This window comes from Xiphophorus maculatus, chromosome 12 (genome assembly GCF_002775205.1).
Source record: "Xiphophorus maculatus strain JP 163 A chromosome 12, X_maculatus-5.0-male, whole genome shotgun sequence".
Lineage (NCBI taxonomy): Eukaryota > Metazoa > Chordata > Actinopteri > Cyprinodontiformes > Poeciliidae > Xiphophorus > Xiphophorus maculatus.
This window is the reverse complement of record NC_036454.1, coordinates 26,490,746-26,559,907: the sequence shown is the minus strand read 5'-3', so window position 1 is coordinate 26,559,907 and position 69,162 is coordinate 26,490,746. Positions and strand designations below refer to the sequence as shown.

General features: G+C 41.8%; 6 protein-coding genes across 12 annotated transcripts; 3 read left to right on the top strand and 3 right to left on the bottom strand.

Annotated features, from left to right (window-relative positions):
* The first annotated feature begins 3,999 nt into the window (after positions 1–3,999).
* On the top strand, positions 4,000–6,665 carry LOC102216884 (T-box-containing protein TBX6L-like). The gene is made up of 8 exons (XM_023344093.1): positions 4,000–4,309; positions 4,388–4,490; positions 4,788–4,952; positions 5,040–5,186; positions 5,273–5,343; positions 5,424–5,512; positions 5,783–5,996; positions 6,078–6,665. The coding sequence occupies exons 1-8, from the start codon at positions 4,191–4,193 to the stop codon at positions 6,499–6,501; spliced, it is 1,332 nt and encodes a 443-aa protein (XP_023199861.1). The 5' UTR covers positions 4,000–4,190; the 3' UTR covers positions 6,502–6,665.
* Positions 6,666–10,207: 3,542 nt separating this feature from the next.
* klhl22 (kelch like family member 22) lies at positions 10,208–15,817 on the bottom strand. 5 transcript variants are annotated; one of them, XM_005815712.3, is made up of 8 exons: positions 15,731–15,817; positions 15,076–15,379; positions 14,390–14,555; positions 13,990–14,301; positions 13,470–13,879; positions 12,630–12,822; positions 11,380–11,613; positions 10,208–11,201 (listed from the first exon to the last, which is right to left on the bottom strand). In XM_005815712.3, exons 2-8 carry the CDS (start codon positions 15,315–15,317, stop codon positions 10,860–10,862), a joined length of 1,899 nt encoding a protein of 632 aa, XP_005815769.3. In that variant the 5' UTR covers positions 15,318–15,379; positions 15,731–15,817; the 3' UTR covers positions 10,208–10,859. The 5 variants fall into 5 exon arrangements, with proteins under 5 accessions (XP_005815769.3, XP_023200082.1, XP_023200084.1 ...); XM_023344314.1 differs by having other exon boundaries at positions 15,739–15,817; XM_023344316.1 differs by having other exon boundaries at positions 15,076–15,376; positions 15,731–15,806.
* A 15,288-nt stretch (positions 15,818–31,105) lies between these two features.
* On the top strand, positions 31,106–36,685 carry LOC102232394 (neuropeptide Y receptor type 1-like). 2 transcript variants are annotated; one of them, XM_005811761.2, is made up of 3 exons: positions 31,106–31,294; positions 31,556–31,655; positions 34,366–36,685. In XM_005811761.2, the coding sequence occupies exon 3, from the start codon at positions 34,512–34,514 to the stop codon at positions 35,613–35,615; it is 1,104 nt and encodes a 367-aa protein (XP_005811818.1). In that variant the 5' UTR covers positions 31,106–31,294; positions 31,556–31,655; positions 34,366–34,511; the 3' UTR covers positions 35,616–36,685. The 2 variants fall into 2 exon arrangements, with proteins under 2 accessions (XP_005811818.1, XP_023198941.1); XM_023343173.1 differs by having other exon boundaries at positions 31,478–31,655.
* Positions 36,686–44,687: 8,002 nt separating this feature from the next.
* Positions 44,688–45,554, bottom strand: gnrh1 (gonadotropin releasing hormone 1). Its single transcript, XM_005811760.3, has 4 exons — positions 45,350–45,554; positions 45,110–45,248; positions 44,928–45,026; positions 44,688–44,842 (listed from the first exon to the last, which is right to left on the bottom strand). Exons 2-4 carry the CDS (start codon positions 45,245–45,247, stop codon positions 44,795–44,797), a joined length of 285 nt encoding a protein of 94 aa, XP_005811817.1. The 5' UTR covers position 45,248; positions 45,350–45,554; the 3' UTR covers positions 44,688–44,794.
* Positions 45,555–46,509: 955 nt separating this feature from the next.
* Positions 46,510–52,427, bottom strand: kctd9 (potassium channel tetramerization domain containing 9). Of its 2 annotated transcripts, none has more exons than XM_023344225.1 (12): positions 52,226–52,427; positions 51,872–51,993; positions 51,737–51,780; positions 51,564–51,660; positions 50,844–50,902; positions 50,638–50,766; positions 50,479–50,546; positions 50,290–50,403; positions 50,059–50,208; positions 49,856–49,961; positions 49,632–49,765; positions 46,510–47,980 (listed from the first exon to the last, which is right to left on the bottom strand). In XM_023344225.1, exons 1-12 carry the CDS (start codon positions 52,271–52,273, stop codon positions 47,864–47,866), a joined length of 1,188 nt encoding a protein of 395 aa, XP_023199993.1. In that variant the 5' UTR covers positions 52,274–52,427; the 3' UTR covers positions 46,510–47,863. The 2 variants fall into 2 exon arrangements, with proteins under 2 accessions (XP_023199993.1, XP_005811816.1); XM_005811759.2 differs by having other exon boundaries at positions 50,290–50,385; positions 52,226–52,426.
* Positions 52,428–53,377: 950 nt separating this feature from the next.
* Positions 53,378–56,033, top strand: ankrd39 (ankyrin repeat domain 39). Its single transcript, XM_005811766.3, has 4 exons — positions 53,378–53,753; positions 53,899–54,002; positions 55,331–55,534; positions 55,630–56,033. Exons 1-4 carry the CDS (start codon positions 53,663–53,665, stop codon positions 55,777–55,779), a joined length of 549 nt encoding a protein of 182 aa, XP_005811823.3. The 5' UTR covers positions 53,378–53,662; the 3' UTR covers positions 55,780–56,033.
* Positions 56,034–69,162: the final 13,129 nt, after the last annotated feature.

Here is a 69,162-nt window from a genome sequence, read left to right as displayed (position 1 = left end):
TGTAGGAAACCGGAGCTTAACATACAGGAACTATAAAATGTATTCACCCTCTAAGATCTTTTACCCTTCTACTGGTTTTTACAAATCAGTCATGGTCAACAACATTTGGCATTTTTGACACAAATTTTTTTTTTTTTTTTTTACAAAAAACCTTTAATGTCAGCAGGAAACGGTAGCACAAGCCGCTGTGGAGTAACTTGTTTTAGATCAGTAATTCCTTAATACTGATACTACTAGTTCCACTTACAACAAAACATTTTTCCAATAAGTGAAATAATCTGCTTTTAATCAATATTAAGGAATTATTTACCTAAAATATGTGCCTTCATCTTGCTAAAAAACAGTTACTTTTGTAAGTTAGTTCTGTCTTAATTCAAGTGTACCAAGACACTTGCACTAGAAACCAGAAAAACTTGGCAAGATCTTGTGTTTTTGCAGAGCGCTGGCCTTCTGCAGACAGCCACACTGATTTGTCGCTCCGTCCAAACGTCCCTGCAGGCTGGATGTTACGTAAACCCTTCCCCCTCTGCCACTGCTCTTCAGTCCCCTGGCCTTGTCACAGGTCACACCTGTCACCTTCAGACACCTGTGTGTGTAACAAGGCTGACACTGCTGCCTCTGAAACGCACGCCAGCTCTGGGCCCCGACACCGTGACCCGAAGAGACCCGATCTCTCTCTAACTCCCAAACGCACCGTCCTTCCCTGCTCCTTCGCCCCGCGCGTACGAGCCGCTCTGATCCCCCTCGCGACCTCTCTGACCCTTGAGGCAGTGAGAGGAGAGCAACGCGCGACCTGTGATTAATAACTCCCCGACAACAACTGGGTCTCACACACACCCACACACACACACCCACATGCTGCTCTCAAAATCGGAAACGCGTCCTAAAGGGCCGACGCTGCTGAGTTTCAGTGAACGGAGGAGCGCTGGGAGACATCAGCGCGGTTAAATGACTGCACCGCATCTTTAAGTGCATCTTTACAACCTGAGCGCTCGCCATTTTATTTCACATTGATCTCTGCTCGGAGCCCGTCAATATGTTCGCAGTGGGCGGAGGTGGTGGTGGTGGTGGGGAAGGACGGAGCGTCTTGCACTTTTCTGTGGACACTTCCAGTTGCACTGCAGATGTGCTCAACTCCCACTTTTTTTGTTGCACAACAAAAGGCAACTTTTTATGGCGGAAAACTATGAAGTGGATGTGGTTGTCAGAAGTAAAAATAAATAAATAAATAACCTGAAAAGTGCGGTGTGCTTTTGCAATCAGCTCCTCTCATCATCATCATCAACTTTATTAAGGATACAAATAGTTCCATATGAAAAAAATAAAATAATAAAATACAAACAACTAATATGGAGTTCTCAGTGGACACCATGTACGTTTCGCTTAAACTACAGATTCATTTGGGTTTCCCCATGCAGGCTTTCTGCTTCCTGTTTAGTCCACTTTAATCTAACTGCAGTTTGCTTTGAAAGCCCGGTTCATTTTGGGGAGGTGGGAATACAGAATCAAACTCTCGTCCACCTGAAAACTTCGGCCTCGATTCAGTTGAAGAGAACGTTGTTGTGGTTTGAATGCAAATGTGGATGCCAAGCAGACCGGAGAGGGAAGGAAACTATAGCGCAAGGCTTTCTGGGTAAATACAACCAAAACAATCATGTGAATCTAGCGCTACTGGGGGGGAAATGGATTGTGGTTCTATTTTATGAAGAAGGCAGATGCGCTTGGTGTCTTCTTCTGAGTTTTTTGTCGCTCCCTTCAGTAGTTCTTGATGCAGCGCCACCACAGGTAAGGAGGGGAACATGTTTTTCAAAGGGTTTTGGTTTGTTTGACTCAGTGCAGTGTGAACTCGAGTTGCACCAGCTGAAAATGCAACGAATGTTGCAACTCTGATCCCCTGCCGAACCGAGTCTACCGGACTATCAGGTGTGGAAACACGCCTCCGTCTCAAGTCTGTCGCAACCTGCAGCAGTTTTTCTTCCAGGATTGCCCTACATTTAATTTCATTAAATATATTCTGCCCTTGTAGCCTGATCAGCTTCCCTCGCTCTGCTAATGAAAAGCGTCCCCACAGAATGATGCTCCCAGGTTTCACGTTCCTCATATGTAGCTAACTGCACGTGACTGCAAAATTTGTTGGAGTGCACAACTGATACTCAGCCGTCATTGTCTTCCTAACCTGAGTTATTTAGTGGTCTTCATTAAGTTCACCAACAAACCTTTCACCAACAAACCAGACCAGCTGAATTTATATTGAAATTGTTACTAAACTGATTTAACTTCTCTAGGCAATTGATTGAAAGAGCTTGATTCAGGGGAATCAGAAAAGAAGAGGGTTGAATACCAGAATTTTAGTTGTTGAATATTTTGAAAGAGGTGTATTCTTACACTTCAACATTAAGCACTACCTAGTGTTAAACTGTAACATAAAATCCTAATAAAATACACAAGTTTGTTGTGATTAGCACGACAAACGTTCCAGTATTTTTGCAAGCCATCTCTCCAACTGCATGTCTGCATATTGCTTTCAAGCATTTACTTAGTTATTCTTACAGTAACAGGGCCATAAGATGCAGGGCTGTAAAAAGCTGTGCTTACAAAGGCCATTGTATGCAACACAGACACGAGAACCCAAAGAGGAAACCTATACGGTTTGTGTTTCTTAGCCTGAGAGGAGATGAATTCAATCCACGCCACAGGAAACGAGAAAGGAGATTGTCATTTTTTTTCTCCACCCCCTTCTATGCTAACGCCTGAAATGTGTTGCAGTCAATTCGCCTGCAGTGAAGCGGTACGAAGGACTGCGACACCTGTGGATTTTACCTGGAAGTAAAAGGGTTTACTCTCCTAACCCTGCAGGAGCCCATCATTCATGCCTGACTTTGAGCTTGTGGTGCTAACTGGCTGCTAATTTCCCACCAATACACTGGGCTTTCTCCTCATGCAGAAACTGGCTTCTTCAAGGGGAAACCATCTTAATGGGATTATCTGTCAGAGGCATGGGCCTGTCTAGACCATCCAATACACAACAGCCAGCATCGTACCCCCAGTACTTCCCCGCGGTCCTAGCTGAGGATGCCCTCAGGTACGACTTACCTGCAGGAACAGTGCATGGTATCACCACACCATTATGGGTTCACACAGAGTTTCCCCACCCACTCTGTAATTTGGTAGAGAAAGGAGAGAGAAAAGAAGCGTAAAAGGGGATTGTTATGTAATGTGACGTTTTAGCCACTTTCACATCAGCACGTTCCCCATCTCACTACGTGCATTACGTTTGTGCTCCAGAAAGAAAAGATCTTTGTCTTTTTGAGGAAACACCAACACATTCCACTTGACAACCCTCTCCACTCCATTTCTCCTAATTGCATCAAATGACTCGCGCTGAGTCTTTACCATGTTACACAAACACACTAAGTGGCATCTCTGCGATCAGTTATGTACGTGTCAATGATATTTACGCCGGTTTCTGGAGCTGCCGCCAGAGCCCGGTCTGCAGCAGGAAAGTCCGTCCATATTTGTTTTAAAGTCTCTTAGCAGTTAATAAAGGTGCATTTCCTCCTTCCCCCTTCCTGTGGGGACGGTGTCAGGGCTCTGTTAAGTCTCTTTGATTTCCAGCACCCCTCCAATCACAGCGGGACCCTGACTCATCATTGTGTCACTTCAAAGCCTGGGAATGGCTCTCCTGGCTCCACCTACCAAAGGGTCCCCCTTAAAAGTCATGGTCACTCTCTCTGGCAGCATCCATCTGATGCGACAGGACGGAACTGTTTGGACTGACCTTAAGCTGCTGGATTTGTCTTCAACACATGGGACGGGGGCGGGGGTGGACGACGGGGGGCTACATTTTTGGATTTATCCAACATTTGGATTGCTCGTCATCCTTTCATGCATAGAAATCCCAAACTTCCCCTGTCTGGCCACTGAAACCGGAAAATGCAGTCCATCCGGGGTGAGTTCCCGACGCCTTTTTGCTATCCTAACCCTGCGGTACCGCAGGGTTAGGATCGGTTAGGATATTTACAATTCAATAAAAATTCACATTTTTATTGAATTGTAAAGCAGAATTGAACCTGTTCTCCTCGGTTCATCCCTGATCAAAGACTCAATACCTTTTGGTGTCAAATGTCTATAGTAAATCTTACTTTGCTGCAGAGCTGAAGTCCAACTTCAGCGGTCCACCTCCTGCCTCCATGGCCGCCGGCCCTGATGCCTATCTTCAGGGCAGCATCAGGATGACTCTGGAAGACCTTGAACTATGGAAGACATTCCATGAAATTGGAACGGAGATGATAATCACCAAACCGGGCAGGTCAGACGGGGCTTTTCACACAAAAATATTCAGAAAAAGTTTACTTTTCCTCATTTGTGTATCCTCTTGTGTTTTCAGGAGGATGTTCCCACACTGTAAAGTGAATTTATCTGGTCTTATTCAGTGTGCCAAGTACATCTTACTGGTTGACATGGTTCCAGAGGATGGCTTCAGGTATAAGGTAAAGCCTATAAATTATAACTGTGTTGTCTTGACTTGTAAAGATCCCTCTGTGGTTAGCAGATACCCCTTGTTTATCACTACCCCTCCCCTGACGTTGCACATCAAAGACCCCTATCTCTTCCTGTTTTTCTATCCCCTGCTGGGAGCTCACTGTACTACCCCCTGCCTCCATGGGTGGTATCCTCCAGCCGTCACTCTCGGAGCAATCGTGGGAAGTTAGGGAAGATGAAGTTGCTTCTGTAAATCACCTTTTCTCCGAGGCTGATTGACTTACGATCCGTCTCCTCCCCTGCAGTGGAATAAAGAGAAATGGGAGGTGGCAGGAAAAGCGGAGCCTCAGCCTCCCTGCAGGACCTACCTCCACCCAGACTCTCCGGCCCTAGGGAGCCACTGGATGAAGCAAAGCATCTCCTTCCTCAAGCTCAAGCTCACCAACAACACACTCGACCAGCATGGGCATGTGAGTATTAAATAATCAAGGGATTTTCCAATTGATGCTGAGTATAAAAAGATCTTTGGGCTCAATCTTACCCTGACTTGTCTGCAGATCATCTTGCACTCAATGCATCGTTACCACCCTCGTTTCCACGTTGTCCAAGCCGACGACCTGTTCAGCGTCCGCTGGAGTGTGTTCCAGACTTTCACCTTCCCAGAGACGTCCTTCACCGCAGTCACTGCCTACCAGAACACCAAGGTGAGTCCGTTTGGCTCCACAAAACCTTGATTGTCTTCTACTGAGGCCAGCGGATGTTGGTTTTAATTAAATTCTGTTTGGGGCAGATCACAAAGCTGAAGATCAATCACAACCCATTTGCAAAGGGTTTCAGAGATGAGGGCACTAATAAAAAAAGGTGGGTCTCAATTCTGTTGAACATAGCTTGAGAAATCCTGCTTGTGAAATTGATCTAAAAAAGCTGATGCTTCTCTTTAGGCGTGCAAACAAAAACCCTGCATGCCTAGAAAAAAGGGCCAAGTTACCAGGCGTGTTGAACGAGGACTCCAAGGACAGCAGTTCACCAGGTACAGCTTCAGTCTTCCTTGTGTTCATAAATTTCCTTCCAGTCTTGTAATTTTTTTAAAGGTTTTATTGGCTCCAGTGGCCTTTATTTGATAGTGAATTGACAGGAGAGTGGATAATGAGAGAAGGGGGACATGCAGCAAAGGTCACCAGGCCAGGAATCGAACCTGCGACAGCACTAAGGCCTCCATATATGGGTTGTGCTTAACCCCTGCACCACAACAGCACCCCTTGCAATTTTTTAAGTCATCCATTGCTTTGCGCCTTTTCAGGGTTCTGCCAGTCATCATATGATGGTTACGATGGAGAAGAGGGGCGCCTGGCCAAAAGGAAAGACGAGGATGCTGTAAAGGAAGAGCGGTACTCCCCCTGGGGCGCCGAGAGGCAGCAGGGTGTGAGGACCGACTCTCCCGCTGGGGCGGACACAAGAGAAATCTACAACACAGAGCAGCTAGTTCCCGCTCCTGCATCCTACCAGCCGTACAGGTGAATACCGCTGACTTGACACGTCAAATAGTAAAACTCTGTCTCGCTGAACCGGACATTCACTGCCATTATACTCTCCAGGGCCCATGAGTACGGAAAGTCTCCGTCCCCCTCCTCCAGCGTCGGCAGCAGCATCACAGGCTCTGGACGGAGCAGCTTCGAGTCCAGAGTTCCCGACATTGCCACTGACCCCGATCACGACTCCTCCAAGCCTGGCCCTTCCCACTGCGGACCCCAGCCCCTGCCGGGCCCCCAGGACTACAGTGGAGTGCTGAACATGACCATGGCCCAGGCCGGCAAGCCGGGGGTCATCGGCCACCACATTTACAGCCCCTACAGCACGGAACAGCCGCTGGGCCAGTGGAGCGGGCCGGGACCTGCACAGTATCCCCCTCCTCACCCTCTGACCGCCGACTACACCACGCAAGCGGTGCACCACGGCTATCACCATGGCAACGTGGGCGAATGGAGCCAATATCCGCTGTTCTCTTACTCCTGCTGGTGAGCAGGCTCTTCAGTGTCAAATGACTGAGAGCTTATTAAATCTGACGGCTGATGAGGCGCACAGACCTGACAATGCATGCCCCAAACCACGCTGAAGGCCTGACACTCGCGACAAGAGGAAGGTTCTGAAAGGAGAAGAAATGTGGCCCAGCGGGCCTCAACTTTCAGGAGACACTGAATCTCTCCAAACCTTGGAGCCCTGCAGGGTGACCGTCCTGTCTATTTATTTCGTATTTTGTCTCATCTACAGCGTAAATATTATTTTTGTACAGAAAAAGTAGAATTAAATCTAAGTGTGCAAATTATGCGTGTCCATGTCTTGTAATGTGAAGTGAAAATAAAAAAAATTTACGCAATATTATTTGTTTGTTGCCTTGCGTTCTCATACGTTCCCAGCACAGACACCACTGACCGGCGCTGCCTTGCAGGGATGGAACGTTTACATTTCACATCAACTCAAGATCGAGCTCATTCCGACGTACGAAATTGTTCAACTTCACATCAAAAGGTTTAGATACATTTGCAGCGATTTTACTTTTAAGGCAGACGTGGCTGGAAGAGACAGTGGGAGCTCAGATTCTCTAATTTGTGCACAGGCTTCAGTGAATTATTGATCAAAGTTTTGGATATTCTGTCTGTGGATGCTAGGGCTTTGATCCAGTGAAGTTCTGCCTGCAGAAAGTTTGCTGAAAACACCCAGCCGCTGGTGCCGCTTGTTTGTGTTTCCACTAATGGGGGGGCTGCTCTGTCTTTTCGGACGAGCCCAGCATGCATTAAAGTGACTCCGGCTCACCTGCTGAGGTTTACCCACTGCCACATAAAGCACTGCACGACCCTCGTTCTCCATGTCAATGAGCCTTAAAAAGCATGAAAATGGGAGCTGTTGGCTCCTTTTCACTGCTAAACACAAGCAAGGCCTCTCACCTTCAGCCTGAGTGAATATGAGTTGCTAATGACTGCTGTAAAATACAGCAGGGGAGAGTGGGGGTGGGGAGCAATTTAGTGTAATGTGGGTTTTGCACAGCGCTATTCATTACTGTAGGTCCGAGCTTCCTCCTCTACTCCCTTCAGGCGGGCTAAACCAAAGAATTTTAACAATGAAGTTTGAATTTCAAATTTAGATTACATTCCCACGCGTCAGTGAAGATCCTTCTACGTTGAAAATGTGAGATATTAATAATAATCCCAGTATGTTCTTGCTATTATTTAATAACATACTTTGCTTATGCAAATAATCTCTATTTAAAGGGGCAGTATTATGTGAAATCAGCTTTTGTTTTAGCTCTGCATCATGTTGTAATGTTATGCCCTCATCAAAAACATACCTGGAAAGTTGCCTTGACGCTTTCATGCACGCTTGAGAAATCCTTTAATCTCCCGTGGCAACCACTCAGTGCTCCCGTTTGGTGGATGTTTAAACATGTTGATGTGAAGCTTTGAGGAGCAGGAACTCCTTAAAGTGACAGAAGCCCAATTTCAAGACTTCTCGAATTGAAAAGTAAAACTTCTCTTAAGTCATGTTTGATATATATACAGCATTTTTATAACCGAAGGTGACAAGGGAATAATTACTTGATTGTGATATAAAATGATACTATGTGACTAGAAGACACATAACACTGCCCCTTTAAAAAAAAAAGTGACCCAATATACAGTATGTCCAACTATTTCACATTCCAGAGTGAAGAGCAGAAAAATATAAACAGAGTGAAGTCAGAGAACAGGAAACAGTGGAGCTCAGTGTAAATGCTATTTAAAGCAGAACAACCGCTAACCAGACCTATTTTATTGGGAGTTATGTGATAGACCAACACAAAATAATGCTTAAATGTGAAATGGAAAGGAAATGAAACGTGGTTTTTAAGAGTTTTTACAAATAAATATCTGAAATCAATACTTTGTAGAACTAAATTTTGTCTTCTGGGTCAAGCCTCTATCAGGTTTGCAGACATATAAACCAAGGTTTTTGTCTGTTTTATCTTGCTACAGATTCTCAACTGAATTTAGGTCCGGACTTTACCTAGGTCATTCTAACAAATGTGAACTAAACTAAGCCCTATAGTTCTGGGATTAGAGTCGCCGCCAAACTGAACTGGGAGCCCTTGGCTCAGTCTGAAATGTGTTGCACTGCCCCTGCTGCAGAAGTGCATTCCCTGAGCATGATGCTGCCACCACTGCATGGCTTATATATATCCAACATAGGTTTTAAGTGTACAACGAATAATTGGCACAATGACATTTTATCCCATCTGAGCTTGGAATCCATGCAAAAAAATGCAGAAAAGTTACAGGGATGTTGGTAAGTTTTTTGTAATATTGTGATTTTACTACTGAACTTAAGGCAAAATCTAGTGAAATTAATTTAGAAAGCTGCAGACAACCCTGAGTAGGATTGCAAATTATGAATGTAAAAGCAAAATACAAAACCTTTCAGCATCAAATGATTACTTTTTCCCTCCTGGATTTAAATAGGATCTAGAATCAGCAGTTTTACATCCCATCGTTCTGCTGTGTGGATCATGCACAGCTGCCGCGATGCTTTAAGCAAATCACTGCGACTGATGCCAGTGAAGTTTTTTCATTTTCAAAGAAAGGCGTTTTATGGCTCCTGTTCACGCAGGGAAGCTACCATGTCGATCGGCGGATTCCCTGGAGGAAAATGAACGTTCCTTTGTTCCTCAATCAATTTCCATTGACCTTCTCCACTCCGCCGCAGCAGGGGGGGAAGCAAGAGTAAATTCCCTTGGCCCGCAAACACCCTCCTCAACTCCACTGGGTTCAATCTGCATAGCTCTACATCAACGCCTAATGCGGCCCTTTTAATTGCTCTGCAAAGAGCACCGGATCGACCCGCACTAAGATGTTCGTAAAGACCGCTGACGTGGCTAAGTGCTGGACATGTGTCTTAAGTATCCCCCAGGTGGTGCTACAACTTTGGACGAAAACAAAAACAAAACGGACAAGCACATAAACACAGCGGACCGTTGATCCTGGATGTCCAGTGCTGGTGTCAGCAGATCCTAGCAGACAACTTGCTGGAGGCTGGCACAAAAGTGTGAAAACAGAGGGAGGGACAGAGGTAAGAGGCAGGGGGTAGGAAGAGGGGGGGACAACAGATGTAGATGAAACAGCCCTGAAAAGGAAAGCGGCAGTCAGTCGGCCTTCATAAAGCCAAATGGAAAGGAACTGGTGGAGACTGGGTGGTACCAAAAAGCTCGAGCTAACAGGAGGGGAAGTTCCGACGAGGACGACCAAATCCTCGTGTGGAGATCTGGCAGCAGAGAAAAACGAGGCGCAGACGTCGTAACAGACATGCAACGCAAGCATAAACCTGAGAAACGGTCAAATTTGGGCCTATCACAATAAATCAGTAAATAGAACGAGATCAATAACTTCAATTTGCACGATTTATTGTCGTTCTCTGTTTCCCCCTCTTTTCTTACCATCAAAATCTGGATGTAAAACGTCTTCAGTCGGGTGCTTCTGTCTCAACTAGCCGCTTCTTTGGAAGGACAATTTTGTTTACAGAGATTTCATAATTCATCTATTTGTTTCTTTTGTTTTTTTTTATTTATTTATTTTCCATTTTTAAAATGTCTCCCAGTTCCAGAGTTAAATGTTCATTAGCAGTGAAAGTTTATAATCCTTGAGAATGTGTTTTTGCATTTAGCCATTACAATTATATTACTGGAAAATGGCCTCAAAACAACAATATTATCGTTTATTGCAATAACTTCTGGGATATAACTTTGTAGTGTGACAGGCTTTGTCAAATTTATGGAAAACGTTAGGCTTGTTCATAGCCTATTCATAGAAATATCTTTAAAAGTGATAACTGCTTATGCTCAATCGGCGCTGCAGCTAATGTAAAAAGAAGGAATATGCGTTCCAGTGAGGCTTCTTTATCTTTTAAAAATAGCCATTATGCAGATTAACCTTTTATTAAAGCCTCATTTCTGTATTAAACATGTTTTTTATTTTTCTGGTGTAACATTCCAATCATAAATGTTATGTTTTTATAAGCAGCAATTAGAGAATCATCATAATTAGCAGAAATTAAATGCTGAAAACACCAGTCTGTGTTTAATTAATCCTATAGATACATAAAAAAAAAAAAAGAAATAAAGATAAAACAAAGGCAGGAGCCACAGCCAGTTGGGATGAATGATTCAGGTGGTTAGGATATCTGGGTATTGTGTAGTACCATGAGTTTCAAAAAGTAACAAAAAAGTGTGCAAAGGTGCTTATGAAGCTCAACCAGAGGCACAAAAAGTCATCAGTGCACCGACCCCTCAATGTGCTGACGTCCTCTTTCCTGTTCCGAGTCAGAAAAACGTAAGGACGGCAGGTGAGTTTGGTTCAGTCCTCGCTGGATTCTTCCGAGTTGTCTATGTCAGGGTCATCCGACGAAGCCTTGGTGTACTGGTCCCAGCTGCGGGCCTGAGCGATCACGGCGGGCGGCATGAGTGCGACGCACGCGGCGAGGCCGGAGACGCGCTTGCTAAGTTTGGTCTCGTTCTCCCACTCCCCTTTGTCTGTGTTGTAGATGTGAACGTACTTCATCCTGTTGCCTTTGTCGTGGGAGCGCCCGCCCAGGACGTAGATGCGGCCGTCCAGCACGGCTACGCCGGGTTCTCCGTGTCCGGATGGGAGGGGGGTTAATAAAGACCAAGAGTTTGGTGTTGGGTCAAAGCAAGCCAACTAGAAAAAAATAAATAAAAATCAAACAGGAAGCAACTGATGAGTTTTTATTCATACAAGTGCTTAAACTGTAAGAATCAGTGATTTGAACCCGACGTTTCATCAGTTTAATGGTCAAATAGAATAACAAAAATAAAAAAAACACCAAGGAAACCATCTCTGATGACTCATGACGTACCTGCAGGACGTCACGCCGATATCCACGATGATCATTACTACCTCCGATGACATACACGCGCCCGTTCGCGGCAGCCATGCCGTGCCACGCCCGCTCCACCGGCCCCTCAGCGCATGCCGTCCAGTCGTCAGTGGAAGGGTCGTAGCAGTAAGTCTCTCTGAGGTACGCCATTCCTCTACGGCCACATGCTACATAAATCCTGCCATCCAGCACCGCTCCAGCATGAGCGTACACCTGGAGGGAGGGATGGATTTAAGGGGGGGAAAAAGTCAGGAAAGGGGGAAGAGAGCATTTATAGCATGTAGGCATATAGCACCACCATGTGGGGAATAGCGGCAGTGCATGCTTTCATCCAGATGCGTTGGCGTGCAAGAATATTCACACTCATTGGGAGGTTTGAACAATTTCTAATGCTCCAAAAATGTTTCTTATTGGGACCTTATGAAAGACAGATTATTAGGGCCAGACTAAGACAAAAAAATGAATTAGGAGAAATAAGTTATAATATTCAAGAAAAAAGTCATAATATTGCAAAAAAAAATCAAACTTATGAGAATAATGTCAATGTTACGAGAGTAAAGTCCTAATATTTTGAGAATAAATTTGTAATTGGTAATAATACAAGAATTGAGTCAAAATGTTACCAGAATAAAGTCATAATAATACCAAACTAAAGTTGTACAACAAGGTCATAATATAAGTATAAAGTTGTGATAGTATGAGAAAAAAAACGTTGTAATGATAAAAGAATAAAGTCATAACATGGCTAGTCGTAATATTAGTAGAATGAAATAGAAATTCTATAACTCCTACACGAAAATAATAAAAAAATAAAATAGATACCATGAAAGCTGTGCTCTCATTGAAGCAACTGTTTTCTAGTAATTTTCCAACTTTCTTCTGGTATTTTAGTGTCTTTATTCTGCTAATATTATGACTTGGCATATTTTTACTTTACTCTCTTAGTCTGGCCCTAATTTTCTGTTGTACTTACGTGACAAAGAAATACAAACTAGATATGCACTAGTTTGAAGTGAAAAAACAACCCAACTGGTGCTCACCAATGCACCCATATTCATACACTGACCAGTAGGCAACTCTGGGTTAAGTGCCCTGCCCAGGGGCACATTATCTGTTATATATGACCTGTACTTTGCATTGCTCCGTCACATAAACGCCTAATAAACACACTAAAATCTCTGGCTATACATGAAAATAATGTTGTAAGGTGCTGTGCTGTAAACTCTTACTTCTTTCTTCATTGGAGAGACAAACTCCCACGTGTTTGTGACCGGGTCGTAGCGCTCCACCCAGTCCAGCTCACTCTTGTAGTCCCGCCCGCCGATTGCGTAAATATGGCCGCCCACCACACAAACGCAGTGGTCGGCATGCTGCATCTGCAGAGGCTGGATGGAGCACCAGCTGTTGTAACGAGGGTCATATCTGAAAGAAGAAATGTTTCACAGGAGGGAATAAAGCAGGTTTGACCTGCAGGAAAATAAAAGCCAATCTGGGATCAAATCACCTAAGCCAGGCTTTCTGCACATTTCACAAACTCAAATTTAAGATCTTTTAATACTTAAATCTAAAACTTAATAATAAAAAAGATTGTTTTTCAAGACCATTATGAATTGTGTTTAAGACTTGTATCGCCACAGAAATGTACCAACTTAGTCCAGCTAACTAGCAATAAGTTTGCATTTACCCAAAGCAGATGCAAAAATGCTACCTAGCGAGCTATCAAGGCTATATTAGCAGCTAGTTACCGCTAGCCGCAAGTGTTCTGAGTCACAGAACGCAATGAAGACGTCAGAGTGAAACTCACACTTTTGCCTGACAGAAATGTCCCACAAGAAAAAAAAAATAATACATAGAATATACAAGATTAAATAACCCTGTCAAGACAAAATTTAAAACCTGTTTAACATATTAAAGACTTAAGGCCTTAAGTATAGAAACATGAATTTATGACTTTTTAAGGACATGCAAACACCTTGTAACCTTCATCAGCAGGTGAGACAGCTGGGTAGCAAAGATTGTTTTCTGCTAATAAATAACATGCATTTGTGATTCAACAAGTCCTCTCTCACCTCCAGCAACGACTGTCCGCACAAAAGCCACTGTTGTTCCTATCTCCTCCAATAAGATAAACAAAGTTGTTGAGCACAGCGATGCCCTGGTTGGACATTCGGGGAGCGTGAGCCGCTTTGAGAGTTCTCCACTCACTCCAGCTCGGGTGGAACACCTGGAACACGTGATCCATGTCCGCAGAGACCCTGGAGCTGAACATCCCGCCAAAGCCGAGGATGCAGTGGAAGGTGGAGCGCGGCTGAGTGAGGGGGCTCTGCAGGGCGGGCTGCAACAACTCCTGCTCGTGGTATCTTAGCGCCGCCGCAACGGAGTCCTTTAGCGGACACGGGTTCAGTCTGCCGTGGAGTCTCTGCAACACTTGTTTCTCGATTAGGCTGAAACGGACAGCGTCAAGCATCCTGAGGTTGCCCTTTGAGTTTTAAAAAAAAGGGGCAAAAGAAGTTAATTTCGACGCAGACGAAGATGTGAAGGTGACAAAAGGTGTGTGTAGAATCAAAGCGCACACACTTTTCGACTGACCTGCAAGTACACCTGGTCAGTTTCCACTTCCTCAGGGCTGTAGTGATAGTGAAGCGCGGCCTCGTACACCTCGCTCTCGCTGGCCACCTGAAGTGCGTCGCTGCTCAGCACCCTGAAGACGTCCTCCTCGGGAAGCTGCCGGTACACGTCCGTCCGAGACAAGGACTGGATGTTCCTGAGGATGTAGGAGTGGACCTTGGCTTTGAGATGCTCCAGTCCGTAGACGTCGGCCAAGTGGAGAACCTCCAAAATGTTGCTGTCGTCTAGCCAGGAGAACAGGAAGTCACAGCAGAAGCTGATGACATTTTCGAGCTGTAAAAAAACAACAACAAAAAAGCAGAAACATTTTAGTGAAACAGAACAAAAGGAAACGATTACTGACCAACTGGACCCAACATACCTGAAAAAGCGACGCGGCCATCAGGATTTCCTGAATGTTCTCTAGGTCTAACTCGATCTCGGAAGTGTAGATGTAGTCAAGAATCTTTTCCATGGCCGTGTAGGATATTCCGTGAATGGGAATCTCGTTCTGCTGCATTTCCCGGAGGCCTCCAGCAAACATGCACCTAGTGGAGAAAGATTGGTTCAATCCAGGAAGCACTTAGGTACAGTGGTATAGCGCTTCACTGATTTGTAAAATGTCTGGGGTTTTTTTTAGCATCAGGCCAGTCAGTCACAGTGCCTGATAAGCCAGTGGTTCCCTATGGATTACAATAAACCCCCCACACCTCCTAGGAGGAATGCAGCACACTTTGGGAACCACTATCTTAAGGTGATTGTTCAAACAGGACTCTGCACCAAGTCATTGTGTCTAGGCTGCAGACTTTTGCAACATCTGATCGGTTTGCATCATGCATTTTTTAAAAACTATGTTGCAGAGCAAACAGAAGAAGAAATCATTCCAATTTTATAGTAAACTGTACAAAAGTTTTTACAAACCTATCTTTTACAAAATAGGTTCACTGAAAGTACCTGGAAGAGTTTTGTTTTTTTCAGGAAAGTACCTAAAGTGTTTTCGCGTGAGACTCATAACAAAACTCAAAATGAAACCAAAAGTAAGGCTGCAGCCAAAGCCGTGGGTTGTACCTGAAATAATCACAAGAGGCAGCCAGCAGAACACGGTGGGCTTGGATGGGACGACCCTCTACCAGGAGAACAACATCGAACAGGGTTCCGCTCTGCCTGAGGGTGTCCAGACCGCCCATCAAGCTGTGGAAGTGGCTCCAACACTTGAACGACTGTCGGTCCGAAAAGCGAGCCTGTTTCACCGAACCGACCAGCGCCGGTCCGTTCTCAGCCATGATAAACCGGTGACCTTCGGGTTTCATCCCTTTCACCTGCCTGGCAGCACCACCATCATCCGGTGTTTTCTCCAGCGAGACGCCGCCTGCTAACAAACAGGAAGAAGAGACGCAGCTAGCGACAAACCAGCTGATTTAAAAAAAAAAAAAAAAAAAAAAGTCCTTTCACATTTATAGAAAGTCGCACACGGTTATCCCCCATTTCAGACGCAGAGTTGTAAAAACACGAAAGTATAACACATACATACCTCCCTCCGTTAAAATGTTAGCTGTTTCCCCGCTGCTAAGCTAGTAGTTAAGTGTTATACAAGCTAAAAACAGGTTAGCCTGCTATGTTTTAACAAGAAGCCTTCACAACCTTAACGGGGTCAATACGCAGAAATGTTGCCGTGTCCTTAAACATAAAACCGCTGTGAAATGACTTCTGGGACAGAAAATACCTGCTTACAACGCAAGACGCAGAGTTCCTCAATTTCTTTTTAACAGGTCAAAACAAGCGTGTTTACTTTTAGTCTTAGGGCGAAAGCTCAAACACTATTGGTCCTTAGTCTTTCCTCATCCCGCCCACTTTCTATGGACGAGCCAATCACGTCGCAATGACTTCTGACTTCTTATCCCATTTCCCCAAAGCAATGTTTACTATCAAATGTTGCTGCACTGCTTTTAGCCACCTTAGCAGTTTTTATTTTAAAACACATTTTCTAAATTGAAAACATAGCGCCAAAAATGATTACAAAGAAAATAAAACGGAAGAGATGTTGATCAAGATTTTTGCACTACATTTTTCTATCACAGTCATCCAAAGAGTTGCTGTTGAAAGTGTCTGGTCTTTATTGAAAATTGAGCAAGAAGTTGTCTTTGTTGCTAAGATTTTGTGGATCTATTAATAGGATGTTGGCACACTTATTGTTTGTCTTTAACATTTGCGCGACTAAACGCAGGCGTGTTATTTGATCAATTCTAGCTGCTGAACACAAGAGGGAGCTGTCAGATGCAAAACTGTTTTCATGGCACCCTACAGCAGCCACCCATTAAAACCACCAACAGCAAAAGCTGAGCATAAAATCTCGTCGACTTCCCTTGTTCTTCCTGCAGTTAATGCAGGAACATTATTCAGTCCAAAAAACAAGCAGATTATACACAATGCATAATAAATTAAGGCCGCAAAATTAGCTTTTATTCAAAAAATATATACCGAATTGTTAATTTGCAAAGATACCTTTTTTAAAAATCATTCATATTCATTACATCATAGTATCTGTGAGTCTGAACACACCGTCAGCGTGAGTATGAACGATTACTGTGTGGAGTGCTTTGGAATCTAGCCCATTTTTACTGATGGAGAATTTGAAATATAAAGTCCTTTTAGAATGTTATCCACCTAAACTGGCAGACAGTGCATGGAGGGCATTAGTCACTGAAGCAGCCAAAAGATCTTGCTGTAACTCTGGAGGAGCTGCAGATATTCACAGCTCAGGTCAGAGAATCTGTTGGCAAGTTAACTATCTACCATTTATACCCAAGTGACCATTGTGCAAAGAAAACCAAATGAAATTTGGCATCAGATTGAAACTGGACTTTTTTTAGACGAATATGCAGAACACTGAGGTGAGTTTAAAAAAAAAAAGAAAATAAAAAGGTAAGTGGAATGTGGTGGTAGCAGCATCATGCTATGAGAATGGCAACTATTTCAGGGTCTACTGTAAATCTGGTGGAGACATTTTCTACAAAGTATCCTCGGTTGTAATTGCAGTGAAGTGTGATTCTACAATTTATTGGCTCAGTGGGAAGAAAATAGATGCAAACCGCACTTTTAATATTCATAAAACTTGGGTATGGTGTGGTTCAGTGGGTAGTACGCACACACAATGTCCAGAGGCTGTAGTCCTCAATGCAGCTGGCCTGGGTTCGATTCCCGGTCTCAGGTCACTTCCTCCCTTCTCTCTCCTGCCAGTAAAGACTTAAATATTTATCCTTTTCCTTCTAATTTATAATTACACACTACTTGTGTTGGTCAATCACATAAAAACTCAAGGAACTACATTGAAGTTTGTGGTTCTAAAGTGACAATGTGTGAAAGTTCAAAAAGTGTGAATGCTTCTGCAAACTCACTGTAATTTTTTTCCCCATCTGTTGTTTTCCACATCAATAACAGCAGCTTGGTAGATTTTCTGAGGCAGCTTTGGTCATTATGGCTTTTTTACACACACACAAGCACGCCCACACACACACACACACACACACACACACACACACACACACACACACACACACACACACACACACACACACACACACACGCACACACACACACGCACACACACACACACACACACACACACACACACACACGCACAAACATATATAAAAATAACACTAGCTTCTGCCTTGCTTAGGCTTTACAGCTCCATTCATCTTATGTTGTGACTTCGATTTGCGTACATCATTTCCTGACATGCAGAGATTTTTTCTTTCCTCTCTCTGGTTGCATAAACACAGTTGGAATGATCCATCACTTGATCCATTTTCCCGTCCGATGTAAACTGCAGCGTAGCATGCCAGGAAAAACCGAAAGGGAGGCAAGGGGCGGACTTTTTGTCTTGGACGCATAGATGTTTTTGACAGGAGTCACCAAACATATTAGACGGCACTTTTTCTTCTTCCTGCATTGCTCCACCAACCAACCAACAAATTGCCTGCTGCACTGCTGGTATAGGATGGAAAGCCTCAAATATGACAGTATGCAAATCTGTCTTGACTAGCTACAAACATTCCAGTTCGTTTTCACGCATTTGTGGCTGATTAGAGTTACCTGATCACAGGATGTTGTGTGAGGAGGCCACAACAGTGGAGGTTCTGTTGGACCCTGATTTCACAAAAAAAGCCCCACTGGTGGGGCCATTACCGAGAGTGCAGCATTCCAGTGCATTAGCAGCGCATCACCTTTCATCAGCAGAGGGCTGTGCAGAGAGGGCTGTGCAGTCCACGGGACAGCAATGACAAATGAAAACAAAGTAGGTAGCATTTACGGAATGAGCTGTCAGCTTCCACCAAGCAAAAAGACTGGAAAATGGAGGCTGGGAATAGAGGCTTACAGAGAAACAGAACACTGCCTCCGCCACGATCTTCAACAAATACAAAACCTAATCAACTCCTTTAGCTTTTTTTATTTTTTATTTTTAGAAAAAAATCCCAACAAACTTCAAAGCCTAAGTCATTATTACAGGAGATTATTCCAAGGTGCCATTTTTGAGCATCTTTACAAAGGACAGGTACAGCATATGCCGACAGCACAATGGGCCCTAACAAGCCATGCAGTGGGCTTTTATGAGAAAGTGAATGTGCCAGCCATGTGCAACAAAATAGCCTCTGTTCGCTGCATCTGATAAGAAAAGAAGCTGGCAGACCAAAGGACAATACAGCTGATTAGTTTGGGACAGCGCAGCTCCACTGGTGACGGTTAGTTGGCCTGCGTCTCTCTATTTTCTGGCACTGAAACTTTTAATGCTGACATCTACAAAGCAAAGCAAAATCAGCTATAATGTGTAATAAATCTTACCAGAAATCTTAATGGATGTGATATCTGTAGTATGCATAGTTTCAATGAAAAGTTCTTTCACCAAGGTTGAACGATCATAGAGAAATGAAATTAATGAAACATCAGAGAAAACCTTTGAATCGGTGTGCACAGGCATTTTCTCAAGTAGAAGCAAAAGGTCACCTTAGTAATGGTAATTCCTGTTTTTTGTTTTTTACAGGCACAGCTTGAACATCATGCATATATAACTATTTCAAATGAATAACCATATAGCTGTCTTGGGCCACATACAGTACATGGTATGAATTAGAAAACAAAGATTTCATAAGGGCACTTTTTTGTCCAGAGGACAAAGGGCAGGCGCTCTAGCAACTCCTAGTGCCTAAGTGTGCAAGTCCAGGATTTTCTCTCATCCAAACATGGTGAAAAAAAACATCAAGCTCCTTGTCCTTCTCCTTGTGGATTTGCTGTCAGCTACATGAAATGCACTGGTCCGTCAAAAACAACCAATCAGAGCCAGGAGGAGGTTCTTAGCGCTATCAATCATCCTCTTATACATCCTGCTCATTCCTCTCTCCTATAGGCTAGGCTAGCTCCTCAAGCTGGAGACTCTCATGAATGCTAAGGCTAGTTAGCATGGCCGCTGATGACGTTGGATAAACTGTTTTCCTGGAACGGTTATTTCTCTGCCATTAGCACATTACGCAGTTGTACACCAGGATGATTGACAGCATAAGACCCTCCTCCGGGCTCTGATTGGTTGTTTTTGACGGACCAGTGCATTTCATGTAGCCGACAGCAAATCCATAAGGAGAAGGACAAGGAGCTTGATGTTTTTTTTTCCACCATGTTTGGATGAGAGAAAATCATGGACTTTCCTACTTAGGCACTAGGAGGTGCTAGAGGGCCTGAGTGGTGCATTTCTTCAGACTGCTCAGGAAGGAGCATCTGTCTTCATTAAAAACATACTGGAAATGCAGGAATAATACTTTTGATGGTGTGTGGGTTAGAGAAAACTCACCATGAATTCATACTTGTGAACTCAGCTATTGTTTTTAAAACTCTGCTGTTTGGTGTATGGTCGCTCCACGTTGAGCAAAGAACGGCCCAGTCAATTATTAAAAGCCCCAAATTAATAAACACGCATGGCCATAAAGATCGTGTATTAATTTAACACAGTCACTCTGCAGAGCAGCACGCTTTGTTTGAATAATCAAGAGAAAAGGTAAATGAACTGACAATGTGAACATGTCAACTCCTGAAAGTATGGCTCATAAACGAGCAGGAGCGAACTGTGCGCACTCCATCACACCTACTAGCCCTCTCTATGATTCACAAGCTGAAGGGATCATTTTAAGTGACTTAGGTGCTGCTGCAGCGCACAATATTTTCCCCGTGCAGCCTGGTGATTGTGAGGGAAGGCAATCAATTTCCCCCCCCAGACCAAAGTCTTACAAACACAATAACTTCCAGCACCGCCGACCGCTTTAAGGCAGCAGCCGCCAGGTGAGTCAGAGCTTGAAACCAAAATGGGAATTCAAGCAGATTTCCCTCTTTGTATTTATTCAAATTGATTCTGTCTCCTTGGACAGCCCGGAAGTTGTGGAGAAATAAATTGCAAAATATGTTGTCTGTATTCAGCTTTAAATTAAATAGAAACTGGTTGACGTTTATTGCTCGACCATAATGTCAGCTCCTAAGTCAGCCAAAAAAAGGAGGGGTCTTTTCTTCCCTTGTCTCTCGAGGTCAGAGTCTTCGTACAAAACAAGGCTGAGAAATTTTCCTCCTAACAGGGGGAGGCAGAAAAAGCAAACCAAATGCTGCTAAAATATTTAGCACTACCTACAGTGTTTGCTGCTCTACAGCGTCAGTGATTGTTGATATAGGGAGAAAAATGCTTTTTTCCCCCTCCCCTGTTCATTTAAAAATTGCACCAATCTCAGTTGGAATAGCTTTTTTTTTTTTTTTGCATGTTTGTGTGAAGAAACAGAATGAGGAATGATCACTTTTTCCACACACGGCCCGCCACACACGCACCAGGAAACTGGGCATCTCCCAGGGGAGCATATTACACAAGACAGCAAGCGAGGACATGATAGCGCCAGATTGCTGGGTTGGACTCAGCCTTGACATCAGCTCACCAAAGAGAGGACAGGTCTGTGTCACGAACCTTTTCCCTTTGCCGCCACTGCAAGACGAGGGACATTGTGTTTGACACAGGCAGAACATGAAGCATTGATCCGTGTGGATTTCCTGTGAGAATTTGAAAATATGATTTAGACTCATTTTAATTGGAATTACCTAAAAGAGTAAAGGGATCTTATCTGCCATATGTGTCTGGGCGTGTGCTCCTCCGCCACTTTTCAGCTCTTGATGCAGGCGCAAGGGCTATTTTTGGGGGTGCGGCATCCACCGTCCCGACTCGCGGTGACGACGTACTGTAGTTGTAACTTCTGAATCATATGAGGGGAAACCGCTGAGCCAGAAGCGAGGCGGGACAGAAGAGCGACTGCGGCACACTCAGATCAATTTTGATTGCATTTTAACAAAAATATATACCAGAATTGTGGTCTGATTGTGGCAACCTCTTGGTTGCTTCTCTGGTTGACACTCTCCTTGCTCGTCCTGTCTGCTTAGGTCAGGGGTCAGCAACCTTTATGACCCTAAGAGCCATTTTTGCCTTCAGTCTAGCTGAGCAAAGTTACTTAGAGCCACAAAAGCTACAAAAGTTACATGACCCTTTAAAACAAAACAAAACCAAAAAATAAAAAGAAAGGCCTTTTTTTATTTATTTATTTATACAATATCTTAATATATTCTAAAGGACTAAAAAAAACAACAAGTTCTACTTTTTGAAAATGATCAAACTTCTCCATAAAAGGAATGAATACATTTTCTTTTTACATTGAAACCTCCAAGTTTGATATAATTAATATATATATATATAGTATATACAGTATATATATGATATAAAAATTCCAGAATTTCAAATCATAGCGTTAGAAACACTAATAGATAGTAATTTATTTATTATCGCTATAATTTTAAACATTGCTGGATTCTTTATCATTTTTGGCCAAAGTTACTAAGAAGCGCAGTAGAGGGTCTAAGCAGCTGCTTGTTGCTCTGGAGCTTTTGTTTAGTGTTTCAGTATTCGACGGATGGATGGACAGGACAGTTCTCTGTGAGCTTCCAGAGCTTAAGACATTGTTCTGTGACCTAACCCTTCTTTAAACTTCTCCACAAAGGAATCCATAAAGTTAATAAAGTTGAAGCAGCTCACTCCTGCTTCCAATTTTAAAGGCTATTAATAATTAGCTGTAAGCTCACTAGAGAACTTCTTTTGAACCCCAATATGGGAACAGTCAATTTCCCAGCATGCAAAATCCACTGGAATGCACGCGAAGATGAATTTTTGACTTTCAAAGTCGCAGAGACCTCAAGAGTCCTGACCTTAAAATCCGACATGGTTGTCCCATGAACACAAAGTGGTGAAACTTTGGTGAATAACTCAGTCACAGTACTTGCAGATAAGACTGCAGTCAGCTTATAGGAGACTTTTTCCATCCCTTTTTTCCCTTTAGAAAAAAATGAGCAATGTACAGAATGAGCAATGTCCAAAAACAACCCACTCCAAAGCTCAATCTTTCAACAAAAAAGAAAAAGAACACCCACTGATCTCCCAAGACTATTAGAAATGGGCTAGAAAAAAATAAATAAAGTGTTCTCAGCAACCAATGCCCACAATCTGTCTCAAGGAAAGTCAGAAACTCAGTCAAGTGGTGTCGGCACACAGCTGAGAGTTTTCTAGTGCGTTTTCACCTCGTTGCGATCGATTTCTTGCAGCCAAAAGGCTCACAAGACTGAGATTTTGGTACAAAGCGATGGGCAGTTAAATCAGAGACACAGAGTTCATATGAAAAAAAAGGTACCTGTAAGTACAGTGAAACCAGAAGTTTATGTATGTCAAATAAAAAGACATACACTTCTTTTTCTCACTGTCTAAGGTTAAATCAGATAAAACTTGTTTTATAGGTCAGTTAAAAGCACCAAATAAATGTTTATTTGCTAAATGCCACAATAATGAGAATATGTCAGATTTCTTTATTAATGTCTTCAAAATGAGAAGTTTTAATGCAGAATAATTACTACATCTTTAAATGACCAGGGAAAGCCCAGAGGATGGGTTTGGAAACCTCTGATTGGTTACCTGACACATTTGAGTTAACTGGTGGCCGACAGTGAGAGCAAAAGGTGTATGTGTCTTTTATTATGTAACTTGTGTAAACCTCTGGTTTCAATTGATTTTGTTAAATAACAAAAACACTGAGGCCTTCACAAAAACTGAGAATACGTGACAAAGACGTGAACTATTTAAAAGTCCTGGTGACTCTTGCAGGAGATTGGCTGCACTGGATTCTAGTTCAGGGTATTGGACTAAAGCTGGATGGATACTTATGTAAACCAGTTACATGAAATACTGCACTCCAGCAAGGCTTCTTGTTTTTGACATTTGCTGACCCAGCTGTCAAGCAGTCACAGTTTGAGCAGCTCAGATCCTTCGTCTGAACATTTTTTTTTTTCCCACATCAACTTCTACAACCGATTGTTGCCCTGCGGCTTAACAGATTCCCCTGACAAATTCTGCTGCAATGCGATAACAAATGTCGCTCGGGTCAGTTAGTGCCCTTGATCTTGTGCTGTTTTATTGTCACTAAAACTGCATTTTCTGGTGTTCCTAGAACGGTTCCTAGTACTTATCGACTCAATCTGCCGAACTCTGAACAGGTTTACTGCAACAAATGAGACGGCTACCGCACAAGCAGACATTCGATCCATCGTTTCTATGAAAACATTGATTATCTCCTGAGGGAACAGTACTGTCAACCGTGATTAACAGGGGTTTCCCTTGTGTGTCTAAGCTGCAACCAGAAGCCACATTTTACGAGAAGAGCATCAGGGTGAGCTCTGTGTCACATTTGATCTGTGCCACCGAAGGTTGGTTGTCATCCCGCTCTACCTGCGGCACTGTGGCATTTGTTCTTGGCTCGGGTTATTTAAAGCCCCAAGGGACATAAAGAGCTGTGTTGCTGTGATGATGTCAAGGATCACTTCAACTTTGGTTCATGCAGGAAGATGCAATACTGCAGGGAAGACTGCGTCACAGTTTCAGGCATGACACCAAACACAAGAAGATGAGCTGTAGATTCTAAGATGTCGCTGGATTTAAAGGGATCCAACACTGAGATGAGAACAGCGAATCAGCCTTCAGGCTTCTCTCTTTTCTAAACAACGCCCGAAAATAATCTCTTCCTTGTGGATCTTTGTCTACAGAAGGTCCTCCACCTCAGAGCTGCGGTTTCCAAGTTTCTGAGGATCCGCCTCACAGAGCAGCCCTGTCCCACCCATTCCCCTGCTCAGCTCATTCAGACTAGCCGGCAACAATTAGCAAACACCTTGATGCACAAGCTACTTCTCAGTCCAACACTGGCAACAACATTGTTAAAGGGTGAATAGAGGAGTGATGTTGTGAATTTCAGAAAGAGCAGAAGGTTTTAAAGAGACAGAGGCCCAATTTCAAAGTGTTAAGTTACAAGGTCACATTTCTTTTGAGTCATATTTGATATATGTAACATTTTTATAACAACTGAAGGTAAGAGAATTACTTGACTGTCCTATAAAATGGCACTACATACCTGAAAAATACATGATATTGCACCGTTAAATCTAAAGTAAAATATGTCTCTGTATGAAAACCTCATGTTTTTATTTGTTTATGAGGAGAACTGTTTCATTCTGGTTGTGGATGGACCTATATTTATCTATCTAGACCTAATTTCAACCCTAATTCCAATGTTTCACCCACCAGCAGCTGTATTATTCAAAGAGCCTTTGCAATGTCCTGGTAAGCCATTTATTTCCTCTGATAAACATGTCTTTTTCCTTATATTGAGAAATAGAATGCTTCTGAACTAAAACTATAATTATCTAATACCTATGGGCAACATTTCCAACCTGAATGTGCCTCAAAAAGGCCCTCTGTCTGCACCGTGCCTGTTTTAATACCTCACTAATTGACAATAATATAATAACATTTATTTTATTTTCATCAGTTGGTCTCTCTTCCTTCCTTCCTTTCTGGAAAATTATTGCGGAGCTCCGTCTGAACAACAGAAATAAATCACACACATAAAACAGGCTGCGGAATTACAAAAACACAAATATGCGCCTTAGAGGGCTCCCCAGTCACTATAAAACACACATTCGAGGAGCTGGAGCGGAAGGAAAAATTCATTGTTAATGGGGCGAAGCACTTTATTGATGCACACTGCCACTCCCGCGAAAAAGTTGTTAGCAATTTTCCCACAAGAACTGCTCGTGCAAGTGCTTACGTAACAGGGGCCTCTCTTTGACTCCCAATATGGTCACAGCAGATTCCGTACTAAACGGAAATTAAATAGTTCAGAGTGTTTTTAGCAGTGAAATGCTCCACTTGGCCAATGTGCAAGAGAAAAAAAATGCTTTGGAAGAAGTTGTCCAAAAACTTCTCTGGCCACAATTTCTTGCGTTGACCCGAGATGTCACCTTTCAATTATGTGGAAGTGCTGGACACGCCGTCAAAAGCACAATTTCATGACCAAGGGATGTCAAGCTTTCAAAGGAATTGCTTCACCCATTTTTTTCCGTGGCCAAAACAACGGCCTTTCAAAGAAAAATCACAAAGTGAGTGACAGTAGCACTGATTGCACCAGGGAAGACGCACAGGTGCGTCCCAGCATGTCCGACGGTTTTTCATTAAAATCCAGCCCATCCAATAATTTCCACCCGTCCTGTATTTGCATCTCTGCCTTAATCAAAAAACTCGCAGAAGCGCCGTCTCAAGCGACTCGATGCCCGTGCCTCTGCTTCGAGCAAACACCTACGGAGCTGTTGTTGTTGGTGGCAAGTCATTTCGCCGTTCTGCCTCTCAGACAAACGGCTATTACTGTTCTCTCCAACAGCCTCCACTTAAAGCAGGAGTGTGTGGGGACAGTGTGAAGAAGCAGTTAACAATCTGTCGCACATTCACAGGAGGTGCAAGAAATGGGCTTTAAAATAGTACAAGGTGTTAGCGGCAGAGGGATGTGAACGGGGGACTTGCATCGCGAAGATGTTTGATTTGGTCTTTATTATGGAACAATGATGGCAAAGGGGTCCGGTAAAGATGCAGACGGTGCTGCATGTTGTTTGTTTTATTTCCTCAAGTGCAGCGTGTTCGACGCAGTCTGCGTGGAAATAATCTTTACAAATATTACAATGCTGTGGAAGATGAAACAAGTGACAAAAATCATGACATTACGAAGCCATTTTAGGCATTAAAGAGAAACAATGGAAGGGAGGAAAGCCTCTGAAATTCTTTGACATGCAATGTCACCAATTTCTATAAACTATAGTACATTTTGAAATGTACTCTATGTATCAAATTCTATGTAATTCATATGTAATCAATGGTGCTCATTCTGCCCGTAATAGAAATGGCTCTAAGTTGTTACTACTTTAAAGGACAGAACTTGCAACCCTTGTGGAAACTTGAGTGGATTATCCTGAACTGGGAACACATGCTTGATTAGCAACTTCTTACAAAGTGCCTCTGCAGATGACCAAAAATACAAAGGAATCTGAATATTTATCCAACTTACTGTATTTCAACTGTGTTTTTAAGTGCTATGGGACTGAGGAAGTGTGTGGTGTAGTTCTGAGCATTGAATAACTAAGTCTGTGATTCCTTTTACTAATAGCTGTTCAGTAATTAGGAAAACCCCCCACATCTGAGTAATGAAATATGAAGAGATCACTCAAACATACCCGGCTAGTTCTGCTTTGTTCGTGCTCATGCTGGTAGCTAAGAATCAACATTAGACAGCAGGGATCAGAAGTAAGGAATGAGAAATAGGCAGAATTGTTTTTGGCTCTTAGACGCTGGCATCTGTCCTGCATGTCTTAGAAACATCTAAAATACATGTTAATGGATCCTGGTGTCCAAAGTTGTACAGAAAACCCATGAAAGAACAGGGAGAACATGCAAACGCTACATACTTTAAACCAACAACCCTCTTACTAAATCCACCAGTGATGAAAACTGATCTTCCATGCAGCCAAAGATAGAAACAAATTTGTCACGTCTAATTGCATCGACAAAAATCAAGAACATACTCATTTTGTCGTGATCTGTGTTTTTCTGTGTTTATTTAGAGTTTTCTGTGTCCTTAAGTCTCTTCGTTGTCCTGTCCTCCCCTTGATTGTTCCCAGGTGTGTCTCATTTCTGTGATTACCCTCCCGTGTATTTAACTCCACCTGTGTTCCTTGTTCCTCGTCGGGTCCTCGTCAATGTCTAGTCCGTTCGTTGTCAGTGTGTCCATGTGCCTGCTGCTTGTTGTTTGGACTGAGTTCCCATCATTAAAATCATCATTTTCATTTCTACCTGGGTCTCAAGCGTCTGCCTCACCACCTCACACCCGCACTTCGTGACACATTTAATACACTCATATTAAATATTACCCATTAGTATTGGGTTTATGACCAAAAGTGCAATTTTTTAACACTCATCTGTGCTAACTACATACCAAAAACAAATCCAATGTCATGTAACTTCCAACCTGTAGGGTCCGACACCCAAAGGGTGGCGCTAGAGGGGTCAGGGTTCATGCAAGGCACATGTGCCAAAGAACCCGTTAATATGTTTTGCTTACAGATAAAATGACTCAATAAAGTGACGATCAAAAGTCAACGCGCACCTTCAAATGTAACAAATACTGAATTTGTATGTGCTTTACCCCAGTAGTGTTTGTAGAATTAGGATGCTTTAAAATAATAAGTATGACATTTAATAGCTGCTGCCGTCACGTTTATTATTATGACTCCATTCTTTGTAGACATAGTAGTGTATTATTTACGCTGAGTCCCCTCTCCAGCTGGAGCGTTCTTCATCAAACATCATGCACAGTGGATAGATAGGTATATACTGTATAAATAGTTAGATAGGAATATATAGTTAGAAAAGCTTCATGTGCTGCAGTAAAGGGTTGCTTAACGATTTTATAGAGATATATTCAGACCTTGTGCATATATATATATATATATATATATATATATATATATATATATATATATATATATATTGATTAAGATCAATAAGGTATTTTAAAATGTATGTGGGTGAACATTTAAAATGTCTGGAACGTACAGGAGGTTTTACTCGCTGCCGCAGCTTCACTAAAGTCCTATATAAATATGACATTAGCTGTGTCATAGAGAGCCTGCCCACTCGGGTTCCTCGCTGACCTCGGTCCCTTTTCTCTAATGTCACCACTAATGCCTTCCCGAGCTTCAGGTGGGTGAAACCCACCATGCTCAGTCTGCAAATTTCACACAACTCAGTTTCCTCATTGGCCCCGTGCTGTGTGTGTGTGTGTGTGTGTGTGTGTGTGTGTGTGTGTGTGTGTGTGTGTGTGTGTGTGTGCGTGCGCGCGCGCAAGCCGTGGAGACTGCGACCCGGGAGCTGAGTGAAGCTGACACCCCACCCACCTCAAAAAATTCAGCAAATAGTCTGAGTGGTTAGTGCTCCGTTAGTGCAGGTTTGTGCCGTTAAAATTTTCGTTTGTGCAGCTTTCGTTTTCGAGATATTAAAAATTATATTTTAGGTCATCCAGAGTTCACCATCCCCCCATGTTGCTCCAAAACAAACCAAAATAGGCTACTTCGTTAGTGCTCCGTTTGTGCAGGTTTGTGCAGTTAAAATTTTCGTTTGTGCAGCTTTCGTTTTCGAGATATTAAAAGTTATAATTTTGGCCGATGACGTCACCATCCCCCCATGTTGCGCCAAAACGAACCAAACTAGGCTACTTCGTTAGTGCTTCGTTAGTGCAGGTTTGTGCAGTTAAAACGGACGTTTGTGCAGCTTTGGTTTCTGAAATATTAAAGATTATTTTTTAGGTCATCCGAGTTCACCATCCCCCCATGTTGCTCCGAAACACACCAAACTAGGCTACTTCGTTAGTGCTTCGTTTGTGCAGGTTTGTGCCGTTAAAATTTTCGTTTGTGCAGCTTTCGTTTTCGAGATATTAAAAATTATATTTTAGGTCATCCAGAGTTCACCATCCCCCCATGTTGCTCCAAAACAAACCAAACTAGGCTACTTCGTTAGTGCTCCGTTTGTGCAGGTTTGTGCAGTTAAAATTTTCGTTTGTGCAGCTTTCGTTTTCGAGATATTAAAAGTTATAATTTTGGCCGATGACGTCACCATCCCCCCATGTTGCGCCAAAACGAACCAAACTAGGCTACTTCGTTAGTGCTTCGTTAGTGCAGGTTTGTGCAGTTAAAACGGACGTTTGTGCAGCTTTGGTTTCTGAAATATTAAAGATTATTTTTTAGGTCATCCGAGTTCACCATCCCCCCATGTTGCGCCAAAACAAAACAAACTGGGCTACTGCTCATCATGAGATATTACATAATTTTCTTTCATACGCCAACTGACTTCACCTAAATTGATGACTGTGGCCTGCTCTGGACATAACCACAAAGCAAGCAGTTATTAATTTCGTATGTTATTGTGTAAGTTAAATTCTGCAGATTTTCAGCTGTTGTACAATGTGTACCTTCTTTTGTTTTGAACTTCAATAAAGATTTCGAACAAGAAGAAATTTGTCTCATTTCAAGAAATGTTTTTAGATAGTAATGTTTTCTCACCAATATAACTTTCTCCACAATAAATGAATCCTGTCAAGACAGGACATGCGGCCGTGACCGTAACGTAATGTGTGTATTTGTACGACTGTTCAACTGTGCTTTGGTTTCGGAGGTGGTTTCAACAATTATATTCACATTGTTGACTTACTTTCTGCTGATTATGCAGCAAAAGGGTAAAAAACGACAACAACAAAAAATCCATAGCTAACATGCTAGTTTCTTGAGCAAATAAAGTTTTTGCAGAGTTAAACCGGAAGTGCATGGCAGGGTCATTGGTTCAACAAAGTTCATCCAAGTAATGTACTTAATATTTAGTAAATATATTTTAAATGCAACGAGTTTCATTTCATCCAATTGCTGACATTAAATGTATATGCGTGATCTTCAAGGATTTTTAAAAGCACGTAAAATGTTTTGCCAACTTTGACAAAGTTCTCACACAACGTCAACTGTGATTGGCTCCACCCACACTGTAGCGAGTGTTGTTTTTGCGGAAGAGCAAGTGTAATTTCAGCCTCTCGTTGAAATTATTCTAGCAGTTTGAAAGAAATCGTTTTGAAAGAGTCATCTTTGGAATTTTTCCAACCCTGATTTTGATTTTTGAACAAGGTAAGTAAATTAATGTTCAGGTTTCATATAAAATGTTGACTCGATGCAAAGCAGAGAGGATGTATGCATGGATAGCTTACGGCACAAACCTGCACTAACGGAGCACTAACGAAGTAGCCCAGTTTGGTTTGTTTTGGCGCAACATGGGGGGATGGTGACGTCATCGGCCAAAATTATAACTTTTAATATTTCAGAAACCAAAGCTGCACAAACGTCCGTTTTAACTGCACAAACCTGCACTAACGGAGCACTAACGAAGTAGCCCAGTTTGTTTTGTTTTGGCGCAACATGGGGGGATGGTGACGTCATCGGCCAAAATTATAACTTTTAATATCTCGAAAACGAAAGCTGCACAAACGAAAATTTTAACGGCACAAACCTGCACAAACGAAGCACTAACGAAGTAGCCTAGTTTGGTGTGTTTCGGAGCAACATGGGGGGATGGTGACGTCATCGGCCAAAATTATAACTTTTAATATTTCAGAAACCAAAGCTGCACAAACGTCCGTTTTAACGGCACAAACCTGCACTAACGAAGCACTAACGAAGTAGCCTAGTTTGGTTCGTTTTGGCGCAACATGGGGGGATGGTGACGTCATCGGCCAAAATTATAACTTTTAATATCTCGAAAACGAAAGCTGCACAAACGAAAATTTTAACGGCACAAACCTGCACAAACGGAGCACTAACGAAGTAGCCCAGTTTGGTTTGTTTTGGAGCAACATGGGGGGATGGTGAACTCTGGATGACCTAAAATATAATTTTTAATATCTCGAAAACGAAAGCTGCACAAACGAAAATTTTAACGGCACAAACCTGCACTAACGGAGCACTAACCACTCAGACTATTTGCTGAATTTTTTGAGGTGGGTGGGGTGTCAGCTTCACTCAGCTCGACCAGCTTGGTGTTCACGCGTTGGCGCGCGCGTGCGAGCCTCGCAGAAGTTATTATGTAAGATGTTCCCAGTCAGTCAGTCAGCTACATCCCCGCCAGAGTCTGAGGCACGATGAGGGCGCTTTAAGAGAAGCCTCAGCTCCTGTCCGGGATCCTGGCAGGACGCACACCACCTTCTGCTGCACCGACACAACTCACCTGGAGCACAGCAGAGTCCCACAGGACAAGACGACTGCGGTAAGAATAACATTATTTCCTATACGAATATGGTAACTGAGCCTTTTAATACCGGTTTAGAAGAGCTTTTAATCTGTTTCTAATATACCACCGCAAAGCTTTAGGACTCCTTTTTTCCCCCGAAGAATAAAAAACATATTCTTTTTTATGTTTTCCCTTCTGGTCACATTGTTATCCACAAAGCTCGCTAAAAGTGCAAGTGGCTCCCAGTCAGTGACCGTTCATCAGGTCTCTAAGTGTTGCGTCTCCTCCCCGGCTCAGGAGTGTCTCCTACCTGCCTGCCCCCGGAGCTTTAAAAGGTCCGCCTCGGAGCGAGCAGACGCCACACTGTTGCAGACGGACCGCGGATCCAGGACAGCGGGTAGGTCACACATGCAACACTTTCCTCTCTGCCCAGCTTTTCATGTATTTCTGAGGTGTTTTTATTTATTTATTTATTGCATTTCTTGACGTATTCTAAAAAATCTGTTAAAAATACATCAAACTAAATGTATCTATGTATTAAGGTCCCCCCCCACCCCCTATCAGGTTTCATTCCTTTGTTAAAATTGCAAATCCTTTGTGTCGTTAAGGGTGCAATCTCTTTTAAGCTTCACAGTGATTGCTTTTGTAAATTCCCTCGCTTGTCTCTGGCAGCAGACACAACACACAGCACTGCATCACTTTAAATGAACAAATTCTGCTATAAATAATCAGCATCAAGGCTGCACTGTCCAAGTACAAGCCGCACAAACAAGCAGAAATCTGGCCGGGTTAAGTTCAAGATTTTTTATTATTATTATTATTATTTTTATTATTGTTTTTGGGATTCTTGAGGAAAGGATTTTAAATGGTACTTGAACTTGTTTTGTGGTTGTGCTTCTTTGATGAGGAACACTCAGGCTAATCACCACAAATGAAACAGCACATCCTAATAGGTCATTACAGCTCATAACAGAGACGGCCACAAGCCATTAATGTCCCACCTGTCAACATTTATCATTGTTAAGGAGTCATCTGTTAAATATGATAAATCCCGCAGATATAATTCTCTTTGCATAGCTGTGTTGCAAAACTAATATTCTGGGGGAATGGAGCCATGGGCAGATCGTATCAGCTAATCAGTAATGATTTTAGGGCTGTGCATCCACTCTTAGAAATGTGCACACAAATAAGGATATCTGTGCACAATAATCAGATGCTCTTAGTCCTGGTTTAATGAAACTGGACTGTATTTCTGCGATGTGTTCCACTACATTAATTTATACAGTGGGTGCCTGTAAAGACCATATGTGCTGTCACTGGGAACATATCTATGGGGGAGATAGAAAATAGATTCTCACCGTCAAAGGGAAAGAACGCAGCAATAGGAAATGATTGTCAACGAAAGTGCAATGATTATCCCCTTTATTGTGATGGAAATCGAAATCAGCGCGCTATTATAGCAGTGCTTCAAAATCTAATTCTTTTTGCTTTGTTTTTCTTTCTTGATAATCTTCCATGAGTTATTCTTACAGTCTGCACTCAAGAGGAGAGAGAGAAAATCTGTGTTTCCCCTAACAGCCTCATATCTGCATACATACATTGTTAATGTCCATCACAGATTTCCCATTATTCTAATAGTGAATCCACTGCCGATGTGCACAAAGGGAAATTTGTCCCTGAAATGCATGGTAGCAGCTGAGTCAGTGTGAGATAGTCACTCTTTGCTAACCTTGAGTGAAAATATCAGGATACCTTGGTATCTAGACAAAATGAATCACACCAGCTTATTGCTTAAAAAAATCCTCCTGCTGCCAAAATATTATACCACATTGATCAATACAGTTATTACAAAGTTCTGCATTCATCAATTGTTACTACAACATGCAGTAAATTTATGCGTATTTTGATTTGCTAGCAAACCTTCAGAAGAAACACCTGTTAAATTAGAAGTAGTTTTCAGGTGTTTATAGCACTGAATGCTGTCTATTTTACCCACACTGCTCCATGTACAATAAAATAATTGTTGTATTTAGAGATGCACTAATGCATTGGATTAAAGGACCGGTTTTCCTGTGTTTTGCTGAATGGTGACTAGCAAGTCAGTTGCTGAAAAATATGATTTCTTAAAAAATCTATTCAATCGAAGCATCAAAATTAACAATTTCCAGTCCATAAAAACCTATGTCAACATTATGTTCTTTAATGCACTTTTTTGACACTTTGTAAAATTCTGATAAAGGTTAGGAATGTATGTTTTGATGCGTATTAAAAATACAATATCTTGAATCTCAACTCAAAAATATTGGCAATATTGGTTCTACGTAATAGATCAGGTTTTGATCTAATAACTGTTTGTAGGTAATGTATTTGGGCAGTAATACTAACTTGTCTTGTTACGGTGTCGACAACAACCTTAGTGACCAAGATGCTAAAGCTCAAGGGTTGTAGTGAGAACTTTATAATGTAGGAGAAAAGGCAGAGTAAGAAAAGTGTTAATCACAATTAATACAATCAATGCAATTTTAAGTCCTCCAATTACTGTGCAGGTCTAATAAACTATTACAGTGGACTCCGGGTTTTTACAGAGTTAGGGAGCACAGCTGCGTGTGAATAGTTAAAATTCACTAATATTTGAGACCGTCTCTCAAAATGCTTGTATTTGACCAAATTTGAAGCCGATGCCTCAAAATCCCTAGAAGGAGTTTGTCAAAATTTGATGTGTGTAAAATCACCAAAACCCTTAAAAGGACCTTTCAAACCAGAGTGTCCGACTTCACTTTGTTGTAGGAAGCGGTTCCAGGAGACATTTTGCTTGTCTTAACTGTGCACTAATATTTCAAGTGTCTAGATTAAACAGGACAACATGTCTGAGTCTAAGGGGCGCCGTTGAACCATTTGGCCACACCCACTTTGATTCCATTGAAATATAATAATTTTCACAGGGGGTGAATTTTATGCAAAGTTTGGTAAGTTCTCAGGGTATGTTTAGGGCCCCAAAAGGCTATTGAGTTTATTGATTTTGCTGCTTAGACCTAAGATAAACTCTGATAAACTGACTCCCTTTCAAATGCAATTTGTTTCAAATCAACATTTTTTTCTTTTTTTAGGCCACTAAAAAGAAGACAAACATGAACCTGGAACTATGGATGACAAAACACTGAAATGTGAAAATAAAATTCATGAGGTTATAACAGCAGGTGTGACAAAGTGAATTCATCTAGTCTTCTTTTTTTGACGGGAGCCAAGAAACATCATGGAGCTGCAGCACAACACCAATCACAACCAGGCCTTGTGGAGAGAGATACCATGGGAGTCCACGGAGGACTGCTCGCTCTCAGTGAGCGGGACCACTTTCCTCATCATCGCTTACAGCATAGTGATGGCCGTGGGGCTCATCGGGAACGCCTGCTTGGTTTTTGTCATCATGCGGCACAAGGAGATGCAAAACGTTACCAACATCTTCATTGTCAACCTGTCTTGTTCTGATATTCTTATGTGCATTATATGCCTCCCAGTCACCATAATTTACACACTGATGGACCAGTGGATCCTCGGTGACACAATGTGCAAGCTCACGCCCTTCATCCAGTGCATTTCAGTTACTGTCTCCATCTTCTCCCTCGTCCTCATTGCCTTGGAGCGCTACCAGCTCATCGTCCACCCGACTGGATGGAAACCACTGGTGAGCCAGTCCCACGTGGCAGTGGCCGTCACCTGGATCGTGGCCTGCCTGATATCTGTGCCTTTCCTAAAGTACAGTGTACTTACCTTGCCTTTCCAGAACCTGAGCCTCCCCATCCCTGTCAGCGACCACCTCATTTGCATGGAAGTGTGGCCGTCCATTCCAAAGCGCCGCGCATACACCACCTCCCTGCTTGTCTTCCAATACCTGCTTCCTCTCACCCTCATCTTGGTCTGCTACCTGCACATCTACCTGCGTCTGAGAAGGAGGAAGGACATGGTGGAGCGCGGCAGGAATGCGACTCAAAAGAAGAACAAGGGCTCCACAAGGATCAACGCCATGCTGATCTCCATTGTTGTGGCCTTCGCTCTCTCCTGGCTTCCACTCAACATCTTCAACACGGTGTTTGACTGGAACCACGAGGCCATCCCATCTTGTGGCCATGACGTCATCTTTTCTTTCTGCCACCTCACAGCGATGGTCTCCACTTGCGTCAACCCGATCATCTATGGGTTCCTCAATAGCAACTTCCAGAAGCAGCTTAAGTCCACTGTATTGCGCTGTCGCTGTTGGGGGCCGGTGGATAGGTACGAAATCGTTCCACTGTCTACTGTTAGCACAGAGGTCACCAAAGGGTCAGTCTTCAGCAATGGATCAATCACTATCAACTCATAAAACATTCCCCAATGAAATGGAAAAGATCTAGTAGAAGAAGACTACCTAACCAACAGTGTCCCATCGCTTTGGACTTTTTTGGGGTTTCTCTTTGTTGATTTTGAAGAAAGTTCATCATTTGCAAAGTGAAAATCTATGAAGCAACAGTGAAAAGCAAAGTGTTGACATGTCATTGGCCTGGCACAGTTGTCTTGATTTAAAGAGTGTTCCCACTGAAGAGGAAGTAGATAACAAACGGTTCAAAGGTTGGACCAGTTGAACTACTGCTGGACAACAAATGCTGCAAGGACCTACGAATGAATAGACGGCCTTTAAACTCGTCTTTTCTGTAACGTTCTAACATCTATTCTGAAGTCCGGAGTTTTCAGAGGACTTCTTCCTGTCTTTATCCTGCTGTAAATGTGCTCAACAACCAGTAAGTGCTGGGGAAAACAAAGCAAATGTTCCCTTCAATTCAGTTGCTTTATGTTAATAGCGGCGATGAAGAAATTAAGGGGATTGTGAACTGTGACGTGTTAATGATTATCAACCGAGAAACTTATCACGCAGCTGAAGGAGACAATATTAATGCTTTAGATGTGGCTTTAGGGGCTCACTCAGTCAATTCATTGGCACCATCTTAATGCTTTTGTCATTATCTAAAATCACCGCCAGTGCTGTAACAGTGGTTCTCAGATAACCTCGGCCGGAGCAGCATACGTCTCGTGCTGTCAGCCGGGTTCTGGACTCCGGTCTCTATGTATGTGTGGGAAAGTGTGTGCCATGAAGTGTGCCGTACAATCGCATATCAGCTGCAATAAAACAAAATAAAAGTGACAGTAAAGGACTTTGTCAGAACAGGTCTCTTCTGCTGTATATATATCACATGACAGAGTTATAGTTTATGGTGTGGTCTAAAGTAAAGAGCACTTTGTAGCCTAGCAAATGTCTCTCGGTGGACCTGTTGTTAGACACTTTGTGCATTTTTAATCGCATTAAATCGTATACGTTATCTTTAATGATTAAACCTGTGTTGTAATATTTGGGTTAGAGCTATGTTACATTGAAACAATAAACTTCATTACATCACGTTTTAACCTGACATTTCCAATTATTGCACCCATACTTGAGACTCAAAAGTTATTTTTAAAATATCTGGGCCTAAAATCTAAATTGTGGTTTTAAATGTACAAAAAAGTGTTCCCAACCACTGCCTCCCACCCCCAAACTTCAATGTATTTTATTTGGATTTTACATGTTGGACCAAGACAAAATAGTACATAATTGTGAAATGAGAACCAGCATACATGAAGTCAAGCTCTGTCAAATTGGATGAATAATACCTGCAAACAGAAATTGTAAGCTTTGTTACAAATTCTCAGTCAAATTTAGGTTTGCACTTTGATTGGGTCATTCTAACACAGGGGTGGGCACTCCTGGTCCTCGAGGGCCGGTGTCCTGCAACTTTTAGATGCATCTCTACTTCAACACACCTGAGTCAAATAATGAGGTCGTTAACAGGACTCTGGAGAACTTGACTGCACTTAGGAGGAGATTCAGCTGTTGGATTCAGGTGTGTTGGACCAGGGAGACATCTAAGAGTTGCAGGACACCGGCCCTCGAGGACCAGGAGTGCCCACCCCTGTTCTAACACATAAATATGTTTAAATCTTGGCCTTACTATTGTAGCGATGTTTAAGGTTGTGGAAGGTAAACCTCTGTCCCAGTCTCAAATGTTTTTCAACCTTAAACAGATTTCCTTTCAGGACTGTCCCGTGTTCAGCCCCTTTTATATTCCCATCAACCCTGACCAACTTCCCTGTCCCTTCCTCATGTTTTCCTGTGGAAATGATGCGCAATTTTAGTTTTCTGAGCCATAGTATTTTGCATTTAGTCAAAGAGATACAGTTTTGATTCATCTGACCAGCACACATTCTGCCACGTTTGCTGTGGTTTTTTACAAGGCTTGTGTCACCATGCGACTTTACATGGCCTCATTTTCAGCCATGTTTTGGTAGGGTTGCAGCTGCGTCATACTCTGTTCATTTTTGGATGATGGAGTAAAGCTCAGTCCAAAGTTTGAAATATTGTTTTATAAACCAGCCTGACCATAAAACTTCTTCACAATCTTATCCCTGACCTGTCCGCTGTGTTCCTTCATGATGCTGTTTGTTCACGAATGTTCGAGGGCTTCGCAAAACAGCCAGATTTACACTAGCAGTTGTGTTTACTAAAGTAAAAAGGTCTCTTCTGAAGGCGAATTGGGTTTTATAGGCTCTGTCAAAGTAAAGGCAACGAATGCAAATGCTTGGCACACTTTCAGATCTCCATTTATAAGTCGTTTAAAAAAATAAATAAAAACAATGTCTCTTTTTCTTGCCACAATTCTGATCTACTTCATGTTGGTCTACAACAGGAAACTGCAAAATATCAATTCTACTTTATTATCTAAGTGAATCTTTTTAATAGATTTATACATTTTATTAAACACTTTCAACAGCCGATCCATTTGTACAGCTAACGTTGCAGTTTGTACATTTGTACAAAAGCCAATTATTCCTATAAAATAGGAAATGGAAAAGTGCAGTTAACATGTTATTTTAAGAAACTGATTGAAAATTTAAAAAGAGGAATTTGACCGTACCATCTAGACACATGACTCAGACAAACCACTAACCTTTGTCACCTGAATAAAGGGGGTGCAGCTGTTTCTGATCAAATTAAAGTTTGATAGCAGGATTTAGTCTTTCATAAACAAAGGAAGAACACCTGCATGTGGGGCAAGGTTTGAATCGTCACTGATTAACTGAATGAGAACATGAAGCTGGTGTATTAGCGGCCTTAGACCCGCGGACGTCGCGGGTTCGACTCCCGGTCCTGACGACCTTTGCCGCATGTCCTCCTTCAAAAATGGCGCCGGCTCAGCTGGCTGCCTGCAGACGCAGCTCCCGTCGTGTGTGTGTTAATCTGTGTATAAAAGAATTCTTGCTGTAACTGCGAAATAATTTCCCTGCTGGGATGAATAAAGTAATTCTTCTTCTTCTTATTATTTATCTACTATCCTGTTAGCAGCTGATTAATATTGCTGCGTTACAGCCTAATGCAGATCCATGTGCGCAAAAGATATAAATCATCTTTTCACAAAATGAATATTTCAAGACGTGTCTGAGGTCAAGCTAAGTGTGCTGTTTGAGTTTGCATTATTCAGGGGGACATCTGTGGTGACGAACCTTTCAGACACGCATGTAGAGTTGGAAACACCAGTCGTCCCTTTCAGTGCTATAGATGTTCGGGGTTTGGAACGGAGATGTAAAGGAGATTCATTGGAAATGATGATAAATGTTGGTTAAAGGAAGTCTCCCGTGAACCATATTTTCGGTTCATGGGAGACTGGCGCCGGAGCAGAGAAAAACAACTGAGACGGAACAAAAAGGGAAGTTTTAGCTTACCACACAGGGCTTCATTTTTATGATTTGTGGAGTGTGCGTAATAAAAGGCACAACCTCAAGTTGTTTTCCAAAGGCAGTTCAGCCTGTAGGAGAGCTCTTGTAGGTCCTTGTCAGCACAATTAACTGTACGCTTCCGCTGCCTTGACCTGGACTGACCTTCTGCAGTCAGACTCCAGCCTCCTCTGTTCAGGCCTCTCACCTGTCTCCGTTCTTGTTTAGTGACGAGCAAAGCACTCAAGATACCGGAGGTGCCGTCACGCTTCAGTGGCACTCGTCAATGAGTGGAGCTTGACTTTTGTCGTCTTGTGCTTTTTTTCTTCTTCTTCTTCTTTTTCTTTTTCTTTTTGTTTTTTACCACTGTAACCAGGCCCGAAGCATTTTACTGCGCTGTGAAATGAAACTCAGCTGGAGACGGGCCCCTAACGAGTCCACCGGGCCAGACTCTCCTCGTTGGTGGAGCAGATCCAGAAAGATTAGCATCTTGGCTCCCTTTTAATTTAGTGAGAGATTCTCATATAAGCAATCTCACCAGATCGCAGGAACAACATGAACTAGTTGGCTGGAGATGTGCGCAAGCTGTTGTTTTAAGCATTTCAATTCGCCTGCTTTTCTAATGAAAAACAAAAAAAAGAAGTATTTTCATGTTCTATCTCATTATTAGCAAAGGGACATTAAATTTGAAAAATGTAATGTTCCTAATCATTGTTGGTTCTAGCAAGCAAAACATTCAGGATGTTAATTTTTGTTTGTTTTTTTATTTATCTTTGCTCATTTATGAGTCAGTTAAACAAGTTAATAAAATCTTTCTCCCGAACAGCAGTCCCGCCTCATGTCAGGTGCTTCCCCTTTTCTGAAGATCAGACACAGTCAGTTCACTTCAGTTTGTTGCTTTTATTGTTTTATTACTTTAAGTGTGATATCACAACAACCAGGCCTGGGGCAATACAGTCCCTTTTGTATATTTAGATTTTAAACAAAATCTACAAATCTGCAGAAATATATATATATATATATATATATATATATATATATATATATATATATATATATATATCTCGCCCATTTCGCCCACCAAAATAAAAATGGTAATGGCGAACCAACCAGACATTGTCGTAGTGGATAAACAACAGAGGAAAGCCGTTGTGGTAGATGTAGCAATACCAAGCGACTGCAACATCAGGAAAAAGGAGCACGAGAAACTAGAGAAATACCAGGGCCTCAGGGAGGAACTGGAGAGGGCCTGGAAGGTGAAGACCACAGTGGTGCCTGTGGTCCTCGGGGCCCTCGGGGCAGTCACCCCCAAACTGGACCAATGGCTACAACAGATCCCAGGAACAACATCAGACATCTCAGTCCAGAAATGTGCAGTCCTTGGCACAGCCAAGATACTGCGCAGAACCCTCAAGCTCCCAGGCCTCTGGTAGAGGACCCGAGCTCAGAGGATAAGAACCACCCGCGGTGGGTGAGAAGGGAATTTTTTTTTTTTTATATATTGGGGGGGGGATGTCAGACAATGCAGATTCATTTACACAAATGTACATCATAAAATCTTTGGGCATATTTTCTATATCAGTTATAAATATTTTAATCATGCAAACATTACTTGCAAAGCAATTCCTAATATTTTGATCAGAATTTAACTGAAGATGTTGGTTCAGTCAACATTATTCTTATTCGCCGTGTTCTGCAGAGAATGGTGAAGCTGATACGTTTATATGAGCTGCATTACGAGTAAATATAACAATTTATTACAAATTAAGAACTGTCATAATGCATGGGAAAAGAAAAGAAACAATAATCATCAACACATGAATCTTTCGCTAGTTTAGCGATAGCAATGCTAACGCAAGACTGTCTTTGGAAGTTTGCAGGCTTTGTTTTTTTTTTTTCGTTCGCTTGCAAATAAAATGTTAAAATTTTAATCAAATAAATTATATTGTAAATGTCTGTAAACACAAATTTTTATCACAGGTAACTGATTGTGTCGCTTCTTTGAAACGTTTGATCTGATTTGTTCTACATTGTGTTCAAAAGATAACAGTAGCTATTTCACTATTTTAATTATGACTAAAACACATAGTTATGACTTCCTGCTAGGCTTTTACTTGATCTTTTTTGGCAGAAATGTTGTTCCGCATGTATGGGTTGTATTAGGAATCTATAGAAACTTAAAGAACCAACCTAGATTAGTAATTGACCAAGTTTCAGATTTGGAGCAAAAATTAAGAGTTTCTATCCAGGGTTAGCTTGTTCTTCAACACGTTTGCTAAAGTCAACTCTACTTAGCTAACTTAGCTAACTTAGCTAAGTAGCTAACTTAGCTTCTTAACCCTGAGTGAGGTTCTAGCTCTGGTCATCAGGGAAAAGGTTTACATTCAACCTAGTTAGTAGATATAAAAACTCAGCTTATATTTCAATAATGTTTTATCCCATAATCAAAGTCTAATGGTCTTTTGTCTCATTTTTAACTTAATACAAAGATGTACCATCATTGCACTAATCACCATTTTAAAACTGGTTGTAATTTGATCAAAATACTCTCGGTGTGAAACCGTGTAAATTGCTCCACTGATTTTACGGTTAATTTTTAAACTCATTTTATTATTGTAAAAGTCTGCCATGTTGAAAAGAAACAAGCATGTCTATGTGCTGAAACTCTGGTCAGTGTTTTCTCTGATTAGTTAAATACGTCTGACTGGTCTGAGTGAGACAAATTAGAAGTAATTATTGGACTTCGCAGCAGTGGGAGCCTGTGCTCAGCAGAGTGTGTGTGGGTGTGTGTCCTCATCCCTGATCGTTGCGCATTACTTTCCTCTGAACGATTTAATATTTCAGATTAACCGCAGGGCGACGATCGCTGAATGCCTCTGATTAAAAACAGAAAAGTGGATTGGCACAGAACCATTGTCCATGATGGTGTTGATCTTATGTAAATCATTTACATCCTGCTGCTGTTTCTCACATACTGAACGCTAATAAAGCATAACCACCACAGCAATTTGGTGTTGAGTCTGTGTTAAGTTGGTTTAGTCTCATTTGCTATATGAGACCAAATGAAACATTTTTTTTTGTTGCCATGTGTGTTTGCTAAGTAATGCCTGAGTGACAGATGGATTGAACTAATTTGACAAAAACAAAAACACACACACACACACACTTTGCGTTGAAGATAAGGCTGTGCTCAGCCCATTTGCTTGTCAGCAGGATATTACCGGCTGTTATTCCACAGTGAAAGCGCCATGATGAATAAACTTCGATCTCCGGCTTGGTTTGTTTAAATTTCATACCCTGTTGGCAAACACACACATGTCGCCTGCCTCAGATAATTGCCGTGTTGATTATCCAGTCTTAATAAAACAGCGTAATAATCTACAGGGGATAGTATGTGATTTAACAAAAGCAGGCAGCATTCTAATAAATTGGCATTCAGTCCATTTTATCTTTAGCAATAAACACAATAAATACATGAAAAAAAACAAACAAAAACAAAAAAAACGCCACTGGTGTAATATCATGCCGTCTCAAATTTGGAGCAGAGGTAACGAAGATCAACACGATTCGACAAAATGCTGCTGCATACTGAATGAAACAAGGCCCGTTGTCACAATGAAGGATTATACGATTCAATAAAAAGTTTTCTGTTTATTTCTAGTGCCCTCTGGTGGTAGAAAATGCAGCATTACGAGCAGTTATTTCTTTGAATGGGCCGAATTTCAAAATAAAGGATAATTTCACAAATGTTCACAATTCTTCTTGATGACCTCCTGTGCATTGTGCACTGCATCATGCACACTTTGGATATCTTTTTATTTATTTATTTAGCAAAGATTGCACAAAACAAACAAAAATACGTACTACTGTTCTAAATGACCGAGGAAGATGATGGACCTTAACGAATCAAACAGGACTAATTACAGCATTTTGCAAAACTTTTCACATCTCTTGAATTTCCTGGTGTTTTCTCATGTAGTAAACTTAGAACATGCCCAACACAAATTATTAATGCATCATTTGCAAATAAAATTCCAAAATTATTTTCTATTTGGACCTCTTTACTCTAATGCCCTTAAATAAAAACAATTACAGCTTTCTGAAGTTATCTAATTGGTAGCTGGAGTTTAAATGTGGGTAATTTTATCCCAGTGTAAGTGCAGATGTCCTGTGAAGGGCTGAGAGATTTATTGGAGAACATTAGAGGAACAAGCAGCTTCATGAAGGCCAAGGAACACAGCAGACGGGTCAGGTGTACATCATGGGGAGGTTTAAAGCAAAGTCGGGCCATAAAACAAAATCCTGCGTGCTAAACATCTGACAGAGCTCTGCAAGTTTATCAAGAATTTCCTGTCTAGCTAAACTGACATGCTAAGCAAGAAGAGCATTAATCAGAGAAGCAGCCAGTAACCCTGGAGAAACTGCAGAGATCTACAGCTCAGGAGGATTGATCTACCAACTGGACATCTAATAGTCATGCATCGCACAATGTTGGCAGTTGTTATAGCCGTGTAGGGGGCTATGAAGGGAATTTCAAACAGTGATATGTATGCTTGAACAAACACGTCACCCACACAGTGAAACATCTACATGGTGTCCCCTGACGCTTCTCTTCAGCAGGGACAGGGTGGGAATATGTATGGAGCTAAACACAGGGCAAAACTAGAAGAAAACCTGTCAAAAGGTTGCAAAAGATTTGAGGAAGCGGTTCACCTACACATGCAGCCATGGCTACAATAAAGTCGTTTTGTGTTGAGTAGTCAAATAAAATTCTAGTCAAAAACAATCAAATTTGCGGTCATCACATCTTGGAAATGTTCAAGGAGTGTAAATACAGGGTGGACCATAAGTTTCTATACATAGGAGAATGTAAAATTTATATTTCGTTTGTATTTCAGATACCCGAGAAGATGCGTTTGACAAACGAGCAAATAATTGAAATTATACTGATGGCTGGATCGGGGGGCAGTCGCAGGGTTGCACGAAACTTTAACAGAAAATGTGGAATGGGCGTCACACACATCACACTGTGGCAAAACTTATTTGCAAGTTTCAAAAAACTGGAAATGTTGCAGATCAACCCCGAAGTGATCCAAGACGTGCAGCTATTACACAGAGTCCCACAAAAATAAAAATGGTTGTCCGATATAACATTTTTATTTCTTTCTATGTACGGAAACTTATGGAAATATACTTCCCAGTACATTTTTGGGAAGCACTGTGTGCCAATGATGCTGGTTCTTCTGACCGATGTGTACTGAGAGGGAAAAACAAGTCCTGATATTCTGGTACAAAGTTTGAATGGTTATTTCTCTGCATCTCAGTTTAATAGCAAAGCTTACTTTTCAGGAGGAGGAACTTCTCGGAATTTTTTTTTCAAATCCAAATCAAACGACGAGAAAGCCCGGGTGAATTTGGATCCCGATTCATTTCAAAACATATGTCTGCCATCTGCTATGCTATGAACTTTTGCAGCCTGAGTGAAGAAGAATCTTGTTTTTCATTACTGAGGACCACGCTTCAAAGAGTGTAAGCAATGGTGAAAGGAAAAGGAAAATGAAAATGAAAGGTGTTTTGCTTTTTTGCTAATATCTTTGTTTTTCTTCCTATTTTGTTGTTGTTGCAAAAACCAAAATCCCCAAGACAGTAAGAGTGAAGCAGAAAGATTGAGCAACTTTTATTCATAAGTTGTGAACCTGATGCCACCACTATGCAGCAACTAATGATGTTTGAGTTAAACACATAAAAACACACCAGACATCATTTTTCGAATGGTTGTTGTCCGTGTTCCCTCTCAGACACGCTCCCCTGAAAGAAGAGAAAAACATTACTAACAGAGCTCAGATGTGACCTAATTGTGAAAAACACAAGAACACAGGAGTCCACATCTCACGAGAAGTCCTTTCATTCTGTAGATTTTGGCAGGCAGTGACTCCTCTGCACAGCCCAGAACGGTGCAAGGCGCAGCCATGTGAGCAAAACCTTCATAAATCTGTTACAGGAGAGAAAATACAAGGAGAACATCGGCAGAAATGACTAAAAGTCCAAGTTTAGGATAAGTGCTCAGGTGCTTACGCTGTCCAGCGTGTTTGGGAAGCCATCCAGTTCCCTCTTTCCGCCTGGGCTCAGCCCGAATGACCAGTGCTGACCGCTGCCCAGCGACAGCACCGTCCCCACCAGGAGGAGCCACAGAGTCAGCGTTCCGACAGCCATTCTGACACAGAGAGAAATAATAACACTTTCGTACTCTACACAATCTTTTCTTTGTACCTTTTCCCTATTTGGTCACACCTCTCGCCGCTGTAGGGACGTTACCTTTTGTCTAGAAATCGAGGAGCTCCTCCAACAGTCCCTGTTGAGAGAATGCTGCAGCACACTGGGCTTTATATAAGGATCTTCTGCTTTGTTGCTGCCATCACTTCACTACAGGGAGGCTGCAAATTGGAATTAAGCAACACCAGGCATCACTGGCAACCCGCAGAGATGTTCAACAATTACAAAACGTGTTTCATTTATTTATTTATTTGCAATAAAAATAGCGAGTCGCAAAGTGTTCCACAAACGGGAAGCTCTTTCCATTTTTCATTTTGTTGTGTTGTAGCAGCAAACTCTATTGAATTTTTATTAAATAATTTTTTTTTAAGCCTCAATTTGATAAAACTGCCTACAGTAAATATTCAAGAAGTGTGTTGTGGATTTGAGCGCCTCTGGGTCAGTACTTCAGGGTCAATTTGACCTTCTTCCTCAACTTCCTCATGTTCCCGCCTACATGACTTGGGCAATACGATGATAATCCATTCGTTTTCTTTTGGACACTTGTCCGTAGTGACCAGATTTGTGGTGTGTACATCCAGTAGTCATCCTACTAACAGATTTTACCATAAGAGATGCAAACTTAGCTACTTCTTTGCTGATAAATGGTAATTGTGTGCTGGTCTCTAAGACAGAATGGGAAAGACTTTGGGGAGTGTGAATACTTTATACTGTAAAGCAGCAATCTTTCAGAATGTTTTATGAGTTCAGTCACAACAATGTTCAAACCACTTATAAACTCTGTGCTGATATTTGCTAATCGTGTGTCTGGTTGTGCTAGACTTTATTTAGAGGTATCAGAATAAGGGACGTGTTAGCTGTTTTATTTTTACTTGTAGAAGTTGGAAGGAAACAAAAACAAGTGAAGTTTACAGTTCTAATGTGAAAAACAAAATTCAAAGGGTATGAATACTTCAGTCAAATGCAGAGGCTTGTTCAGGGCCGCTGTAATGCAGACTGCTACAGGAGATTCTTCCTGCTCACAGCTATCAGAATTTACCCACAATTCTTGGATAAGTTACAGCAAAATTTCATTTCCCTTTGGGATTAATAAAGTTTTTTTTTTATAATTGAATTAAGGGTTCCTAGATCCTTCTTACAATTACTTATGAATGCACGTCAATGACTAAAACCACATGACCCAATAACAGAAAACAAGCACATTTTCTTCTTTATAGCAGTTTATTTCTAACAGTCGTTCATGGAAATATTCCCATGGCTGAGTGCAACGAAAGGAGATAACTACAATCCAACACCCAAATCTGGCCTGCGTTGCATTCGATGAGATGTATTAAAAATAAATAACCACAGCTCTTCCACTGACTTGACCTCTCAAGTATAAATACACAACATGATTGCCTTCATTATTCATTCTGAGAGGCTGGGGTACCTACGGTCTGGCCGTGTGAACGCTTGTAGTATTGCATCAGAGCAGCTCGGAGCTGCAGCCGGAGAAACTTCACCAGTTTTCCCACAAACAAAGGAGGTGAAGGTGGGGGGTCTTCATACGTGCATAACGGACACCGGACCACCTGGAAGCGAGGCGAGGAGTCTCACGAAGCAAAGAGCACGACATCCCAGCTGCCCCCCGCGAAGCTTTGGAAGCACTGGATTTGTTCTACGTTTACGTCATTATTATACGAAGGTAAAGCACCGAGACGTTTGGCGAGAAGGTTACACCGTGTAACAAGGTAACATGGACATGTGCAAAATAGGTTCAAAGCATGATTAGGTGGTAGGATTAAATGGAGGAGACGGAGCACTACAATCCAAACACACGTCGACGATTCGACAAGCCATGCGACGCTCACAAGCATGCAAAACTTTGGGAGGCTTACACACAGAAACGGTAGAGGAGGTAGATTCACGGAGCACTAAAACAAACAAACACCAACAATGAGAAACGTTACAGCTCTACACGGCGCATTGCATATTCAAGCTGTAGCATAGTTTTGCGGCGCACTAACAGCGGTTTCAGCCTCTTAGACTAAAGCCTGCTGCGCTGTATGGCTTTGGCTTGAGAATCCAGCAACGTAAAGTTTAATATTTCAAGGAGAGACCCTTTGCGCACGGACACAGTAATTGGTGTAGCAACCCCTTCTGTTGTTGCTACAGCAGCATTCGGTGAAGCTCAGCTTTTTTTTTCTGCTCACATGTATTCTGACTCGAACTCCTAGTAACACGTCCAGTGAAACGAGATAAGTAAAATGACACACGTAACAGCAAGCAGAATCACTGGACTGCGTCCGCACACGACGCCAGGAAGACGACTTAAGTTTTGGTGATAAATGCAGCAGGATGTTGAGGAAACGCACGCCGTCAACCCTGGGAACTTCTCATAGTGCAAGGTATTTAAAGCTAGTCTAATATTGTCAGAACGCCAGGGAGTCGCGCATGCCGTTTACCCGCGGCGGAGGACAGGTAAAGCCAGATTGGACGAGGAGGAATGTGCAGTATGACACACGGGGAGAGAAAGGACGTGGAGAGAGAGAGAGAAAAATCGGTTCTGCGGGCGAGTTATCTGACGCTCTGCGACATGTGCAGAGGGGTCAGCATCTCCTCAAAAATGGCCCCCTTCACGTTGGAGCCCCTCAGGTTGGCTTCCTGCAGATCGCAGCCAGACAAGTCGCAGTTCTGCATCGAGAAAGAGCGAAACACAAAGGAGATGCGAGGTGTTAAAATACCGAGCAGATCAGGACACAATCTAACAGGTGTTACTTCCTTCTCCGTGTTACCTCTTAGGCCAGGGAACAAGTTCACATGGCTGAAGAAGCTCAATCAAAACACTATTCAAACGTTATTCAACCATAAAACCAAGACTAGAAAAAATATGCTATTTTTTCGTCTGGCTAAATGTAAAACAAAGCAAAAAAACACATTCCCAATTTATATAACAGAGCATCAGCAGATAATTAAAAAGTCAAATATTACACATCAACTGCCATAAACTAATTAAACTAATATTAACCTACACATAGCTACAGATGTAAATCACGTCTCTATGGAAAGAGCAATTAATCTCCAATGTTACCGTGTGAAGGTCTATATTGGAGAGAGTTTTAATGCTCATAATAAGGCTGCATTAGTTATTTTTTATGGCTTTTTAACCTTCCTACTTTTCAGAAGCTTCTCCCTGTCTTGCATTAACCCAAAACAGATAAAATATCGTAGAAGCTGATGCGCTTGTGTCGGCTGATCAAATCAGGAAAGCATCAGGTTGTGATGACGATTCTTCAGGATTTCTTTTTCTAGATTAATCTCAAGCTTTTGACAGCAGTTGTTCACAGTATTTTACCTCATAAACTTGCTTGGCTTTTCTGAAAGAACTTACAAATGACTTTATAATTATGTTGTCAATTAACAAGAATTTGTTAGGCCACATTTGTTACTATAAGATGTGAGGTCCTGCAGGGATCTATTCTGGTGTCACTTTTATTTCTGCTGCTGTTTGCTATAATTTGTTGCTCATGATACCCATTTGTTTTCTTCTTATGAAAAAATGTCTGTGCTAACAGGTAAAACTAGGGATGAGCTTAAAAACATTTCCAGATTCTTCCTTCTAAGTACATTATCTCTTGACGCACATCTGATTTGATGAAGGCAAATCTGAGCTGGCAAAAAATGTCGATGTTTCTGTACCTTATATACTGCTATCCTGACAACTTTAAATAAAAAAATTAATATTTAGCTTGTGTTTCTACTTCTAAAATCTAGAGTGACACACACACGGTCATAACACCAGACACAGAAAAATCAACTGCATCCTTCACAATTTCATACTACATGTTGTAATTTTTGCCCATATATTTATACTTGGTCTGGATGAATGGAGTTTGTGTGAAATGTTGTTTGTGGAGGAAACTTTCATTATCGTTGTGGCGATTTGTATTCAATACTGTGCAAACCTGAACGCACATAAACTCACTTTTTCTCTAATACTGTTTCACTGTATTATTTGTAAAGTACTTTCCTGGATTTCAATATTTTAACTTGTATTTTGGAAGCATTTTAAAATCCTTAATAAGAGATGTTAAAGGTTGTTCTGTCTCACAATGATGTTGTTTTTTAGCCTGGATTGCAGTTGTTTCTTCATTATCAATGATAAAGCCTTCTTCCGCCCCCCATACTGTGTGCAGCGTGTAAAAGGTGGCCTGTAGATGAGTTATATTTTTATCTGACTCAATTATTCTCGACCTTTTTAAAAAAAAAAAAAAAAGGTCATCTCAAAGCTTGCCCTCTGACTCAGCTCCTGTGGCTGCTTTTAACAGATAATCCTTCACTCTACCTCCAAATCCGTCCCCGCTAAAGTGGCCCCCCGCAGGTTGCAGTTCTTCAGCTTTGCGTTTTTCAGGGTGGCCACACGCAGGTTGACGCCGGTCATCTGGCTTCCTTCCATGTCAACTCCTTTCAGATTCGCACCTGGCCGTGAAATCAAAAGGAGTCAAAATGAGATGACGGACGTGGACGAATGTATTTGAGTCTTTCGGTGAACATCTGCGGAGAGCTTGCCTTCAAGATTGGCCTTCAATCCAGACGGGTCTTCAAAGTTGCACCCTTTTAAAGAAGCTCCCTCGGCGTTGCAGCAGAGCATCTTAACTCCTTGCAGATTAGCGCCCTTTAAAAAAAAACAAAAACAAAACAAAGTTAAAAGCACATATTTTGTCAAAATCAACTGTAAAAAGTTATGGAAGAAAAAAAAAAAGAACACTTGCATCCATGTTGGCTCCAGAGAGGTCGGCCCGCTCCAGATTGGAGCAGCACAGATTAGCGTGCGTCAGATTGCAGCGGCTGAGGTTAGCCATCTTGAAGTTGATGTAGCGCAGATCAAGTCGGGACAGATCGGCACCACTGAAGTTAAGACCCTACAAACAACAAGAGCGACGTTGGCTAAATGTTCTTTTCGGATAGCGAACGAGAGACGAAACTTCTTCTGTTAGCGTCACCTGACAGCGGAGCTCCGACTTGGTGGAGGTGGCCAGGAGAAAACGAACAAACTCCTTTCGGGAAATGGGAGAGTGATCCTCGGGTGGCTGTGAGTTCTGTTTAAATGGTAAAAACTGGTAAGTGGAGGGGGAAAAATAAATAAATTAAAGGGGGGTGATTACGTTATTCAAATGTGCATTTCACAATACCTTGATTACAACTTCCAGCTGCTCAGCCAGTTGTTCAATTCCAAAGAACCGAGCCTCCTCCAAGACTCCTGGAAAACACGTATGGCTCGTCATGGCACTGGACTGTGTGTGGTAGGCAACAAAATGACTAACTAGTGGAGGAAAATCAAAAAAGCTCACCTCGTATATTTATTCCTTCATTGACAATGAGCTGACCGTGTCTCAAATAGTTCAGAATTGGTTCAAAGTATTCAGGGCTGCGGTCGATCAGGTACGCCCCATACTTGTCCTGTTTGTTTCCCCACACATCTGCAGAGAATAATACCCCTTACTTACAAAAGACTCGCCTCAGAATTACAATTTCTGGTGGGGATATGAAGCGGTACCTTTTTCACGGAACATGTGAGCGAGCATGCTCTCCGGCTCTTTGCTGACCAAAGTACTCCTGAACACAAGTCAGAGAGAGTTAAGACAAAAGCAAAACTGGCATACAGTGCAGTGCTTCACAAAAATGATTCATATCCAATAATCTTTTGTTATTTTCGTAGCAAAATATTACGATTTCACCCGCCTCTCTGCATATTTACAATGATGAAGCAAACTGCAAACATGACTTCTGATGGCCTTCTTTTAGGGCTGCGACTAAAGTTTATTTTACGAAACAACTATTCTAATGATTAATTGATTAGTCGGAAAACAAATTGGCACAGTCTATAGGTTTTTCATTTAGCCTTTTTTTTATACAACATTACATTAAATGATTAAATTTGTTTTTTGCCTAGCAAAATGCAACAAAAATAGCATTTCAGTGAACTTGAACAGGGCGAAGCTAAAACTATGCCACATATTCACAGACATAAGCATTTCATATTAAATTCAAAATGTATACATATTTTGTACAGTTTGGGCTTAATTACTGATCTGAATATGTTGGGGTTTTTTTTTTCAGCAAATGGCCTTTCTTGGAGTCTGTTGACTCGTCAAGACTAATCGTCCCTGCACTACTTTCTTTCAACAAATTTACTGTACAAATACTTTTAAGAGGCACTGCGTATTGTGACATCTAGTAATGCATTCAACTAATTGATGATTTAAACCACAGGCACCTTGTGGTGGTAAAGAGGCGACCACCGATATTCAGGGTCAGCCAGTCGGTGTGTGCTCCGTGCTGATCAGATGTGACCCTGACTTCACTCTGTGGGTCTACCAATGACAAAAACAGATGTTTCACACATGTCCACACTGACTGGCAGCATATACAGGAAGAGTCTGTGCTCACCAATAAATGGGTCTCCCTCTGACACATACAGTACGTCATCATCCCTGATGACAGACACACATATAAACACGTTTAGGGCAACAATCTGAGAATAAACCCACCACGGAACAACTGCTGCGGAATGAATGGGTTTACCGTATTAGGGCGATGTCATCTATGAGACCACCCTTCCCATTGTATAAACAGGAAGCTTTGATTCCCAGCTTATTGCTCGCCACTGACAGCAGATCAGACAAGGTCCCGTAAACGGCTACAACCTGTAAAGAAAGGAGTTGACGTGGAAAATAAAAGTCTGCTTTATTATAAAAGCCAGAAAATGGGCTACATTAAGCGTCCCTACAGCTAACATCGGTTTGTACTCCATATAACTGCGTAATATCCCTGAATAGCGACAGTTTTCCCATTATGATACACCTTCTGTAGCTCGGTGTGGGGAGAAGGCAGTCATTCTGCGGCCCAGGCTCCCACACAGTCTCACTTTTTACCCACCTTGCCATTTTTAGACGTCCCGTTAACAAACAGGGTAACTCTTCTCATTCTCTGCGCGCTTTGGTCCTAAGTGACTTCATATAAGTCCGAATAACAAACAGGGCTTTGTTTTTTCAGCCAGCTACCTACCAGTTATCTAGATAAAGCTGGACAACTAGCTACATTAGACAATAACGCGAGAAAAAAAGATGCCTTCAAAAACCCCGGGAAAAATCTGCTTCGACGTATTTCTATTCATCATCATTAGTGGTCAAGGCACCTTAGAGACTTGTAAAGGAATTGCGAGATGCTCTGAGTTGTACTTCTGGGGAGCACAGTATTAGTATAACAAAACTCTGCTGTTTATTTGAAGCTACATCGTTAAAACACGTCGTTAAAGTACCAGCATGATGGTTAACATAGGCTGTTTTTTTTTTTAAAGAATAGTATTATGTTAGCATTTACTTAAACGCCATTTGGTAACTTTATTACTAAGAGCTAATTTATTTTTCTCTGGGTATTATTTTTCTAGACCTATAGTTACACAATACAAAAAAGTAGACTGCACCTGAAGTATACTTTTCATACGACACTCTGCTATTGGCCGAGGGCCTTCTACGTAAGGACGTTATGTGCGTCAGACAGGACGTATGCCTTAACAGTCAGCCGGTGGGGAACCAGGGCAGAATTGATGACGAGTTGGCGTTGAAGGAGTTTGAGAGAGAGAGAGAGAGAGAGAGAGAGAGAGAGAGAGAGAGAGAGAGAGAGAGAGAGAGAGAGAGAGAGAGAGAGAGAGAGAGAGAGAGAGAGAGAGAGAGAGAGAGAGAGAGAGAAAGAGAGGAACACGAGTTGAAATATGCTTTTGTTACTACACATTACATTTTAAAACACATTTATTGTAAATATAAATGTTTATACATTTAAGATGTAATTTTTACATTTCAGGATCATGCTAGAAATGTATTCCTGATATTTACGGATACGGATACTCCATGCGCCCTTCTCGTGCTGGGTTCTTTCTGGGTTTTCTACATCTCTCCAACGGTCCAAAAAATGCATGTCAATCCGTCAAAATTGTCCTAGCAAACCGATGCTCCGTTTCGAATGGTGTGTGTAAGACACGCCTACCCAGTGCACCGGTTCCCTCCCCGGCTTACAAATGGAGCGCACCCTTCAGTATAGCGTTAGCATCTAGCCAGTCTGAACTCACATTTCGTTTCTTTGAAAACAGCTGCAGGTTACGCTGTTAGTACAGTTTTCTGTATGTACTATTGTTTTTGGAAATGACGTCTTAATATCACAAAACTTCTCCTGTCAGTGGTGAATGTGTTGTCATGCGCTAAGACACGAAGTTTTGGACTACAAGCATGTCTGTTTTTATCATCTCTATGCCTTTCTGCGGTTCCAAAATTGGGATTTAAACTCCGCTGTTTGTCAGCTGTCCTTCCAGTTACAGCCATGTCTGACAAGCACCACTGTTCATGTTGCTCCCACCCCGTCTCCTCCCCCAGTGTTCATCAGACTCTGGATGAAATGGATTTTGAAAGAGGTTTGCATTCATTTGTCAAACCAACGGTGTTAGATTATTGGACAGTTATAGCTTTCCAAACAAAACTATCTTTCGTGTGTTATTTTCTGGCCTGTGTTAGTCGTTGCCAGCAGGGTACAGAGTTATGTGCCACTTCTTTCTGCAGGTATCTGGTCAGCTGCCCTGGATGGAGACCTGCAGAGAGTCAGGCTCCTTGTCCAGAAGGGGACTGACCCGAACATGAAAGATTCAGCTGGGTACACAGCTCTGGTGAGTCCATTTGGAAGATGTTCACCTCTCGTTTGCTTTTGCCTCTTCAAGTCTCTGTCTGGCCCTATTAGTTTAGGATATGATCCTTGCCCATTGTGATTGATTGAAGAGATGGTTTAAATTTCCTCCTTCTCTCTCCTCTGGGATTTGGGGTCGTAGTTCAGGTATTATTTTTAAAACGACATTTAAAAGGCCTTCATTCAGGAAAATAATATATTTCTGCTATATCTGCCCACCCTCTCAGTAATGTTGCTCATCTTATAATTATGTTTGTAAAAATCGGTTAGTCCTGATATGTGGTAGTTTTGACAAACAAATCTAGACTTGATCCATTTAGTTCTGTCTGGAGTACGGGGGAAGGTTATCTGGGAACAACTTTTATATTATTACTTTATATTACACTTACATTCCTTATGGGCTGGTTTTCAGCAGAACCTCTTTAGAGAATCTGCTGCTTTCATGGGCATCATCTGTTGGGGTAGCAGCATCAAAGCCAGTGACTTGGAAAAAAAACAAGCTGTTAAAGAAGGTTGTTTCTATTGGGGACTACTTTATAAGCTCTGGGGATGAGTTTTTTTTTTTTTTTTAGATCATAAGCAATTTGATACAGTTGATCACATTATATCATCAATAGAACTCATGAATTCATTGTTCTAGTTTGATTTAGAGATGGGGCCCAGTCGACATCTGCAGCTTTTTAGATTACTGAGCAATGCTATGATCTGAAGTCCGTTTTTATCCACCCAGCTCAGCAGTGTGAATACGTATCCCCTCAGCTGACAATGATATGAAAATGGGATCTTTAATTATATTGCCTTATTCCTCAGGAAGATTAAAACACTAAATGTTTAAGTAAAATATTTCGGAACCTGAATTTCCTGGTTCAGGGTGTCCAGTTTGAATCAGGTGTGAATAGGTGTGTAGCCTGTGTTGTAACTGGTACCTTTATGTCTTTCTCTCAAAAAATTGACAGAGTACTTCTAAACGGAACCATTTTAGGCCCCATCCTTTGTTTAGGAATGTTCTTAGAAAGTTCTGAGTTGCATGACGTGTTAGAAATCTATTGTGAATTGTTATGTGTTTTAGTAATTGTCTTAAAACTTGGCATATTATTAAGCAAACGTGAAGTTATCTCTAGTTTTGTGTTTTTCTTTTGTGTGTGTGTGTGTTTTTACATAATGGCCCTAATCCAGTTTTTTAAATAGGTTTTCTTTAATCCTTGACTATTAAATGCCTGTATAAGCTTTACAGGCTTCTTTTATCTCAACTGTGTGCTGTGCCTGATCAAACATGCACAATGAAATCCTAATTTCTGCGCTTTGCCTCAGCACTACGGGAGCCGTAGCGGACATCTCGCCGTGTGCACGTTTCTCCTCGAGAGCGGCGCGTGTCCGTCCCCTCAGACTCCGGGCGGGGCCACTCCGCTCCATCGAGCAGCGTACTGCGGTCATCCGGACGTGGTTCGGCTGCTTCTGCAAAGCGGTGCAGATCCCACCCTCTGTGATGACGATGGTGCGAATCCTTTGCACAAGGTACGCAACGATTATCAGCGCTACCATTCCACAGAAACATCTTTTTGATGTTTTATCAATGTTTGTGATTACTCCTCTGCTTGATGCTCGAGCAGGCTGCAGAACAGGGCCACGCTAAAGTGTGCCATCTGCTTCTCAAGCGTTGCCCGGCACTCTGCAGCCAGGGGAACAAGAAGCTCCAGCTGCCCTACCAGCTGACACAGCAGGGAGATCTGCAGGAGATCCTCAAACCACCCCGGTCATAATGGACGGAGATGCTAACATCTCACACACACACGCACACAAGATGAAAACCATACATGATGAAGACTGAGTGTGGGAATCGGTGAACGTGGAATAACATTTTTAACCTCCGGCATTGTTCCAGTCTTTGATCTTTATTTCACCGCCTTTGTATCGTCTGTACTTCTCAAACTTCAACAAAACGTGCAAACGTTTCAAAACCTCATTTTGAATTCAGCCAATGAGTTGATTTTCTGATTAAACTTGGTTCAGCTTCTGTGAAGTTTGCTCGAACTAGCGGGTCAAAAACCCTCTGAAAGTTAAAGTTTTAGAATGTTAAAAGTGGATCGAATCAAATTTATTTACGTAGCACATTCAAGAGCAACCGCCCAAAGTGCTGCACACAAAAACAACAACAATGATGGTAATTCCAACATGGAAGATAAGAAAAATAGAAACATTAAAGGCCCAACATGTGAAACTCTATCAGCACTGATAAATCCAGTATAGACTGCTCCACATTGGTGTGGCTGTGCAGGATGTGGGTGAATGGTTACAATCTCAGACAGTAGGGGGAGCTATTGCCTAATGGAAGATCACAGTGTTTGGCCTTGGCGTGTAAATTTCATGGCATCTAACAAGAGCGAGCTTACTCAGTTTTTCCTTCACACCACTGGAAAACGTAATAGCAAAACTTACATGAGCGCAAACAGCTATTACAGTAAGACGGACACCAGCGCTCAGGCATACTGCATCTACAAAATACAATCTAGCTCTCAATCAAAAGGATTGATTGGTGCCTAAGCCATCAAACTATTTCATTTTAGTAGAGTTTTCACAGTTATAAACAACATGAACAATGTACTTTTCCTTTTTCTGAATAAAACTCAGTTTAAAAAAAAATCCTGCTCAGCTAAAACAGATGGAAATGCTTTTAGCTGTTGTCTGGCATGTCTAACATGTCAAACCATGTTAAATATGTAACACATGCACGTACAGGAGGCAGATGAACCCCCCTCCACCGCTCTTCCCTCCCGCCTCCCTCTGCGAATGTGCAGAACTTTAAAAGCTCTCCTCCCGTTTCCCTGCAGCCCACGCGGATCGGGAACCCACGGCAGAAAAACTTCTCGCTGCAGCCTGGCGCACTTTCATTGGGTCCGCCGGTGGGTGGTGTTTCCAAACTACCCTTCCAACCACATCCATGCCGTGACTGGAGGGGTGCCAGGCCACATCTGGAGCTCATTGCTGCTGACGCCACACAGCACACGGAGATGGGGTGTCAGGAGGGGGTAGGTTGGGGTTGGGGTGGGCGGGGGGCTGTATTTCAGCTCGGTGGATCTTTGCCAGGAGAGCTGTTTATGCTCGGTGACAAGTTCCTTCCCCCCCCCGCCTCCAACACAGCGGAGGAGCTGGAGCCGGTCGTATCCCCACTGAATGTCAAGTGACAGTGAAGGCAAGCGGGTTTCTGGGGCCTTTATTCATCTCAGTGGCACAAGAAAACAAGAAAAAGTACTTTCAGAATTGAGAGGCTGCTTTACATGACACCCTGACTAATAGACCAGCCCCACAGCATCCTCTAAAAGTGTCCCACTGCCACATTCTGTGAAACACGATCAAAGTTGATGTTTTAGATTTGTGAGCAGTGAGGTAATGAAAACCCACTGAAGGAATGTTGAAGGCCTCAGTCGTTACCGATCATTTTTCCTGACCTGGTTTGAATTTGTTTCATGTCGAAACAGATGATTTTTTTTTTCGCCCCTCCTTTTGAAATAGGTCTACCTATATGGGCTGGGAGTTTTCACTTAAAGTGAAGACTTGGACAGGATTCCAGACGTTTTAGGAATTAGGATCACTGCTCTATTTAGAAAGCTTTATTTGGAAAGCAATGAAACTTCCTGGGCCTGGAACCCACTTCCACCATAATGAGTCCAACTTAAACCGGTACTGGATGTTATTTTCCCCTGAAATAGAAGGTGGTCTGTGTGCCATGCTTGCATGATGGGATTTTTAGTCTCATTTTATACAGTACACTTGTCTGCGAGTAGATAATGAGAACGGCTTGTCCTCGGACCCCTGGAGGCTGACAAATATCTCTATGCAGAAGAGGTGGCTTTGGAATGGAACACACAAAGAAATATATATGAATCAACACATAAATATATAATACTGTTTTCTATTTTTAAATATATATTTTTTATGGGAATCTGTCTATCTTCTCAAGATGTAAACTTACATCGTTCTCTATCACTTTTAGCACAATTGAATTAAAGAATAAAACAAATTCTTTGTGAATTTCTGGAAGATATTTAGTATTTAGGCTTTAAATCTAGAAACAAACAGTGGAATGAATGAAGGATTGATGAAAAGAACAAAAGGATGGATGGACTGATTAATGAACTATGGATGGAAAAGTTTATGGAGAGATGGTTGGAAAGATAGATGGTAGATTGGATGGATGGAGGAACGAATGGAGGATCGATGGATACATGGATGGAGGAAATGATGGATGGGTGGATAGATGGATGGATGGAAGAACAGATGATGGATGGAGGAAATGATGGACGGATGGATGGGTGAATAGATGGATGGATGAAAGAACAGATGATGGACAGAGGAACTGTTGGATGGATGGAAAAACTGATGGACGGACGGATGGATGGAACCTTTATACAAAAGAATCAACAATAAATGTTCTATAGATGTCCAGCAGTGGAAATGGTTAAACTCAATCCAGCTCCATCCTGTCCCAGAACCAGGTCTTTTGTTTTGCGTTTAAATGTTGGTTTTCACAGATGAAAGCATCACCTGGTTCTTATCTCCCCTGTCTCCACCTAGACAAAAGCTTCCTAGCAGCCCTGGCAGAGCCGGGGCCCATCAGAGCTGAAGTAATCAAGTAAATGGCTGGCAGATGGGCACGCACTGAGATGGAGAGCGCCATACTCGGGGGTTAGGGAACAGCTTCACATTCTGCATCCTGCTCCGGCGAGGCTCTGGGCGACAGGGGCGTGTGTAATCAAATATATGGGAGCTGATCTTCAGAGTTGCCTCATAATCCAATTTGGCCCCGCTCCCACTTCAAAAGGAGTGTGTTGTCTGCTGGTTGATGGGATGTTGCAGATCTTACACGCCCGCTTTCCAGGTCAGTGGGTGATGGGATCCATGAGTCCAGAGGCCGCAGATCAGCTCGTCCAGGCAGACAGCGCCGTGGCTATGGGAAATGTCAGAGTTATCAGGTGATCCAGCCAAACACAAACAGAATTAACCGATGCGTGCGTGCGTGTGTTACTGTCATATATTATTCTCCAAAGCAAAAATGTTTTAAAATGCATGCTATGGAAGCCAAGTCTTAAACTATACTAAAATCCACACATCTGGTTGATATCAAAACATGGCAGACATCATGCATGATTGAGAAAAAGTTCCTGGGTGTAATTATGTACAGTCAACATGCTGCACCTCTTGTGTGAGCGTGGGTACATCTTAGGAGGGGAAAGTTTATTTCCCCAGATGTGTTTTTTTTTCCTTTCTTTCTTTGTGCCCTGGAATGGATGGCTACGTTTCTTTTTTTTTATTGATTATGGAGATGTAATCTTCTCGAAAGCTTTGCCAGAGAAACAACATAAGCTGTTCCATATGACTGAAAGGGCAATTAATGGAGGATTTGGAGTCAGATATCTGGGGCCATTCATGGCAGACTGTTGTTAGAAATCACGCAGTAATTTATCACCCGCTGAATCTCCACAGGAGCTTTCCAAATCGACCGTGCTCCCCTTGTTGTGTTGCTCTAAAGTTTTCCAGTCTGTTATTTATTTTCGTCCGCTGTTTGCTGAAGACAATTTGAAACCTAATATCTGCTTTTACCTTTCTGTCTTATAAACAAAAAAGATCTTTTCTGCATTCAAATACAATAAAATTGGGTATTTACCCACACTGTAAACAATTTCAGAAAATCCTGATGATGATAGCTTTGCTTTGTGAGCTTCTGATTAGTTAACTGACCACATCTGAGTTAAATGGAGGAGGTATTTTAAAGCAAAACCTCAAATATACAGCTTCCTTTGTGTGACATGAAGGGAGAATCAACAAACATCAGGAAAGATAGAGTTCTGTCAAGTATCAAACGCTTCACACTACACTCAATCACCCGTTCACACACTCATGGCGGAAAGTTACAGTTCAGTAGCTTGCCACCATCAGATCACCACCAGCAGGCAAGTTGGGTGAAGTGTCTTGCACAAGGACACAATGACACAGGCGGACTTGGCGGGGATTAAACCGGCAACTCCTACCAACTCATGTTCATTATTATAAACGGATATTTGGAAGCATACAACAACCCCCCGAATGTCCAGCCTTCTTACCCTTCAGGAAGAAGATGAGTTCAGTATACCAGAGATGAACGTGTTTGAACAGCAAGACAATGCCGTTATTCTCTTGCTGTTCAAGAGAACAGCAAGTTATTACATTCTTGTACCATGTTGGTACAAGAGTGTAATAAGTCTTTTACCAACATGTACTAAACAGCCACTCAGTGGATGAAAGGCCAAGTAAAAATGTATTTGTTTTCTCAGGTATCCTGTGCACTTGGCCTAAGAGTAGTGGATTCCCCTGAGGAAATGCATGATGTAGTTCCATTTCTATAATTAGGCCTCTTCTTGGTTTGCTCCTTGATTGCTATGGCCTCATTTACCTAAGTTCCCTCAGCGTTCTGCCTCCTCGCTCTCCGAGTCAGTTGGAGAATTCACCTCAAGATTCTCTGCAGGTCTCCTCACCGTTCCCCTGGCTGCTCCCCTGTTTTGCACTGTGTGGACTCACCACCATCGACCCACCGTACTTATCTGCCTGTCCATCCTTCAACCATTCTTTGTCTGCTCCACCTTCATAAGGAAGAAGAAAACAAAAGGGGAAACACCACCAACAAACACCACTCCCCACCATCAGTCAACCTCAGCCTCTGTGGGTAGACTCGCCTCCTCCTTGGAAACCCCAGTAAAGCTTTCTTTCTTCCTCATCCCGTCATCATATTTTTACCTTTCATCACCCCCTACCTCTGCTCCTCAGTGCCTCTGCGGAAGACCTTCACAGAGTTCCAAAAGAGCCATCATGGGCCTATCGGAATAAGGTGGATACCTGAAAGACAGTGGGTTATTTGTGTGTGGAAGCGTCGACTTTACCTTTAATGCAGCAGTGACGTCATCCATCGCTGTAAACGCGGTTTTGTGCACAGACTGGAGTCACCACTTCAGGTCGTTCCCTGACATCCTGAAGCTCTCCCAGCATGATGCAAGCAGTACTGACCTTTGTATATTGTCATGTTTACATTATCCCATTGGGAGTCTTCTCACTTCTCACCACCATAAAAGACAATATAAGAGCAAAGAAAGGAAATTTTGGTGACTAATTCATTGTGTTTATGCAGTGGTGCTCAGAAATAAAACTCATTGAGCATTTGAAATTCAACAATCTTCCACGCTGAAGCCTTCAGATACATTTTCAGTTGCTCACAGACCCTAGTGAGCCAAGCTGAGGAGCAAAGGTGATAATCAGTCACACCTAAAGCAGAGGAGCTGGCAACTCATTCGTTAGGTAGTCCCCAACAATAGCAAACAGCGAAATGGTCACAGTGGTGGTGACAATCCTTCCTTTCAGCCCGGCTCGCTGCAGGGAATGCAACACCGGGCTGCACGTGTAATTGAACAAGATGGGTACGCTGATGAACTAAGACTCATAGAGACATGCCGCGGCTCTGTCAGCAGGTGCCCAGCACACACTGGTCCATTCATATGCGCATTCCTGTCTCTCCGCTCGCCGCCCAGCAGGTTCCTCCCAAGCCACTCAGGTCAGGGGCTGACACACACAAAGGGTCTTCAATCTGCCTCTGACAACAGCCAGCATAAAGGCCCGGAAAGCCACAACAGCATTATGTCAAAGAGCCGGCTGGGGGTAGAGAGCAGCGCTTGTGGATGGGAGGGGGGCACTGCCGATGGATGGATGAGGGCTGGACACAGCCAGCACGGTGGAAGGCCCGGCTGAGGTTTTTTGTTTGTCCATAAAGGAGGATATTTGTACTCATTTGGTAACAATGGAATGCAAGCACACACACACAGAAAAAGGGGTGAGGGCAATGAAACACCACATTGGGTCGACGAAGACGCTGCGAGGGAAATCATCATGCAAAGTGACGACATTGTTCTCTCCGAGGATCGCATGGATGTGTTTGTTCTTATGCTGATGTGTGGCTTCGCCTGCCTTCGGTTTCTCCTTTTGCATAAGGTGTTTCTGGCTCTAACAGTGTCCGGCACATTTCCTTACGCTGAAAAGGCGAGCAGGGGAGATCAGAACATGTCCAACTCACCGTGGAGCTTTTGTAAACTGCTTCTAAACAAAAGGATTTAACCGACTTAACAACCCTTATTGTCCGGTCTTTTATCTGATAAGGACTAATTTACATTATCTCTTCCTTTGTCGATGTCCTGTGAATGTTTTAGCCCTTCCTCACGGAGGAGGTGGAAAAACGGTGTTGTGTAATTATTAATAAAAAAATAAACTTCAGGCCGTCATTGTACAGCCTTTTTGTCTGCTCCTGTTGGGAGGCTCTATAAATGCTACGGGTTTCTTGAGATACCATGGCATGTGCACATCACAGACATGAGTTAATGATTAATCTGGCTTTTTGAAATTGGCTCCATTCATTGAAGCGCTGCTTTCATTTTGTAATGTAGCTTGATGAGTCACCATAGAAATAAAGCCTTGCAAAAAGATACCTCCAGAACCACAAACTTCAGTGTATTTGTATTCCTCCTCTGCTCCCAGCCCATTTGAATGTACCTCAGTGTAACCTATTGCATCTTATGCTGTCTGTGTTCACAATGGGCCATTTTTGTGTTGTTAGAGCTCACTGGTGAACAAACAGCATCTGGAAGACTAAGGAACACACAAGAGAGGTCAGGGAGAAAGTTGAGCAGAAGGTCAAAACAGCTTTAAATAGGACTGTCGCGATAAACAATAAATCAATTAATCGCATAATAAATGAAAATCATCGACCTCATTTTAATTTATCGGCTTTATCTTTTCTTCCTGCCTTTTTCTCTTTCTGTTGATGACACTGGATGAGAAAAGGCTCAACTCTGGTGCTCTCCACTGACCCTCCCTTCCTCATTTCTTTAGCGTAAGGGAGGAGTGAACTATTGCATCAGGTAGTCGATGTGCCCATCTTCTCTATTTAAATCTAATGATTATTGAAGGCCAATGTAGCATACAGACTTCATAATCTGCACTCTTTTGGTTGAATGTAGTTTTTATTTCCACTTTGGTTTTATGTTGTGTTTAGTTTTAAGTCGAGTGCATTTTTTTGTTAACGGAGACTGAGAGTCAGTTTTATTTTTGGTTGTTTTGTTTTTTTTGTTGACAAGTTTCAGTGTTAAGTGTTCTTTTGAAAATGAAGTGTATTTATTTTTGGCAGGATATCGCTTGCATTATTATGTCATTACCATTACATCATTTAAAAAATCTTCATACAATATTATCGTTTATCGCGATAATGTTTGAGACAATTAATCGCTCAGCAAAATTTGTTGTCGTGACAGGCCTAGCTTTAAACCTGTTTAACTAGCGGTTGGCAAAGCTCCACCTTCCAGCAGGACAAAGCCCCTAAACCTAAATCCAGAATTGCAATGGAATAGTTTAAATCGGCGTACAAAAATAACCCCTCTTCTAAGCTGGTGAATAATTACTCCATTTGGCTGGTGTGCAGTTGCCTATTTTAATGTCTTGCTCATCTGTTCTGGACCGATTTCGCCCTGACCTGTTTTTGATACTTTGCTCGTCTCCTGCCATCAGTGGAAAAGAATAAGCAACCAAATGCATAAACAATCACCATATGCCGAAAGTTCTGCCAGAGCTTTGATGTGCTGCCTAAATCTCCTTTCATTGTTAACAGATTGGAGCACATCTCAGAGGAATTTTGTATCTGTGACACAAACACAAACACACACGCAGAGACAGAGACGCAGACACACACGCACATACTCAGACATACTAAAAGCAATTGTCAATAAAACATCGAAGCCCCAAACTGCTGCTGCATCAAAGATCCCCTCAGTCTCGTTTTGTTGCTGAAGCCGTAAGATGTGGCCGATGGCGGCACATGCATGTGGAACTCTCACTGTTAGTTGCTCTAATAAACACGCTTGGTGTTCTTCTGGTATGTATGCGGTTGTCAGATTCTCGCTCCATCTGCTTATATAGTTAGCAGCTCGCTTTGAAGCTTAAAGCGCTGGGTGCAACATAAAGGCACTGTGACTTTTGGAACCAGTCATTCACTATCACTGGAATCATAAACTAAAAATATGTTAGGCTGAAAGTGAAGATGAAAGACTATTTCATGTACTGTATGAAACTATTTGGTCTCTTGCAGATAAGGTCTTTCTACCTCTTTTTAAAAAAAATGGTTGTTACACTTGCAGGTTTCAGATCATAAAACAAATTTTATTTTCAGACAAAAATAGCTGAAGTAGATACAAAAAGGCGGTATTTAAATATCTAAATGATTGGCAAGAGCTGGTTGTGAGAAGAGGAATTTTAGTCCACTCTTCTTTGAATTATCATTTTAATTCAGCCACGTTGGAGGACTTCAACCATAAAAAGTCAGTTTAATGTCATTCCAATGCATCTCAATCAGATTAATGTTTGGACATGGATTAGGAGACTCTAAAAACAAGGAATTTTGCCCCACTGCATCATCAATCCTTTACCATGCCAATTTGCTTTACCACACATCCATCCTGCAGAGTTTTATCACCGAAAAACTCAATCTTAGGCCAAAGCATCTAAAAAGACACACACACTCCCTAATGAACATTTGACACTCAGATACAATTCAGTAGTTGTTTTTGACACAGAGAGATTCCAAGAAACGACTCTTTTCTATACCTGGAAGCTTTTAGGGTGATGTTCTTCTATGTGGTACCAAAATAATTGTTGGTCTTTTTAAATCCTTACAGTTCCTCTTGTAAACTTTTAATTATTACGCTGACTCTAGACATGGAGAGGTTTACGTAAATGGTGGTCTAACTCATGAGGATGACCACATCGACCCCTTTAGAGTAACATGTTCTCTTGTCTTTGCCATTTTTGAAGACTGGCATAGAGAAATGGGCTTCTGTGTCACTAGAGAAACAACTCATATGTTGTAAGTTTCCAAGACAATGAAAATGATTTTTTTTTTTTGGAGGGATTTAGTGAGTGAAATTTTTCAACTACAAAAAAAAAAAAATCTATTTATTTGAAAGAGTTTGAAATACATTCTCTTCGGGAGTGCCGTACACCCTGAATTGTGTTTTTATAAAATTCTTCTAAACTCGGCCTGTTTTTAGTTGTTCGTTTTTTGGCTTATTTCACAATTTGGAGAGCAGGAGTGAATAAAGATGTGCTGGTTTTTCCCTGAGTGTGGAAAAAAAATCTATTTTCTGACCTTCTTTTTTTGTTGTTTTTTTTCTCCCACTGGTTCTGATTACTCGCCTTTTGTGCCTCCCTTTACTTCATACAGCCCCGTCTGGAGCCACCAAAGGACTAAAACAACTGTTACACATATGGACTGGTACTCCCCAACTCCCATAAACAGACTTTGATGAGAGAAATTACTGGAGTCTCCCCTTCACATAAGTTGCTGAACACTTTAAACTAACCGTAATGCGAAAATATATAACGACTCCAAGGAGCCAGACTTTCTTGTAATCATTTCGAATGTTCTTGATTATCAGTTCTCAAGACTTTCTGAAAGCATTTCAGAGGTTTGCTTTGGACATTAAGTGTTTATTCTCTCCACGTTTTGATCAAGTTCAGTGCTTTTAACTACCGTCAGAACACTGGATTATTTGTTTCTTTACTCTGGCCTGTGAATCATTCAGACATAAAACACCACAAGAAGCTGATGTTGTTCCTACATGCAGTAAAGGCCAAAATCACTTGGCACCCTGGCAGATTTGGTTTTGGAACCATGTTATTTCTCCCTATAAGTTTGTTTTCAGGTTTGGAAAGTTATTGGGAAAAAGAAGATATGTTCTCCACTTTAATTTACATCGGCTTTTACAGCAATTCTGGCAACTTCTCATATTTGTTGATCATCTTTTTGCATGTCTCCATTGATATCTTTGACCATTAATCTACTCAGGTGAACTCCGAGTGTTTGAGATTAGAAAACCTCTTTGCCATTACCAAATGAAAAAACTAAAATATTGTCTCAAAAGCAATACATTTTCACTAAATTTAAGAAAAAGCAAAATTCATGGTATTTGGAAACCGCAATAAATACGAAAGCAATGCAGTCAAAAATAATTATCGACAGTGTTGATTTAGAACGAGTTCATGGGAGTCCAGTATGACTGGGTGTAATATTGGATGATAAGTTTTGCTGGAAACCACAGATCTGGCAACTAAAAGCAAAATTACCCAAAAGTGTTGCTGTTTTGAGGAGAATAAGATCTGTTCTGGACCAGAAATATTTGCTTATATTATATAAGCAAAACATTGAGCAACATTTGAGTTATTGTGTGAAAGTTTGGGGCAATACATACAGAACAAACTTACAGTCACTGCACACAATACAAAAAATAAAAATAAAAAATCAATCAGAAAATGTTTTGACAGAAAAGGTGGTTATAATTTAAGAAGGAAACGTCAAACAAACGATATATTAGAACAACCATAAAGAGTTTTTGCATATCAGTGCTACTGTGGAATGAAATAAATGATGAGCTCAAACAAAATACAAATATAAACCATCTTAAAAAAAACTTTACAAAAAGGAGCTCATTCGAAAATATGTTGTGTAGGATAGCTGTCTCAAAAACCAAAAATGCTGCTGTTGATATTAGGAAACTGTCTATTTCTTCACCGTATTAGCTGTGTAGTTTGAGTTATTGACATGCTGAAATGCTCAATTTTGCCCTAAACTCCCTGATGTTGTTGGTGAGGATCTGGACATAGTCGCCCGTTTTCATGATGCCATTGAAAAACACTCCCAAAGCATAATGCTTCCACCACCCTTCTTGACCATGTGGATTGTGCTCTTCGGTTTGCATGCGTCTAACATTTGAATGCTACAGCTGTGTTTTTGTCTCATCCAAACACAAAACAGAGGACATATTTTTATGTGCCCAGATGAAAACTCGCAAAGGCTGAATGGGCTTTCATGTGTTTGAGAAATGGCTTCCTCCTTGGTCTGCATTCATGGAGTCCTTCAGCATCTGTGCAGCGTTATCTTTAGGCCTGCCTCTTATTTGTATTGCTTGTATTGTCCTCCACTTCTCCGGGTTTGCTTCCAAGACTCGCTGCACTTTACAGTGAAATTTGCCAAATGAAAGAAGACAAGACTCAACTGAAAATAAGGAGAGTACACAACTAATCAGACATAAAATAAAGGCAGGCTTTTTAAAAAACCCAGTGACCCAGTGCTGCTCAGAACCACTTTATGAAATTACTGGACAGTCTGGCTTCAAGGAAGCAAAATATAAAGAAATGAAAGCTGACCCGAGCGTCTTGCAGTGTACTGTTCACTGATGCTCAATAAGCTGTCGTTTGGACATTTACACACACTGACCATCGACATTAACATCATTCTGATTTGGATTTCAAGAACAAGAATTTGCCTTGAATTATTAAATTTAGTTTGCAGGTTCAAAAGTGTATATGCAGGCCCAAAAATTATAATATTTGGAAAAATGTCACTTAGAAGGCTGCAGAAAAATCTCATGCTTCTTGAAACCGCCAATAAGCAACATCAGACCACTTTTCTTGTCAGTATTGGTAGCGGTCTACTGCAGAAATACAGCACTGTCAGCAACCAATCAGAGCCAAGAGGAGAGCCTCAGCACTGTCAATCATGCTTGTGCACGCTCTTCTGCTCACGTCCTCCGTTTTGATCTCTGCTATGCTGCGGCTAGTTTCCCACAACAAAGAATGCTACGAACACTCAAGCTAGTTATAGCTGCTGCTGATGGCAGATAAAAAGTTTTCCTGTAACTGTTAAGTTGTTTCTCAGCCATTAGCACATTCATCAGAGCATACAGGAGCTTGATTGACAGCGTTAAGAACTTCCTCCGGGCACTGATTGGTTGTTTCCGGCCGGGAGCGATGAGGGCAATAGGAACACTGAGAAAAAGCAGAGGAGTTGGATTTTTTTACAGATTATCTGTCTCATACTACTGCCACAACAGTATAGTATGTTTATACATTTAAAAAACATGTTTATACATTTTAAAAAAAAAGTATAAACCATGTTTTAAAATTAAAATTACATACTACATCTTTAACAAACTTATATGGGTGAAAGAAAATCCGCAATAAATTCAAACCTGTGGATTGAAAGTCTAAAATGAATTACATATTGATTGTTTATTGTAACTTTTAACTGGCCCTGCAGCTGTTGTTGAAGATTTTTAAAAAAAGTGTTACTCTGGCTATCTCTCGCTGGAATTTCCAGTCATTACCCAACATTTATTTTGCAGGCATGACAGTGTACTAAAAGGTAGTTCCATAACGTCATCCTCCTGACTGATAGGAGCCCAAGGCGAGGCTTTAATTTGAACCAATATACCAGCAATAAAACAATGTTTGCTTTTAACAGAAGTCGGAAGGTGGAATCGAGTGGCTTCTTGAAACTCTACAGACGAGCAACTAATAAAGTACGTTCAACTTTGTCGGCCTCCACTTTGTCTGAGCAAGATAACCGCCGCATGGAGGATGAGAGGTTAACACATGTTGAGGCACAAAGCAGTGTGTTATGCCATTCTGTAATCACACTACAAAGCCGGGCCTCAGCTGTCAGTCATTTGTCAAACCCTGACAGGAAATCAAAGCCCACATGAGGTCCTCAGAAACGAACGACATGTTTGATCGGTCAGAGCGAACTCTGCATTTGTGCTGAGCTGGCGACACGTTTGAAATTCTGACGCTCTTTGAAAATCTGCCAATTTTTTTTTATGTCTGAACATTAAAGCAGTTTTGCTGTTGTTGTTGTTCTTCAGCATCCTTTGGACAGGACGTTGATGAGTAGGCTTATGTTTCTGGGAGAGAATTAATATCCATGTTTGTTTGCTAAAGCCCGACATAGAAAAACACACTCAGATTATTACCCAGACATTCAGTCAGCAAACATAGCCACTGACAAACCTTTGCTCGGTTTGGCTTTGGCACTTTAGGCTTTTGTAAGAAAGCCTAAATTTAACCTTTTAAAGTTTGCTTTCTGAAAAGACTTGCATAGATAACTTACAGACTTGTCATTATATAATCAACCAATGTTGACTGTAATGTTTTCAAATCAGATTTTGCTTGAATGTATATATTTCACAGCAAAAGCACAAAATCTTAAGTATTTTTGTACACTTGAAATAAGACGAGACTAACTT

What these genes read in the sequence shown, in the direction of transcription:
- LOC102216884 (XM_023344093.1), top strand. Translation starts at nt 4,191, where the DNA reads ATGGCCGCCGGCCCTGATGCCTATCTTCAGGGCAGCATCAGGATGACT. An exon ending in ATAATCACCAAACCGGGCAG is followed by an intron (nt 4,310 to 4,387) that starts GTCAGACGGGGC and finishes TTGTGTTTTCAG; the next exon opens with GAGGATGTTCCCACACTGTA. An exon ending in CTGCCTACCAGAACACCAAG is followed by an intron (nt 5,187 to 5,272) that starts GTGAGTCCGTTT and finishes TGTTTGGGGCAG; the next exon opens with ATCACAAAGCTGAAGATCAA.
- klhl22 (XM_005815712.3), bottom strand. Translation starts at nt 15,317, where the DNA reads ATGAAACCCGAAGGTCACCGGTTTATCATGGCTGAGAACGGACCGGCG. An exon ending in GCCTCTTGTGATTATTTCAG is followed by an intron (nt 14,556 to 15,075) that starts GTACAACCCACG and finishes TTTCTCCACTAG; the next exon opens with GTGCATGTTTGCTGGAGGCC. An exon ending in CTGACCAGGTGTACTTGCAG is followed by an intron (nt 13,880 to 13,989) that starts GTCAGTCGAAAA and finishes TAAAACTCAAAG; the next exon opens with GGCAACCTCAGGATGCTTGA.
- LOC102232394 (XM_005811761.2), top strand. Translation starts at nt 34,512, where the DNA reads ATGGAGCTGCAGCACAACACCAATCACAACCAGGCCTTGTGGAGAGAG.
- gnrh1 (XM_005811760.3), bottom strand. Translation starts at nt 45,247, where the DNA reads ATGGCTGTCGGAACGCTGACTCTGTGGCTCCTCCTGGTGGGGACGGTG. An exon ending in TCCCAAACACGCTGGACAGC is followed by an intron (nt 45,027 to 45,109) that starts GTAAGCACCTGA and finishes CTCCTGTAACAG; the next exon opens with ATTTATGAAGGTTTTGCTCA. An exon ending in ACAGAATGAAAGGACTTCTC is followed by an intron (nt 44,843 to 44,927) that starts GTGAGATGTGGA and finishes CTCTTCTTTCAG; the next exon opens with GGGAGCGTGTCTGAGAGGGA.
- kctd9 (XM_023344225.1), bottom strand. Translation starts at nt 52,273, where the DNA reads ATGAGAAGAGTTACCCTGTTTGTTAACGGGACGTCTAAAAATGGCAAG. An exon ending in CGCCTCTTTACCACCACAAG is followed by an intron (nt 50,903 to 51,563) that starts GTGCCTGTGGTT and finishes ACTTGTGTTCAG; the next exon opens with GAGTACTTTGGTCAGCAAAG. An exon ending in TCACATGTTCCGTGAAAAAG is followed by an intron (nt 50,767 to 50,843) that starts GTACCGCTTCAT and finishes TATTCTCTGCAG; the next exon opens with ATGTGTGGGGAAACAAACAG.
- ankrd39 (XM_005811766.3), top strand. Translation starts at nt 53,663, where the DNA reads ATGTCTGACAAGCACCACTGTTCATGTTGCTCCCACCCCGTCTCCTCC. An exon ending in TGAAATGGATTTTGAAAGAG is followed by an intron (nt 53,754 to 53,898) that starts GTTTGCATTCAT and finishes TTCTTTCTGCAG; the next exon opens with GTATCTGGTCAGCTGCCCTG. An exon ending in GTGCGAATCCTTTGCACAAG is followed by an intron (nt 55,535 to 55,629) that starts GTACGCAACGAT and finishes ATGCTCGAGCAG; the next exon opens with GCTGCAGAACAGGGCCACGC.